The following is a 61,868-nucleotide window of genomic DNA, read 5'->3' as shown; positions in this document are numbered from 1 at the left end:
TCCCCATGTCACATACATGTACATAATGTATGTAACAGACCTGTAATTAATTAAGTACAGGTCTATAGATGTACAAACCATTTTGGGGAAGTTACCGGGTATTAAAAAAATGCAAATTAATACTTTTTTTAATCGGCAACCAGTCTGGTGATTACTTATCCCTTAAGATATTTCCTTTATTTACACTTTCAGGATTTTCTACCAATTTCATTCTTCAAACAATTATTGAATGGAGTTACTTTTCCACACTATGGTAAAATTAATGTTAAAACGTGCTGCGCTCGGGCTTTAGCTCACATGTTGAAAGTAATTAAGGGAACCAAGATTCTAGTGGAAATCAAAATAATGTAGTCCATAGACAAATACCAGACATGGAAAACAGACTAAGACAACGAAGAACAAAAAATTATAAATATAACACAAACAATAGTAAATAAGCAACTCGGACTCCATTAAAAACTGGGAGCATGGACCAAGTGTACTGATAGGGTAAGGGTCCTCTGCTTTTCTAGAAACACCTGTCAAGTTGATCACAAAAAGTCAAATTTAGGGTAGACAAAAGAGGAAAGAAAAACTCTGACATGCTGAAAAATATCTGTTTTCATGGTGCAGATGGATACACTGTAACAATCCACAAGTTCATGATGTCTACCAAAAAAATTCTGTAGAGATGACTTCAATTGTGCAGCAATATAATCCTGTTCCAGAAGCCTAATTGTCAGAAGTTGCGCGATACAAAAAGTCTGTGTAGTAATGACAAGCTCTGGTATAATATATGAGTTGTGATATGAAAACTCCATATGCTGCGGTGCTGAAGGGATATTGCCACAGATGAAAGGAAAGTTGACACTACAGAATGAAAGGTCATCAAGTTTGTCGTAGAGTTTGGTAAATAGTTTTTCTATACCATCGATTGCTAAGTGTAGGTCAAGATATGAGGCCGACTTCACAGTGTTGTATCCTTCATCTGCTTGTCTGAAGTTCTTTTGGGTAGATGCAATGAATAAAATCCCTGAAACTAGGATTGTTTAAAGATGATAGGTCACATAAAAACAGAGGAGCACAATTTGTTCCTGTAGGAAAGCAGACAGTTTGTTGAAAAACACTTCCATCATACTGGACAAATATGTTGTTGATAAAAAATTCCAGCATTTTGAAAACATCTTTGTTGCTAAATTCTGAATATGATTTGATTTTTTGTTTTATCTATACGCATGGTAATGGGTTGGTACTATTTTTGCCTCATTTTTATACTACATACAGTATTTCAGAAACTGGTTATATTTGCAGAAAGATTGATGCCATAGTTTACTGACTTCTTTGCCTTTATACAACACGAGGAAGTGACAGCAGCCTTAAATGTGTGCAAATAAATAGTATTTCATTATAGGAATCCAGTTATGTAATAGCTAAAGGTAGATCATACCTTAAAATTTGAGTAGATAAATTTCCTTAGTTTTTTTCCTGGAAAATTTCAGGATTTTAATGCAAAAAAACATTGATTTCAAGATAATTGAGCCTTAATAAAGGCAATTTTTATATAGATTCTGTGGGGAATTTCACTACTTTGCAAAAGTGGTAGATAAAATTTCTCTGAAATTTACTTAAGGTACACTTAGTTTAAACTCTTATACTTCAAGAGAAAATTGGGGGTCTCGGAATTCTTTTTTTTTTTTTGTAATATTAAAAGCTTTGCTGAGTGCAATTAAATTAAAAATTTTCATAATCAGACCAAATTAGTAAGTTGATTTTTTCAGGCCCATTTGACCCCTTTTAACTAGATAACGATAAGAGATACACTTGTATCTGAAATCTGTTTGGAAAAAATGGGCAGGGATTTTTATGAGGAATCCAATATTTCAAATATTTGAAATCAGACCTAAAATATAAAAAATTAGATTTTTTTCAGATGTGACCCCATTGACCCTTTATCACTTCAAAACCCTAAGAGACATCTAATATCAGATTGAAAAACGTGAGCAGGGATTTTTATGAGGAATTTTTTGGGCATTGCCATATTTGACCCAATATAACTTGAAAATGGTCCAAAATGCATCAAATCTGCTGCATTATTTGTTTACCAGAATAAAATATATAACACAATTTGGCCCCTTTTTAAAAGAAGGCGGGACCACACAGTGCAAATTAAATAGGAACCTTTCTTTAGTGGTTACTAAAAACATATCAAACTTTCAGAAGAAATGGTCAACCACAGTAGTTATCACATGGAAAGGAAGTGTACCCTATGACAACGACTGCACCATAACATTATATGACCGCAATTTTTTTTTTGTGGTCGTATAAAATAGTAAAATTCCCTTACATTTCTATAGAACATTTTCACGCCAATTATCTCCCAATAAAAGAGGTATTATACAATTAGTGTCTGTAATTTTATCATACTATGTTTAAGATAAAGCTTCTATTAAAATAATTTAAACATGTTTATACTCCACTATCAGTTCATTGAAACATGCAGGTCTATTTGATTTTGTACAATGCCAGAAAAGAATGCAGACAGTGTAATAGATATGATCTACCTTAACAGTGATGGCAAGGAGACTATACAGAGCTTGACTTCATGAATTAGGCATGGACCATTTTGACTTTCTTAGGGTGCTTGGAATTTTCATGCAGGCCAGAATTTTGTTTGCCCAGTTTATGAATCATGTAAGAAAATTAATTTTAATCCAGTGTGTAAATTGTAGGCTAAAATAATTTTCACTTGCCTCCAAATGCTGGCCAGATTATTTTGGCCCTAAATAAAGATGAAATTTTTCTCCAAAAACATCCCAGCAAATCTCTCCAAACAGAAAATCACTGCCTTAAACTAAGATCTATTCATACTTCCAGTTCAGAAATATTTTTTTTTTAGAACTAAGTCCTGCCCTATCTAACAGTTGGACTATGTTTTGTTGTTATTTTTTTATTCTAAGAGTGATTTTTTTTTTAGTTTTAGAAGAAAATTCTTGTTTACTAAACTATTAAATGCAGACATCATAAAGAAATGCTAAACACCATTATAATGTTTTTATTACTAAAAATAGCAATAATAAAATATACCGGTATGCATACACTCATTTTTATCTTCCAACTAATTCATAACAAAATTCACCAATGAGACAAGAGGATAACATTCTACAGTTTCTGCATACATAGTTATCTCCCCTTTTCAAAATTAATCAGAGTTGTCTTGCCATAAGAAATATATATCACATTATCAACACATACAGCAATTCATTGCTTTTTGAAAAGCTGAAAACAGGCAAAGGTGTTCTAGGGCAATCTGAAGAAACAACAAAAACTTTTATAATAATAATTTTTGCAAACCAGAGACTTTTAAATAAAATAAGACAAGATTTCAGCATTAAAAAATTATTACTAAAGGTCAAAAAATCATCAGATACCCTTTGAAAGGAAAAGATAACTCTGCTTGGTAACTCCAATAAAAGTCATGATCAATAAACAAAAGGTGTAGTGCATATAGATACAAAATGTTTAACACTGATGAAATGCTAATTTTACATTAAAAAATATACGACTTTCAATGACGGCTAGAAATTGTGCAAACTTACGTGATTGGAAATGACCTGTTTCTATTAACTTTTATATGCATTTTCAAAGCTTTAGCACATTTAACCATTGTAAACTTACATAACATGTCTATCATAAAAAAAAAAAACAACTTTGCAACTTGGGTTATCAGAAAATGTACATAAAATCCACCTATAGTTACATAATCTTTGAACAATGTTTATTGACTTTCTAGCTTCAAAAAATTTCACTGCATGTACGTAAACAATGACCACAAAAAAAGTACAAATGTATTGATATATTGAATTCAATGTATTCAAAGTATGCAGAGACAGAGTTTATACCCTAATCCAATAACAAAGAACACTAGAAATAAACCACCTCTTCTATTCAACAATTAATGTGTATGTATTATAGTTTCCAAAAAAACAAACAATAAATGCATTAAAATGTTCTGTTTGGCAATGTAATATTCTATAGTTTGAACACAATATCTCTTGAATATCACATTAAACCTGTGACTTTCACACTCTTCTCTTCCTTTATTCACACTCAACTTATTTTACACTGGTGAAATTCTACGTGTCTCCTGTCATAATGGCTATGAATTCATCTTCATTGACTGAAAAAAAAAGATAAATACCATGATAACTGCACTAAAAAAATGTTGAAAGACTGACAGACGAAATGAAAGCTCAAAGAGGACCTGCAACATTTTTTGGTTAGGCTTTTACAAAAGTTTCAAAGAAATGTGTCCCTTATTCATATGCAGTTGGAGCTATAACCCTAAAAGTCAATAAAAAAACTTCCTATTGTGGAATGGAACATTGGACTATTTCATATAGATCAATACATTTATACCCAAGTCACCATAGATCAATACACTTATACCCAAGTCACCATAGATCAATACCATTGTACCCAAGTCATCATAGATCAATACCTTTATACCCAAGTCACCAATCATAATTAAAATGTCCACAGAAAACAACAAAGACATGTATCACACAACTCAATAGGACAACAATAGGTTATGTAAGTCTTGTCACATGATTCCATGGTTTCATGAGAATAGGTCCTTGTCTACCATTCAAATGGATGGAGATTCGTCATTAACATAGTGCTAAATTCAGTATTAAAAGCAAAACATATTTTCATGTCAAAATACCAATAAAAAATGACAAATATCTGGTTCTACAATCTACATGATAAAAATGTTATGAAAAGCACAAAATAGAAGATTTTGCAGATCCCGTAAGTAAACAATAAAACACACGCCCGTCTTTGGAATTCCTGAAAGGAAAATGAAACTAGATCAAGACTGACAAACCCTATCTTTTAGTACTAACAAAAGGAAATTATGATGTAATATGGAATGAAAAACATGACAAATGGTCTGGTTAAAACTGTCATGCTAAAGTGAAAAAAAAATTCAATACCATATCACTTCAAATTCACAAGATTTTGCTGTAAAATATTTATTGGACAGCTGTGTATTTGTACATACAGTCAAACTTGTATTACCGATCACTTAAAACACTGTATATCATGTCTTATGTGATTATGATTTTGCTTTCCCTTGTAAAATAGGTTACACTGTACAGGAAGAGGGATATACATGATGCTCAATGTGATGAAAGTCATGACCCTTCATTGGTTAATTTAAAATGAGCATGGAAGTAAAATTGTAAAGTGAAATTTACTCAGTGAAGCAAGGACTATTTTCAGTTGGCCTATATATCTTACTTTCGCCATCATTATCCCTACATGATGCTCAATGTGATGAAAGTCAAGACCCTTCATTGGTTAATTTAAAATGAGCATGGAAGTAAAATTGTAAAGTGAAATTTACTCAGTGAAGCAAGGACTATTTTCAGTTGGCCTATATATCTTACTTTCGCCATCATTATCCCTACATGATGCTCAATGTGATGAAAGTCATGACCCTTCATTGGTTAATTTAAAATGAGCATGGAAGTAAAATTGTAAAGTGAAATTCACTCAGTGAAGCAAAGACTATTTTCAGTTGGCCTATATATCTTACTTTCGCCATCATTATCCCTACATGATGCTCAATGTGATGAAAGTCATGACCCTTCATTGGTTAATTTAAAATGAGCATGGAAGTAAAATTGTAAAGTGAAATTCACTCAGTGAAGCAAAGACTATTTTCAGTTGGCCTATATATCTTACTTTCGCCATCATTATCCCTGTCAAACTCATCAATCATGGCACGTAACTCTTCATCTGTCATGTTCTCTCCCAGTTCTCTGTAAAAAAAAATATTGTAGATAATAGATAGTTATATTTCCCCTAAAGTTAATAATAAAATTTGATAAAATGAAAATTGTACTTATACTGTGTATTTCCCAGGACATTTTCATCACTTTTTAAAGAATATACACTTACTAGTACATGTTGATATATCTCTGGTTTTTGTCCCGGGTTTCATTCTTTTGATTACAGCTATAACCTTGATTCCCTTGATTACTCTTTGATATACCAAAAACTGGGAAATTTTATGCAACCTTTACATTCACGTCACATGTTCAAACCATTACTAAAATATACTTTGTAGGAAATATCCATGACAGTTTAGTTTTCATCTTACAGGTCTAACTGCTAAAATTTCACCGTTTACAGTAATCCTACCTGGCCACCCTTCTGAGGTTCCGTAAGCTGATTTTCCCTGAACTGTCATCATCAAAAAGTTTAAATGCTTTCAATATTTCTTCCTGTGGATCTCTCTCTAGCATCATGTCTGTCACTATAATACAAAAAAAATCAAATAATTTTAATACATACTGATATTATCACAACTAACTACACTTTAACAGATTTTCGTTCAAGCTACTTGGTGACATTCCATATTTTTTACATAATTTATGAAAATGATCTGTAAAATCTTTAACTTAATGATTTTTTAACAGATGTACTTTGGAGAGATTCACAAACTGTAGAGCATAATTTTCAGTCAAAATTCAGTTAAAACCTGGAAACCTGTTGTAATGACAAAATCAGTACATAAGGAACTACTTACATGTATGATTTGGACACTACATGTATACATGTATAAATAAACTTAAGTAAACTTGAATTTTTAGTAACAATTCTAAAAGCAGGGGAAATATTTGGTTATTTGCCAAAACACATTTACGATTAAGAGTTGTGGCCTTCTAGACTATCCATATATATCTAAATGGTATACTTCTCTGTATTAAAATCTATGAAATTAAGAATTTCCATATTAAAATCTATGAAATATGAATTTAAGTGGCTGTTAAAAATAAACACTACACTCTGTCTCTGAACGTCATCAAAAAATGGACATAACACTTTAATCTTCATTTGTATTTTTTCCTCTTTTTTTTTAACACTTCAGATTACTTACTGACTTCATTGAAATCCTCAAATGAAATTTTTCCAGTGCCTTCTCTGTCATAGTCTCTTAAAATTTTCAACACATCTGCCTTCTTTACATCGAATCCTAAAGCTCTCATTGCAACCTGTAAAACAACCAGATGTTGTACACTACAGTAAAAGCTGAGAAATCTGTTACAGAAAAGTGTAAAGATCTGATGGACAAAGTGATTGCAAACAAGAACCAAACTCTCCACTGTTATAAGTGGGTGTGTGCATAATAATTGTTATCACTTGTAGTGAACTCAAGGGAATCATGGGTAAAAAGACTTTTGCATATATAGACATATAATAGTTCAAGTTAGAAAAAAAAGAAAGTTTTACTATAGATTCGGTCAATCTTTGTCTTTTATGAATAGTTTTACTTCATTTATTTTGAGGCCTTATACAACTTGCTTTATAGTATGGGTTTTGCACATCATTGAAGACCGTGTGGTGATCCATAGAAGTTTGATTGTTCATTGTCTGGCTTTTGGTGGATGACTGTCTCATTAGCAATCATCTACTTTTATATAAGTAGGAGGAACGATATCACAGAAAAAAAATATGGAGGTAGACCTAGAATAAGGGAAAAAAAGTCTTGAAATCGGTGATACAATTGCATCATATTCAATTTCACCAAAGCCTTTCAAGCTTTCATTTGAAACAGAATGAAATCAGTCCAAGTTACTTCGATGCTTTAATGTAAAATGCTGAATACAAATGTTCCAATGATTTGTAAGAGTTGTGTCCCTTACCCTAGGTATACTTCCTTAAGTAAAAAGCTCTTTAATGTTTACCGTAAGACAAAATTTAAATACCCAGTTTAATATTGGAAGTGGTATTTCAATAAAAATTACAAATTCAATCTGTATGAGAATGTATGAGGCTTACAATTTACCCTATCAGAGAAACTGGTCTATACTCCCAGTTTTTAGTGGACACCTGGTGGCTCATTTATTCTATAGTTTCTGTGTGAATTCTTTAAGAAGGATACTTACCCATCAGGGGCACCTGCTCCATCCTCCCAGTGTTTAGTGGAGTCAAGTTGCTAATTTGTTCTTTAGATTTTGTGTTCATTCACTTGATTTGTGTTCTATAATGTGTTTTCCCTGGTTTTTGTCAAGTCTGTGTCCTTAGATCATGAATATCATTTCCCTCATTCTTATTAGGGGCCAGGCTTCTTTTCACAAAGAGTCGTAAGTGTGAAATTGATTGTAAATTATGATGTCACAATGCTATTTTAGGTTGTAACGTCATTACTTACGATTAACTTTACACTTACGACTTTTTGTGAAATCAACGCCTGTTTCATAAAATATCCCAAAGTGAGATTTTCCTCAAATTCTTCTTTAATCAAATTTGTACCAATAAAATTGTTTGGAATTGAAGTTTTGAGGAAACTCAAGAATCAGGCGACAGTTTCACAAAAAGTCGTAAGTGTAAAATTGATCGTAAGTAATGACATCATAACAGAAAATAGCATTGTTACGTCATAACTTACGATCAATTTTACACTTACAACTTTTTGTGAAACTGACGCCAGAGGAAACTCTCAATATAAAATTTCTTTTACATGAAAATGGGCCCTAGACTTGTCCATAGCCATATTCTCCTCAAATAAAAAGGAAATTCAAGTAAGTCATTCTAATAATAGCCTTCTTCTTTGTACCTACTTTCAATTCATGTTAGTCATTCTAATAATAGCCTTCTTCTTTGTACCTACTTTCAGTTCATGGTAGTCATTCTAATAATAGCCTTCTTTGTACCTACTTTCAATTCATGGTAGTCAATAGCTCTGTCTTTGTCTGTGTCAAATAAATCAAATGCTTCTCTGATTTCCTGCTTCTGTTCTTCTGCAAGTTCTCTTTTCTTCTTTTTCTTTGTCTTGTCCAAAGCAAACTCAGCTCTAATAAAAATATAAATATTGTAATTAAAACTTTCAAAAACACTGAATGAGAGACCTTATAAAAATTACAAAAATTAAGATGTCATTTCAAAAAGACGGGACAGACTTAAAATTGCAATATTTAATACTTGCATTATGTAATTTTTCATATCACTAGTGTAAATATTGTTCTCGAAATATGGGAAATCTCTTAATCCCACATTACAACTATTTATTTGAGTGGCAGGTTTTGTGTGACATACTTTTTTGCACTTTAGTACAGGGATGATACTACTGAGGTATTTGGGGCTGCTTGGCAGCCTCATTCCCCTGGCTTGGAAAATTCCCAAATTTGTGAGAAAAAAATCTGTAAAATCATGATTTTTTTCATGTCCCTTTCCGAGACTGATTCCTATCCTGAACCCCTTCTGCATTATACAGAAAACAAAAGTTTACATCATTAAACCCATTGTATTTTGAAAATGAAAATAAAATATCAAATGAATGAGACTGAGAGATATAGAGACAATTACTTGCAAATAAATATGACTGCTGTATGTTTTTTTCTTAATCGTAAGTATAGTTTTGCGTCAAATATGCCTTGCCCAATTGAAGGATTGAACAATTTTAACCGAGGCAGTCCAGCCTCCCTTCATGGGAATTCAAGCCACTCAAACTTTCAATCTCATGGTATTTTCCCTACAAATGTATGTGTTAAGTTCTTTACGGCAGATTAAAGGAAAATATTTTCTCGAGGATAACTAATGTTGGTATTACATTGCAACTTTGCATGACTTGGGGGAGTGTTCATAGTAAGCATTGATTCCTAGTCTTGAAATTTCTCAATTTGTTCAAACATTCCTAGTTGTGACAATGAATACCCATTTGAAAACGGTCAAAATCATTCCTGAGCTAATATATTATAGGTTTTGTCTATGAGGGACAGAGCTATTAGTATTCTTTATTGATAATGCACTGTTAACATTATATCAACTTACAACAAGAATTTAATAAATGCAATGTTGTTTTTTTTTAGTGCTAATACCTATAACTGCTAGGTTTTGTAAAATAAAGTTGTTGTAGTTGTGTATATATGTGTATTTTATTCTTACTATAAAATCTATTTTGGAGCAGGTACTTTGGAACGTGCAACTTTAAACAAAAATTTAAATTAATAATGCATTTTTATGCTACTATAAAGAGCTAAATTGTAGAAGTAAAAAAAAAAGGTTAAATGAAAATAAAGTTTCTGATACACTCCTTGGGAAGTTAAGGTTTTCTGCACGCACCAAACCACAATCAACGAATGTTCCCAGCGTGCGTTTAAACGCATGATAAACAAACACTATTAGCATGTGTTTAAACGCATGATAGACAAGTGTTCATATTGTGAGTTTAAACGCATAATAGAAGAACGCTCATATTGTGTGTTTAAATGCATGATAGATGAACAATGAAAAATAATAATATTAACAAATAATGAAGAGAGAAAAAAATAGAAAATAAAATTAATGAAATTATATAAAATGATATTAGCAAAAAAACATATAATAACAGTTGAATCAAGGAAATAATCTAAAGCATTTAAACGAACGCTTCTATCGTGCGTTTAAACAAATGCTTCTATCGTGCATTTAAACGAAGACAAAACGATGTGTAAATGTACGATACACAATGCAAGAACACTAAATTGGGAAATGTGAATGTTTCAAGGAGTGTATATATTACGGTCTACTACAAAAGTTCTAAATGATGGCAGTCTGGTTTCTGGCATGTTAATTTTCTATAACTTTGGCAATATCATGATGTCACAATGGAATAAGTGGACAGTAGGACCAAGCATCTTAAATGAGGGTATGGACATGTCTCTTCTAAATCATTTCAGGTTTCACTACTCTCATAGACATAGTCTTAGTTGCATTACTACAAACCTTTCACAATCAAAACCATTTTTCACCTGTGGCTCTACTTTAATAAATTCATAAAATCTAGATATATTGTCTTAAAAGAAAAAACGATTACAAAAATTGGTGACATGGATAATTGAAAACATTACAACTGATAATGGTTTTTCGACTATTATGATCGACTTGTCCCGACTTGCTCGGGATAGTGTGTAAGAAAAAGTCCATTTTAAAAGAATGTTAATTAATGCAATAATTAATCAATATCAGTCATCATCTTGTACATTTCTCAAGTTCGAGGTCTACCTTAATGCCAGACTCATCTCTACAGATGTTAGTTTTAACTTTGATAAAAGATGAGTCTGTCAAATTAGCCGCTTCGTCGTTGCTACCAAGCTTTCACTTTATTCCCGAATTTTCGTATTTGTATCTGTTTGTCAATTGAAAACTTTATAAAAACGTATTCATGAAATAATTCCATAATAGACAAAGAAGGAAAATTTATGCATGGCCCTGTCGAAATTTCTATATTTACGAAACTCATTCTATAGGTGACAATCCGTCCCAAATATTTTTTGTCCTTTGATTGCCAGTACTGACAAGTCCTGTTTGAGTAGCTGAAAACTTGAAAGCCTATTTAAATATTTTCCCAAAATACTGAATTCGATATCTCAAATGAAGATAAGCTGGTTCAGCAGAATTCCGACCGGGAGGTCATTTATTATAAAAGTTTTTTTCCTATCTGATAGAATTCCACCATTGGGTTATTTTAATTATTGATCAAAGATTTTATATGATAAACTGAAGGGGAATGTGAGCGCTTACTCTGAAGGAGTGCACAGCATTAGCACTCTGCGACATGACCATGAAATACATAATATCATGTTCTAATATCTTAAGGAATGCAATCGTCTGACCATTTGGTTGGGTAAACGTTGGGCTTATGTTGAGCCAGCATTTGGGATTCGTTAGGTCAATGTTGGCATTAGGTTAGGCCAACGTTGGCCCAACTATTGTTTCCTCCGTTGGGCCAACGTTGGCTCTCTTTGCACTTACAACGTTGGGCCAACATTGGGTAACCTACGTTGGCCCAACGTAAATGACTCCGTTGAACCATCGTTGGTCCAACGTAGGAATGCTGTCTGGGAATGCATGTGTTGCACTTAAAGTGTAGATGAAAATAAAGGAAAAAAAATTAAGTTAGAAATTTAGCCGAATTGTGTTAAAATAGCTTATTTCGTTAGACATTTTTATGTAGAAAATATAGAGCACATTTGTCGAAGTCTTTGATATTTATACTAAACTAGCCTCCTTTACCACCACAACTCCTGACAAAAGATTTTGTTGTTCATAGCTTGCGCTCTATATTTTTATAGCTTGCGCTCTATATTTTTGGATTAAAAAAATACCTCTAATCATCTAATTTTTGTAAAAATTCTTTGAAAACTGTGTAGAATCAGAGTTTTTGCCCTCCTTATGACACAATAACTGTATTTTCTGTATATTAGTATATACAGATAGTATTTTAGGTTTCAAATAGGCAAATAGAAAATTTCGAACAGTAAGTTGAAACTTTGGCAAAAAGTAGGCCTGAACCTAGTATTTGAAAAGGGGTATATGTCAGTTTTTGGAATATTGGTCTACAATGGGGTTTTAATTTTACCATAAAAATTGTCTTCGATTGGGTCGGGGTTTAGGACTGCAATCCGAACACCCCCGCCAAAAAATATTCAGAGTTCCCACCCACCCCAAGCAGTACGTTTATGATATGCACTGACTGTTTAACTTCTATAGAATCGAACATAATTTGACCAATCGGGAATAATCTGTATAATTTCCATATACATATACATTTTAATCAAATAAAACAATGATCCATAGATTAAATCAACAAGCAATGCAAACAAACAAAAACAACTTGTCCTTATATTGCAGCTCAGGCTACAGATTTTTCAACCAAAAAGGAGTATCGATTGTATATGCATTAAAATAATTATGAATTCCTGTTAAAACGTATCTGTGATATGGAATTCTAACAATCAAAACAGATAAAAATATTTTTTTCCGAAGGTCATATTTAAGGCAAGTGGATATATGGATATGGATATATCCTATGGATATATTCATATAGATTTTCGAAAAAAAAGGTTCTGCATAAATCTTTTATTTTACTAATTGAATTGCTTATGTAATATATGAACGACTTTATGGCAAATTCAAATTTTGTGTTTTTAAACTATGTATTCTTTACAGAAGAAGAAGAAGAAGGGAAGAAGAAGCAGAAGTAGAACTTTTATTATCCATATGAATGGGCCCGTGAGGGTTTGATACATATAATATCACATTACATTGAACTTATATTAAATATATAACAAAGAATTACAATGACTGATTTACCACTTAGTATAATATGATATGAAAATGTGAGATGTCAGGTACAAAAGAGGTGAGACAGGAAAAAAAATATATGTTGTAGGGGAAGGCGTAGGGGATTGACACCCTCCATTTTATTAGAACTGTCAAATTTGCGATGCAAATTTTTGGTCGTTCCCTCCGCGGGACTCGAACTTGTACCGCTAAGTCCAGCGCCCTAGAACACTCGGCCAGCTAGGCTATATATATAGGCTGAATATATATATTCAGTTATTAAAATAACCCAAGTGAACATTGCCAATTTTGAGTTGCGAAGGGCTTCAAGAATCAAATTGTTATATCATTGTGTCCGGAACAGGCGTCGATTTCACAAAAAGTCGTAAGTGTGAAAATGGGCGTCACAATGCTATTTTAGGTTGTGACGTCATTACTTATAATCAACTTTACACTTACGACTTTTTTGTGAAATCGACCTTTAGAAAAAGGGGTAGATCCAGAAATCTTTCTAGTTTGATAACCTTCCTTACCTCAGGTCTACTACCTTAAAGGGGTTCCGATCAAATGTTTTAAAAAAGGGGTTCCAAAATTAGGAATCTTCCAAGACATTTGCTAATGGTATACATTATTGTACAAGACATGCCAAACATATCTACATGCACTCTATAGTTTTGAAAGTACAGCATTAAATAATATTTGTAATTGATAACGGACTTGAAAAAAAATCAAGCTCAGTTGATTAAGAAACAAACCATGGTATGCCCCATACATATCAAGTAACACACTTAAATTGAAATCATTTAATTGACAAAAAAAATCTCTGTCATTCCAGGTAGATGAAAAATGATAAACCAGGAAATAGACATCAAGAAGCAACCACATTCATCCATCCATATAAAGCCACATAGACCAAATTTGAAAACACTTCATTCGTTATAAGTCAAGACGGATGGACAGACAGACCATTTTAAATGGATGATACTGGCGATTCCACTAAATGACCCCTATATCAGCCCCATTATGAAGGGGTAATTATATTATTCACATATTACTGCTAGAAAGAGAGTCTTCAATCTTTTTAATAAATACATGACATACAGGAACATCAGTGGCGGATTCCGGGAAAGGTGTACGGGATTGGCAACCTCTATTTTATTGGAAAATTTGTCATTTTCATGTGTAAATTTAACAAAAATGGTACATCATGTCATAGCACCCCTTTTTTCTGAGGATCACCGGTTGGCACCCCTCCTTTTCAAAGTGTCAGAACACACCCCTGTAATGTACCAGAATATTTCTATATTGATGCTTTGTAGAGTTTGATAGCGTGTCTATGTATATGAAGGTAAGGTGTCGTAAGTATTGCCATAATTGACACCAGAATACAAATCATGATGTTTTTTTTCTCTTAAGAAATTGGTATCGCTATCAAATATTCACTACACTTTGATTTGATTTAATTTGCAATAAGTTGTCAGGTGGTTGAAGTAGATAACTTTGTACTTTGTATAGCCTTCTTTGGTATTGTAGCGTCATTAATGTCTGTCGCAGCGCGCTATTGAATAATTCAATTAATTAATAGTATACTTTAATATCGAAATTTCGCAAAATGGTATGCATTCTGTATATTCGTTGAAAAATCTCGGTTTGTTACATTAACGAGCATTTTTGAAAATAAAGATCTCACATGACAATCATACAAAATCAAACGGCGGAGAAAAGACACAAACCTATGGAAAAATGTAAGCAAAGTTCATTTAAGATTACCTCCGTTTAAAACCCTATTACCAAAACAAAGTCGTCAAACAGGAGATGTCTCTGGTTTTATTTTATAGTCAGGTCCAACTATTAAACATCCATATATATAACGCCTGGTAGATACATTTTTGTACTTTCTGCATTTAGGCATTCGACTTTTCAAGACCTTTTGTAGAGTCCGGGTTGTATGTGTATTCTGTTACATGTTTTGTTTTACTGATGGTGTTTTTTTTTTTCTTCGTTAAGTTCTTGTTCTTGAATTATTAACTTTCTTATACTTTATATCAAATTACTAAAGCAAATTATTTTATTATCGCTTATGATGAAGTCTAAAGTTTATAACGGTAATTTTTCATTGATTTATTTTAACTTGTTGTCTGCATGTGCCTTTTGGGAAACATAGATGTAAAAACATACTGATTACTGGGAAATTTGTAAGACTGTAGGCAGTTAAATTTCATCAATAAGATCGTTACATTAGTCCCTAAATTGACACCTTTCTGAACAAAAGAAGTGATAAAAATTGAATGTTGGAATTTTTAAAAGGTAGAAATAAAAATGTGCACCTGATGTGGTGAGCACTGTCTAGAAATTTCGTATTGAAAACAAATCGATACCAATGAAAATTACGTTACACAAGTAACTATGACGTTACTTACCACAGTTATTGTTGCATAGATGTATTGCATTAGTAACAACCGTCTTTATAGATAACAGACTGGAGATGATTTATGCGTCTCAAATATGAATCGCACATGGATATGGTCAGTTGATTCTGGTTGGATTTGTTTGTAACCGAATCGACTGAGTGTGTCTGGGAGCTACATTACTGTAGGTACACAAGTATTACACATTAATACGGATGTTTGTAGAAAAGAAGAGGACGCTTACCCTACCGGTGCACTTAGTCCATGTTCCCAATTTTTGGCGGAGTTCGAGATACTCGATCAATTACTTTTGTTACTTGTATGTTATTTTATGTTCTGTGTCCGTTTTTAATGTCTGTTTTTCTGCCCCTAGATATTGTATTGATTTCCGCTAGAATCTTGGTTCCTTTTGATTACTCTTATATATAAGTATTACACTTTATACCTTAGAGTTAACATCTTGAGAAGTGTTAAGACATGCCAAATAAAGTAATGCACAAACGATTTCAAATAAATTTAAGTTACAACAAACGAAAACTTAGAATGAAATGCAAAGTATGCAATGTACACAAAGTTTCTCTTTACGATGCATTATGCAAATGATCAAGATCTGAAATACACGCTTTTAAACCTACACAATGTTTCCTGTTAGGATGCACTATGTAAATGATGCAAATGATCAAGATCTGAAATACACGATCAAAGATTATAGAATTTAGTTGAACAATTAAAGATTAAAAGTGCTCAGTCAAGTAATGTAAAGTCCAAAGGTCCTCTACTTATTTAGATTTCTGCGAATTGCAGTTAACAGAGCCTGAAGTTTTCTTATTTTCGTATTGGTAAGTTTTTCTGTGTAAGTAGGATTTCCTATTTTCACTCGGGTTCGATGGTCGTGGTTTCTACGATATTCATCGATTCTCTCTTGATTTATCCCCCTCATATACTCCTTGTCATCTTTCATGCTTATCACCCTGTCGTTACTGAATCGCCTTGGTCCGTCAGATTGGCTTATTCTTCGACTTGGTTTGAATATGTCGTTCCGTATAGATTTTTTAATCGATTTTTTACTCTGCCATTCTCGCATCATCTTGGTAGACACGGTATTATTTTGTTTTGATATCCTCTTCTTGGTATATACAGCACTACCTATACAGTAAAATCTATAATGAAGCATAATTTACTCACGATTGTATTTACAAGTATTGACGATTGTCGTAACTACTATGGTCTGTTTATAGGAATGATTTTTTTAGGTAAATCGGTTTGTACAATAACTTATATTAAAACTCTTAAATCACGGAATGTTTGCAAATCTGTCGGAAAGTTCAAGCTACACGCAAGTATTGTTCGTAAGCAATTCATGGGGATTGCGTTTAAGTAAAATTCAATGAATATAAGTTCACGTGAACTATGTAAAACAAATTATTCGAATGAGTGATATGTACAAATCATATAAAGTAATTTTTTTAAAACAAATGGAATTACTTTATTTTGAAACTTTTTGTATGTGATGTCTGGTTAACTTTATCGCCAGATTTTATGCGTGAAAGAGTAATCAAGGGAACCTAGATTCTAGCGGAAATCAAAGAACGTAATACAGGGACAAAGACCAGACATGAAAAAAGACACACACAACAAAGAAAATAAATGAAGAGTAATAACAAAATTGTCGAACTTAAGAATTAGGCTATAGTCGAAAGGAATAATAAAAATGTAAAATCGGTACAACGGAAGGCAATATCTAAGTAAAAAAATGAAAATTAGAAACTACAGCTATGGTCTATACAGGCATTTTCCTTTGGCCATAATTAATGATTCTGAAGTCTCTGAATTGTCCTTCTGTACGTACGGCATTGTGCAGAATAGGGACATCCAAAACCGTTCTCATCACTTCCGTCCGCGCAATCACATGTACCATCACATACATCATTTCCGTCGACACATTGATAGTTGTAACATTCAAACATGGTGTTTTTATTACAAGCTGAAAATTGCCGTTAAAAACTGAATGATGGAAAGAAAAACAATAGGATTGGTCAAAATTCTTTCATTTCTTGTCTTACAAACCCTACTCAGCTGACGTATGTACAGGTCAGGGTGTCCGTCCGTTCTACTGTTTCCTTACTTAATCTCCAAATCATCTTTGAACACAAAATGGAATTTGAGATTTGCTTGTATATCGTTTTTTTTTTTTTGTGTTTGTTTTTTTTTGTTGTTTTTTGTTCTTGGAGAGGAGGGTTTAGATTTCCCTTAGATTAATATTTTTTAGAGAAAATACTATGTACCAGGTTTTTAAATGTTATTGATATCAATCTTCCTGGTAACCATTTATTTATTGAGCATTGCTATTCATGCTTTACAAATAAACATACTTGTTCACTGTATTATTTCATAAACCATGTCTAATGAATTTATAGGTCACTTATTTAATTGCTTCATTAATCTGCCAATAAGTTGATACAATACGTACAACATCCATGGTCCTCTTCACCTTTCTCACAGTCAGGATAACCGTCACATTTACGCATAGGCGAAATGCATTTATCTTGGTTTGGACATTTGAATGCTCCTCGGTTACATTCTGTAAAAGATACAAATTAAATAAAATAAAACAAATTATTTTTAGATTCATATGTCTAGAGAACACACATTCGAATGAGAACAACGCGAAATAACGTTAAAGTTCCATTTTGTTGTGGAGTGAAATATCGGCGAAATGGGGAGTGACATCAAGTGCAGCGGAACAGAAAGCGAAAGCATCATCTCCTCCAGCGTATATTGTTATTGAGTAAAGACAGTAAGATTTTATCTTCAATCATATAGCTCGTCGACACACTGTCACAAAGAGGCTTCACAAAAATCAATGGATCAACTTCATGAGCGTTTCACTGATGGGGATAAACGCGTTTAATGATATAAACAATGTGGAAACGGCGGGAAGTAATCCATAAAAAACTAATTGTAGAAAAAAACAATCACCTTTTTGCTAAACCCTCAAAAGCCAAATGGTCGGTCTTGAACTTGATAATCATGTATTAATTAACTATGCAAATCAACTAATCTAATGCCAATAACCCATTTTGAAGTTTTTGAAAAGAAATGAAATATATCTCCTTTCTTATGTCTATTGTTAACGTTTTCCAATGGTAGAATGTCGTGATAAAAAAAAATGGAATTCAGGAAATTTGCAAACAACGTTGTTATTCATCAGACCAATCTACGTAGCTCCACAGAATGTCGAAGGAGCCAAATCACTGTAGTTATTAAGAGTCAAATTCGTTGGATTGTTAATCCGTTAAGACGTGAAATCTACGAAAAATCTAAATAAGAAAACAAATATTAAACGAATGAAAATGAGTTAAAAATTAATTCTAATATGACTTTCTCAAATCGTCAAACAGTATATGTCGGTTCAACCCCACCTTTAGCACCTGCGCACTGTCTCTTTTCTTTCTTCACTTCGAGACAAAACACTCATTTAAAAACGTTTACGCGATGATTTAACGGCTGAGAGATTATCTAATTGAAATCAATTATATAATTACACACATTTAACACATATATTGAGATAATAAATATACAAATTTAATCCAACTTCCGTACGGGGAGGTTAAACGGAGCAGCTGTTATTTTGGCTACACCTCGGGAAATTTTTGTCACAAACATTACCGTATTTGTGCTCATTTAACATGGGTTTGGCATTTATATTCTCATTGAACACCTCGCTGTGGCGCGGTGTTAAATAATCGAATATAAATGCCGTACCCATGTTGTAAAGAGTACAAATCTACCCTTCCACGAAGTGTTTCTTAATTGAACGACAGAGCTGGAAATCAAAAATATCAAAAATATGAATATGTACCGGTATTTCTCGAGATGTGAGAAATCTCGTAATCAACGATCTAAATTTCATAAATTTGTTTCTTTTAATTATTTTTTAAAAAGGAAATCAATCCATTTGTCGATTCTCCCAATATGTATGTTTTAGCCCCATGGTCGAACATTGCTTCGCGCAATCAGGACTTTAAGTTTCGAAATTAATTTATAAGACAGCTTTTACACAGGATTACACGACGTACCGGTATTTCGAAGGTCAGTCAATTATTTCAATATTATCATTAAAGGCGACTAAATAGTGCTCAGAAACCTAGCCGGGGGTTAGGCGCTCTGCCCACAGAGCAACTGGGATGTGTGCCCCAGGTGGTGGAATGGGGTACCCCTGGCATGTTACATGCTGGGGTTGTCAGGCTATAATACGGAAAACCTGACCGCAAACCATAGTGGTGCACCGTGTTGGGAAAGATGCCACGTTCCTCGCACGTTAAAGAACCCTGCTGTGGTATTCGATAGGAGTAGGAACCTTTGCGCTCCGCCACAGGAGGCTAAATTGCCCGACCTTACCCATCCCCCCTTTTTCTAGTGGCAGTCAAGGTTTGTCAACCCTGTTGTCCTTGTGACCCATCCTTTTTTTTTATCATTTCATGGTCATTTTATCATCCAGTTCATGTTCATTGTCTGAATATAGCTGAAATATTGCTGCTCGGACGTTAAACCCCAACAAACAAACAAACAAACAATATTATCATTAATGAATGACAAAAAATAATCAAATATAACAGAGAAAAAACTGATACGTCCAGTTTAAAACATTCATAAAACAATGCCGCTTTGTATTTCGACTAACTCTTTCGAGACCTAACAAATTATTTCCCGACATAGGTCAGGCGTGAAAATGGGTTAAATATTACAGAACCCATGAACGTCTTGGATTTCCAAACGATGCGACAGAGTAGATATTGTTTCATTTTCCCCTGTTAACTTTGTTTTTACTGATTCGCCATTTTGAACATGTTTACTGCTGATTGTGATGTATCTACCTATGTGGACTGTCAAAGTCAGTGGTCGATGTAGTTAACTTCAAAACAGATGACAGATGTTCAACGAGAGAAGATCAGTGTAGTAATCCTCTGGCACGATGTCAATCACATTCGAATAAGAGATCGGCTTCAGTACCTGTATTATTTTTGTAATCATTCCTGGGCGTTGTAGTCTTGATTTGAGTCAAACGTAACGCCCTCTTTCCTGATATCAACAATAGTAAGTAGTGTTAAATGTAAACTTCGTATTTCCAGGTCACAATCATGAAGTTTTACTTGTCCTTCCATTAAAAATTCCGATTACATAAATGAATCCAGGCTGTACACTGATATACAGATAGTGCTGGTTGTTCGAGGCTATTAGTTAATATAACCCTTAACTGCACCGATTTTACGAGTATATGAATGTGTTTTATACACCAATTGACACCATAGAAGTTAGCTACTCACCTTTACATGCCTCTTCATCACTGTAATCACCAGGGTTATGGAAGGGGGCATCGTCATCAACACAATCCAATTCGCCGTCACATACATAGTTCTTGGGGATGCACTTCATTGATATAGGACAATGAAAATAGCCCTCTCGGCAATCATCAGCTATAAATGTTATTCAATATTTGCAATTAAAAACAAGGATACGTGTACAGTGCATATACTATATTATACGGAATACAATTATGTTCTAAACATAGAAACAACAACCACACGCCCACAATGACAATAATAAGAATAAAGCTTTATTCAAAGTATTTTAATTGTTTACCCCGTCAATTTACATAGTCAACGGTCATTGTGAGTTATTTCATTTTAACTATTTGGTTCCACACAACTATTCACAGGTTTTAATTACTTATAGGGGCAAGGAACAATATACTACACTTATCGTCTTAGTAGTATACATTTGTACATTCATAGTACACCTTCATTGAATTATCTATTTGAACATCCGCTCTGGAATTTTATTTTCTTGCACAGAATACCGAAATTTGAAATGTTGATTCGATTTGTATTTTTTTTGTATCCTTTCAATTCTTGAGTACCTTTGCAGTTTTTCTCATCAGCTGCATCATAGCAATCCAAGTTATAATCGCATCGTCTATACTCGGAAACACACTTCTCTTCCATTGGGCAGAAAAATCTGTCAGTTTCAGCACAACGTTTTTCTGAATGAAAATAAATTATAATATACAAATTATAACCTCACCATTTATTTTGGGAATACCAATTTTCGACCTCCTACCCCGCGAAATCTCTCTCTCAATCCATATACAGATGTAACCATATTTGCAGTTTTTTAGTGATACGACCATACCTACACACTGTGATTCATCTTCGTTCGCCATTGGGCAGTCATTAATCCCATCACATCGCCATTCTTCCGGTATACACTTCCGGTCAGTCGAACAGAAATACAATTTGTCTCCGCAACTGTCCACATCTAAATTCAAAAGACAAGTGTAATTACAAGATTCAACATTTTATTTTAGTGAATTATCATTTATGTAATGAAAAATGGAAAGTCTACTAGTAAAGAAATGCATCTATGTTGATTAACTTGTTATGTGTAAGTATTTGTAAAATTTGGGCAAAATCAGAAACATGCAAGTCAAAACCCCACCGATCTGACAATACAATATCACTCAAGTATGGTTTCTCTATTTAAAAATACCATTATTTAATCTCTGCATCATTGAAATTGCTCAGAAATTTTTCAATAGACTTTAAGAAAAATGAGGTTTTCGACAGTTATCTGCCCTTGAAATGTTCATTTTGTCAGTGCATTTCAATGAATTTGAAACTCAATGGTCCAGCGTAATATGGAAAATCTTGTCTGTTTTCCTTGATTCTGATCCTGATGGTGGAAATAGTCAAATTACACTATCAGAATGATGGGTTTTTCATACCATGTTTCACCAACTGCCTGATTCTTAAAGAGACTGGCACTTAACATTTTGTTCGAAGAAATAAGATGTTAGAACCTCTCCTTTTAAAGTTTTGGAACATGTTTTATGTTTTCCCATTCAAGACTACGTTAAAACTGAACTTTGACACTGGTCTTTTCTGGGTTACAGGTTTTTGTATATAACCGGTTTTGAGGACTAATGTTATATTAAACACATAAGACTAAAGGTCAAAATACTAAGGAAAACTTAGAAGAAAATATGTATTCATATATGAACAAAAAAAACACATAATTTCTTATTTGGTCTTGTTCAGAAGGTGCCGAAACGTTCACGCCTGTTCGTGCCATACAAAACGTACTATACAAATCCAATGTAATCTATTCAGACGTTCATTTCATATTTGTAAATTAGTCGATGCCCCTGCTGGTTGACTAAAGACCATCAAGGTTATTCACCAGCAAAGTAGGATGTGTCAATAAGCGTCAAGAGGTAACAAAAACCATCAAGATGTCTAGAAAAAGCGACAAGAGGGAAATAGTTACACGAAGATTTTAGATATATCTATATACTGTATACGTATTAATTTTTGCGGTTGCTAATTAATCAATTAATTAATGATTAAATGTTCTCTATATTTGTTGCATATGAACATAAAACATGCGGATATATTCTCTTTTTTTCCTCCTATTTAGTAGTTACCCTATTCGGTAGTTTTTTTTACAAAAACTGTGAAATCAATCATTTATACCGCATTTCGTAACCATTGCATACCTGTACAGTTCTTTTCGTCTGTTTCATCAACACAGTCATCAATATTGTCACATCGCCACGTGTTTCGAATACATTTTGTATCACAATGGAAAAGCCCATCTTTACAGTCATCAGCTAACAAATATCACACATATTAAACAACATTGTTCGGGCGAACAACATATCTTGGATTTGTTCTATGTTTTACAGATTTGAATGAAACGCCCTTGATAAAAACGTAAGGAAACTGAAGTCAGTTACCGAGAAATAAACAGGCATAGAACTATAACACTCAAGTCAAAGTAACTAAAAGGAACTCATGAAGACAATGAAGAAAGAAAACAAACAAACAAAAACAATTAAAAAATTAAAAAATAAAAATAAAAACAAAACTAAACCAAAAAAAAAAATAAATAAATAAAAAATTAAAAAATTAAAAAATTAAAAAAAAAGAAAAAAACTCGTAAGTGAAAGAAGTCGGGAAAGTAAATATCGAGTACATATACTTAAGATAAATTTTACAGAAAACAATTCTTATTCTTATGGACTAATGGGAAAATACCACCTAAATGTTGACTAGTTGATACTGCATGGTTTACCAAATTATACCTTTTCACCGTCAATCATGGCCCACACTTAACGAAAATGCATCAATATAGAATCAAGGGATTCTCTCAAAATGGCTTATTTGTCATGTCCTTATACAATATATTACCACCACAATCTGTTTCGTCCTTGTTTCCGGGACAGTCATTTGGTTTGGCATCGCACCAATCACATTCGTCGATACATTTGCCTGCCATTGGAGAAGCTGTTGCTGGCAAAGGACACGCGACTTCATCATCTCCACATTGCAATGTCGCTTATTAAAATGGACAATTAACATTTGTTATTATACAACAAATAACGAATAAATAATTACTCATGAAACATCAGGCGCTGACACGATACAGCTTGCAATTGAAAAGTCATGTACGTTTGTGTATTTGATGTAGAATTCTGCATTCATCGATGATTTTTATGCACAGCATAAAACATCAATGGTGTTCGCTCAAATACCAGCAGTTCAATAGTTGTGTTTTACACGGTGACTAAGTTATATAATTATAATAATAATGATAATAAGAATAGGAATAATTTAACGGTCCATTATTGTAGAATGAATAAAAGGTCTTTCCCGTCTTAAGTACCCTCTTAATTTAGTATCAAAGAACCCAAAATATCCCGTGATCTCAAATATAGTTGATAGGGGCGTTTGTACGGAAATAACTTGTTGATAAGGACAAAAATGTCACATGTAGTTTCCAAATATCAAATCTTTATCCCCCTGCACTTATCACATATGGTTGCCTGGGAATTTAGTCAAACAGGAACTTGTTGCTACGGATAATAGTCACTTCCGGATTTGATTTTCCTGAACCCAAAAATATACGCTTACTGAGGATTTCAGTTTAGCATAATCTTGTTGCTAAAAACCAAAATAGTCACATTCGACCTTTTGAACTCAAATATGTTTGTACTGTTTATTAAAAAAACTTGAAAGAAATGAACAACATAAACAAATCGTCTTACAATATTGAAAAAAAAGATGAACGGACATTTATATTTTTTTTTGTAGAGTTTGTTATTCTGGATTACAACATGTAATTTAAGGTAATCCTCCACTGTAACAGTTTGTGATTTATTAGCACAAAAATGCACAACACTAAAATGCGAGTTTTCGAGTTGCTTCTCCAAAACGCGTCAACGAAACTTTTCATATTATATATTCAGAATGCAGATATAATCAAGAAGCACATTTTTAGTGCCACACATTTTGCCCTACCTGTTTCCCTGTTCAATTTAATATCCTAACAATCCAGGTCGGATTTAAAGGCCATGCATGATCTCTCTCCATGATATTTCTAAATATGTAATATTTCATCTAAGATCAGTGATGAGGGTCCTAAAAGCTTTAAGAAACATTGTCAGGTAGTACTGCGGGCTGTTTCTGAACAATATGCAACTTACTGTTTGAATGAACATATTTCACGACGTATAGCTTATACAAGAAGATGAGAAAGAGTTGTTTTAAGGACATAACAAATGTAGTAAAACATTTTCATTGATTATTTTGAGCTATGATGAATTACCCCTTGCTGTATTGTAGACAGAATCATACTTAATTACTTACCAAAAATAACAGTAACCACTAAAGTTAACATCAAAAGACTGGTGTGCAGTCTCATCTTTCCTAAAAGAGATATATAAACCAAGATTTGTGTGTGTGTCTGTGTGGAGAGAGAGAGAGAGAGAGAGAGAGAGAGAGAGAGAGATGATGATGATGATGATTTTCATCACAGTAATATCGGGTACTTAGAATACAACTACCATCATAATTTATGGTTTCTGTTCCAAAACTGACTTTGATTATATGGATTAATTTGATATCAATTGAAGTCAAAATAATATAATTAGAGCATAACAATTACACAGCAAACTCTCAACAAAGAACATCAAATAACCAAAATGATAATAATATTGAATAAGCAAACCGTACCTGTTTAAAAACTGGTCATATTGACACCGTTAGTGTTAGCATCCCAAGCTTTTCTAGAAACAACCACCCAGTTGTTAATGTCACGTTAGTGGTACACAAGATAAGGAAGGAAAGCTATGACAATATCAAAATTAAGATTTGAGTTACTAATTAAGTTTCAAATTTTGCATTATCTTTACACTGATGAATAATTTACAGACTGGAATGAGTAGTCTTTTGTTTTTTTTTATCTTCAGTTTTTTTGTGTCTATGTATTTTTTTCCGTTGTCTACATTGTGTATGTGGATAGTCCCTGCTACCTGTTCTCACGTTTGTTTTAGCTTTAGATTAGGATATCTCAGAGTTGTCTTTCGCTTTTAATGCAGTATTGTGCAGTATGTTTTGTTGTACTGTTGTAATATTCTCCTTAAAAATAGATCAAGGGTATGTAGCATTAGTATTAAATCCCACAACATATTGAAATTTTAGATACAGAATTTAAAAATCCATAGAAATGAATATTTATCAAGACTTACTTTTATGGTGTTGGTTTCAATCCTAAATGATGGTCGGTAAGTACTCTGTCCTTCTTCAAATATATTTCACCTACAATAAACCCGCTGACTGAAAGCTGTTTTTTTTTTTTTGGTTAGTTGAAAAAAGTCACTTTCAAATAATCTTAAAAGGCTCCTGTAAAGCGGTATATTTAATGGTGCAATGCAAGGAGTTTTAATGCACTCTGATTTCAATAATGGTAAAGTACCTTGTAACAAAGTTGTACAAAAACAAAATTCTTTTTGGTTTACTTATTTCTGTTACTTGTTACTTTTATAGTGTTATTATTGAAATGAACGCAATACTTTCGATTGAGATCCAAATTTTATGACAAAATTTGCGTTAAATTGCTCACCTAAAATACATTTGAAGCAGGATTTAAAAAAGTAAAATGTTTTTGTTTGATGTTCGATTCCTATGTTAATACCAGGTTTTTATCGCCGGGACATTTTGTGAAGCATCCAAGAAAACTCGTGAGCATCACTATTGTATATCAGGAAGTCGGTTACCTAGTTTTAAGATGCTGCAGCAATTGAAAATAACGTCTTTCGTCTCATTTCCTAAAATAATACATTCTTGCAATATTTCTTAACATAGCAGTCACTGTGTAATTGAGTTGCGATAAGGTAATCATGTGAATCCCATTTCGAAACTTAGGCTTGTAATACGGTGCTCAGCTGCTCTGCATGTTCTAAAGACACAAATTTTATACCAATGACACATATCAGAAAATGTATTTATTGCCTTTTGTAAATTTACCATTAATCATCTACCCATTCACCGATAAGAAATAGGAAAACCGTCAACTCTCACTTGTCCTTACTATTCTTCCTTTGTTTTTTTTAGTTTACCACATTGTTGAATGTGAAGCGTGGAAAAAAAAAAACACTGGTTTTATTCTTAACTTAGCTAAGGCAAAAAGACGACTTTGACAACAATATAAAAGCACACAAATTATACCAATTGGAATTCCTTACCCTTTTCCCTCTCCGTTACACAGAAAAAAAACCCATGAAGACACCAAGCAAGAATCCCTGCAAAACATACTGACGCGTTGGCAGTGGAATGATTCAAATACGTCAAAATCCAAAATACGCCCTACACGTGAACATAAAGCAAAGACGATCTACAAACTCAATGTAAGGAACCGATTACATTAGAATACACAGAAAAAAAATGAAGACAAGGGAAAAAAATCAAACACAAAAGAAAACCGGTAATAATCACAAACAACAATAATGCCGCTCCTCGACACGTGTCAAACATTATTCACACAAGAGTAACGATACCACTAAAACAAATCATCACCAGAACTCCACTGTTATTTGAATGCAAATGACCACATGATGTACAATCTCAGTGTTTAAGGCATTTAATAAATAAAGAAAGAACAAAAAGTATACACTATATTATAGCAGGTATTACGCTACATAAATATACAAATAGGAATGGGACTTTAGAGTTAACATCCAGGGCAGGACGCATAAATTGTCAAATGATGATATGCATAAACGGTTATACACAAATTAGGTCTCATTAGAACTAAACAAGATCGGAGTATCTGATAATTGTTTTAAATGTAAAAAAGATCATTAACTAAATGATAAACGAATATAAATTAATAGTTCTCAGGCAGGTACTATAAGAGCCCTGGATCTTTTACTTATTCAGATTTTTGCGAATTGCAGATAACAGTGCCTGTAGTTGTCTTACTTCAGGAGATCTTGTTTTCGTCAGTTTGTTTTGGTAGGTAGGATTTCCTACTTTGGCCCGAGTTCGGGGTCCGTGATCTCTACGATATTCATCGATTTTTTCTTGAGTTCTCCTTCTCAAAGATTCCTTGTTTTCATTTTTAGTTGCCGTCCTGTCTTTACTGAATCGTCTTTGCGCCTCAGAATTTGTTCTCAAACTTGGTTTGAATCTGTCGTTCCGTGTAGGTTTTTTATTCGATTTTTTACGTATTATCTTTACAGGTTTGGCATTATTCAAATTAGATATCCTCTTCCTAGTAGGTAGAGAACTACCTATACAGTAAAATACACAATGAATCGCTGTAATTATCAGTGTAGAAAATAACCATAACATATACGGCAAATTTACGCTAAAGAATTGTTGTTTTTTTTTTACTTTAAAAACATATGTTGCAACTGTTAACGCAAAGGCAAAGATTGTAAAATTGTTGATCTGTCGAAAAGTCCTTGCAATAGGCAAATATTTTTCGTGTAAATTACATGTTGATTGAGCTCAGTCAGTTTTTTTTTATGTAATTATATTTTATTCTGTTTTGTACAATAATGTGGGTCTTCTTTGTTTCCTGTTACCGCGGTTTGGTTTTTGGACCTTGGTGTATTCTGTTTTGATGCTTTGGTAGTGACATGTATATGAGCCGATATTTGCATTAGATTGTGTTATATTGCCACATACACAAATTATCTGAATATATTTATTAAAACGTAACGACTGACCCATTTTGGTTAGAGGTTGTCACTTTTCTATTGTTAAAAATAATAAACTGCCTCAGCTTTGCAAAAATAGAAATTATTTGTTCTAATTGATCTTATTTTCAGATTAAAATAATTTGTCTTTCTAATATAATATAGATAATGTATTTAGATGCATGTGCATACATACCGCATTGTGCAGAATTAGGACACGCGGGACCATTCTCATCACTTCCGTCTGCACAGTCGCATGTACCATCACAAACATCATTTCCGTCCACACATTGAGAGTCGTAACATTCAAACTGGGTGCTGTCATTACAAGCTGTAATTTTTTTGTTGACATTGGTACAGGTGCACATTATTTTATACAATAACAGTTTATAAAAAAATATTCCATGGCAAAAAAATGCTTGACGAAAAGAAAAAAACATTAGGATTGATCAAAATACCTTTCATTTCCTATTTTTTCCATTCTCTCGTTTGAAAAGAGGAAGATATATCGTGATCATGCTGTCCGTCCGTCCGTACTTATGGTCGTCCATCTCCTGTTCTAATTCACAACTCCCCTTAAATCACTTAATGAAATTTGATAAAACTTTCACAAATTATTCACTACATGATGTCATTGTGCAGCACCAATTTTGTTTTCCATCTGAATGAATTTTAATGGTTCCGGGGTGGAAGCATTGGCTTTCATCAAATAAGCTTCGCTCGCAGTTTTTGTTTTAGTTGTGTATTGTTGATTTATGTAGTAGCTGTAAAGAGGCAGTTTTGGACGTGTCATTTGAACACAACGATAGATCATTTTCTAAGTTTTTTTCTAAATAAATAAATCTTTATTTTAGGAGAAAGTCTGAACATTAGATCGTTTTGAGATTCTTAGCTGATTTAATAATAAGGATTCTTCATTGGAAAACAACTTCAAAATTTAAATGCATAACACAAAGCAACATTTTATAAAGTCTTCCTAAGATTTAGATCCTCCTGGGATTTGTATTTTTAGAAACAAAAATCTATGTTTTTGGTTTTAAACAAATGTTTATGTCAATCCTTCTGATAACCATGTATTTATTAAGCTTTACATACCATACACCTTATTTACAAATACATAAATTTGTTCACTGAAAAAAAATTCTCTGTAACTGTGTCTACAGTTAGTGAATTTAAACTTAACCAGTTCAGTAATTCCATGCAATTGCCAATAGTATATAACGAGTTAAAACAACTTACTACATCCATAGTCCTCTTCACCTTTCTCACAGTCAGGGTCTCCGTCGCAAATATGTGCATGCCAAATGCATTTATCTTGGTTTGGACATTTGAATGCTGCTAACTTGCACTCTGTAAATAAAATGAACTGAATTATCTATAAAATAATTTATTCATAGTTTCTAATATGTAGACAAAACAGAATCGAATAAAACAAAGAATGATGAATATACCTTGTAAAATAAAATTTTATTGAAATAAAGTTAGAGCAGTACTTTGTTGGATAATGAAATAATAAGTAAAAAAGTACAATTCAGATACATAAAATATTCAAGTATATGACCTAACCAAGACGGTCAACATAGACCATATAGTTAACTGATTGATTGATTGATTGATTGATTATTGGGATGCAACACCGAAGCAGCAATAAGCAAACTGATAAACTACATCTACATATATTATAACTGAAAATAAGGAAACAAAATACACAAAAACAACATAAGCATAAGCAGTATAAACACTCTAAAATTACAAAACGAGTTTAATAGTTAAGTAGCACTCCAGCTAAGAATCATGCAAAATGTGATACATGGTTGGAAGGCCTACATATTTTTATTTTTGATATCTTGTTTAAAATGCTTTAGTAAACAGAAATTAACATTTGGTTTTTCATATAACCCGTGCTCATAGGAGATACAAATTATATAGAATGCACCGTAGAATTCAAAAGTAAGGGAGATAACTCTGTAAATGACACTCAAATACAGTAGAATTGGATTTTAAATGTTGATTATCTCCTTAGAGCAGGCAGATTTGAATGAATAATTACACATTTCATAATATATACCCATAAAACAACTTAGTTACCAAAATAAAAATAATAAGCCTTTTTTGGAGTGTATCATATTTTTCAGATTTTGCATGATTCTTACAAAGACAGCTACTTAATATAACTCTTAACTGAGTCTATTTTACGAGTACCTGCATGTGTTATACATAGCAATTGACAACCCCTAGAATTACGCTACTTACTTGTGCAACCCTCCTCATCACTATAATCACCAGGTTGGTCGGCGGGGGCAAAAACATCGAAACAATCCTGATAGCCGTCACATACATAGTACTTAGGAATACACTTCATTGATTTAGGACAATGGTAATATTCCTTCCGGCAATTTTCAGCTATAAATGATATTCAAAATTTGCAACCTATATTAAAAATACAGCATACAAAACATGCACATTGTATACTATCATACCAAAGGCGAATTCTTAAGATAAACAGATACAAAAATGAATTATACATATTTTGATTATTTTTCTAATAAATTTACGTAGATAATGGTTATTGCTATTTTTTATTTGATTTTTTTTCCTTGCGTTCCTGTAAATGGTTTGTTGCCATTATTTACCGCTAGGAATGGAAAACGTAACCGATCATCTCAGCATTATATATACAAATTATAATGAAGTATATTGAATTCAATTTCCCACTGAACCGTCACATTTTCCTGTGTTCATAAAAAAATCTATGAATATTTAATAATGTATAGTAAGTTTGTGATGTATAAAACTTTTTCAACTTCATTTGCTTTTTATAGTGCATACGCAAATATTTTCAGTATTTTAATGAAATTTAGATTGAGATTTTATTATATCTATATATTTAATTATATTTGATTTAATTATATCTGTTAGAGTGTTGAAACAAACTTTTGATTATCTGATCTAAATGTACACAAAAACCCACGTTGTCAGGCAACATAACAAAGCTAGGTAAATCCCACCTGTTTAAAGGTTCTTGATAGGGAAGCATGTGTTAGGGATGGTCAATTGACACCTTAAGATATTCATATTGGCATGATGTTAATGACTCAAATATCAAACTGAATCTTCAAATGGCTCTTCCTATACGTAATCATACAGAAAAGAAAAACAATATTTAATAATGAAATAACAGTAAGCCTTATTCGGATAGTTTTTGTTTTGTTGAGATAAAATTGATCTGAAAAAGTTATTTCCAAGAGTTGGTAAATACTATAAAAAATTGATTTATGTTAAGAAATGTTTTTTTTCGTAACTTTTCTTTTGAAGTTTAGTGACATCAATCGGTCAACACTCAACTCCAACTCATACAAACATTACCTTCGCATTTTTTCTCATCAGCTCCATCATCGCAATCCAAAACATAGTTGCATCGCCTATGCTCGGAGATACACTTTTCCTCCTTTGGACAGAAAAACCTGTCAGTTTCTTCACAAACTTGTTCTATATGAAGATAATGACAATGTTAAAAGAAGCCATAAATATGTCCTTCTTGTTTATCTTTACAGATGTCCTGGGCATATCCGTTTTTATCATTTCCGCGCCAAGTTTTCATGCCAAGACTCTTTTTAGATTAAAAGATCAAAACTATCGTACAGCCAGTAAATCTGGCGATATGCTCTATATATGTATGGGTATTAAATTTTCGCGGCCTTTTATTTTCGTTTCCACAGAAATTGTTTGCGGGAGATTACAGTGAAATATCTAGACTTATACTCGGCGTTTCTTTCTTTTTGCGATTCATCGAATTTTGCAAATATAGCCAAAATAAGCATCGCGCTACAATTTCCCGGTATACTATAATTCTTATCTCTCTCCTTCTATCTCTTCATATCAACATGATCAAGACCGGGGTATTGCCATTTTATATTTTGTTTTTTTACTATTCCTTTTGACTATTGCATAGAGTTAATCAAGTCGGTGATTTCATTATTACCCTTTAAAAGACCGTACCTGTACACTGTGATTCATCTTCATTTGCTTTTGGACAGTCATAAATGTTGTCACATCGCCACTTTTCAGGTATACATATTTCGTCTTCTTTACAAAACCATCTTTCTGTCTCCTTGCATACTTCAGCTAAAATGTTGAATAAGATACCCTTACAAAAACACTAGCTGCTAGCTCTGTCACTGTAAAAGTTAGAACAAACTTCGAAACCCATTGAACACTGAGGCTCATTATTTGTAATAAACGTGGGACTAAAATAATGTAGCTCCTGTGACACACTCTATTGGGAGTTATCGGAATTTGACATATGTTTTCTGTATTTTTTAACTTTGAGTGTTCTTTGTATACAATTTACATTTGTGTCTTGAACTGTCTAATTATTTTGTTCCAATGCTACTGATAAAAAGTTACGCTATAAAACATATACAGCATATCGAATAGGTTGTTCCAGGTCATCAATTACATGTAGAACTCTGTAATAATTTTGTTAGGTTACCTGTACACCCTTGTTCGTCGGCATTGTCACTACAGTCATAAAGCCCATCACATCTCCACTCTTCTGGTATACACTTTCGGTCAGCTGAACAGTAATACAATTTGTCTCCACAACTGTCAACATCTGGGAGTAATAACATAATTTTCAATAAATAATTTTAGTTAATTTTTTATCAGTATTCATATTATAAGAAAGTAAAAATCTAAAAGTCAAAAAAGTATATCTATGCTGTCGAACATGTTTACAATTAAAATTTATCGTTTAGATATAGATTTAGATATCTTTTAGGTGATTAGACCTCTAAACATGTGCTTTCACAGTTTTGAAACACATGTCTTTGTATAGCATATTGAAATTTGTAATATATATGATTGGTATTATTTTGTAATTCTGAACACGTTCCCCGATTTTTGTCTCCGTTAAAACTGAAATTTAGCATTTTTCATCTATGGGGCAGAGGTTTATTTGATATGTATAATTATTTTGAGTACCACGTCATCTTGTAGCAAACGCATAAGACTTCAGGTATCGATTTCACAAAAAGTCGTAAGTGTAAAATTGATGGTAAGTAATGACGTCATAAACTAAAATAGCATTGTGACGTCATGATTTACGATCAATTTCACACTTACGACTTTTTGTGAAACCGACGCCAGGACAAAAAACGATAACTTTGAAAAATAGACCAATTTGTATAATTATATTTATGATTAGCATAGGATTTTGTCTAGTCCATGATATGCTGAAACGTCAACGTCTGTTTGCGTCCTTTTAAACATTCTCATTGAAATCGAATCTGAGGTAACCTAGCCAAACATCATTTTTATTTTTGTAACTGGGACCACACCACCGATAAAGGAAAATACATCAAGTTATTCATCAGCCAGGTTGACTTGCCAGACCCGAATTATATTGCTAATTATTTAACAAAATTTGTAATATCACGACATTCAATACTCGTAAAACGCGGATGCTTTATTTTTGGTATTGCACATGATAGAACTTCTCGATGATGGAATTAGATTTTTCTATATTTCAAGTGGCAATCTGTACACATTGTTATTTTTGTTATTAAGTTGCATTATGGGTCAATATGATGAAATGCATACTTATCCAGTCCAATTATTATTTCTTAGGAGATAATCCGAAAGATTTTTTTCCAAATAATGAAATTGTACACTATATTGAAATCCTTTCATACTTGTACAATCCTTTTCGTCTGTTTTATCAGCACAATCATTCTCTTTGTCACATCGCCAGGCGTTTCTAATACATTTTGTATCACAATGGAAAAGCCCATCTTGACAGTCATCAGCTTATAAGAATAAAGGTGAAAATATCACAACACAGCATTGTACTTGAATACACTTGAACATAATATATATTGTCCATATATATTACTCTAAACACTTTATAGTACTAAATCCTTAATAAAGAAGTAGAGAAAATTAAGGAGGTAGACCTAGGGTAAGGAACAAAACTCTTGAAATCAGTAATATGTTTGTATCATATTCAATTTCACTAAAGCCTATAAAGCTTTCATTTGAAGCAGAATGAAATCAATCCAAGTTACTTTGATGATTACATGAGATTGATGTAAAATGCTGAATACAAACGTTCCAATGAATTGTAAGAATTGTGTTCCTTACCCTAGGTTTATCTCCTTAAGTAAGTCAATATGGTGCATACATTGTAAAAAGGCATAAAAATAATATCAAAATATTGCACTCAACTCAAAGCAAATATAATGTACTCACAGAAATAAGTAGTACAATTCGCCAGTAAAACGTGATTCAAGATATACTCAGGAACTCGAGAAAGTAAAATTCATCTACATATGATGAAGACACATTGTGCAAAACAGTGTCGTAAAAATATGGAATTGAATAACCTGAATGTTTCAAGCGGTAACAAGTTAACCAAGCCTTTGCACCTTCAAATTATGGTTTCATACTGTACAAAAATGCCAAAAATAGGGTTTGATCCCTTAAATACACTACCACTACAATCTGTTTCGTCCTTGTTTCCGGGACAGTCATGTGGCTTGGCATTGCACCAATCATCTTCGTCGATACATCTGCCTGCATTAGGAGGAGCATTTTGTGGCAAAGGACACGCGACTTCATCATCTCCACATTGCAATATAGCTGATAAAAAAGAACAATCTACATTCTGTATTATACAACGAGTAATGCTTCAGGGAAAAACCACATAACTTATATATGAAACATAAGGCGTTAACATGATTCAGATTGAATAATCATCTACATTTGCGTATTTCATGTGATATTCATCATATTCAGGTTTGTTGTACAAAAGTCAGACTTGAACATAAAGTAGCTAGCAGTGTTCAATGAAATACAAAGCACTCCAATACCTTTGTTTACACGGTGAGTAAGTAACACTTTCGTTTGTACGAACACAATTTTGACAACCAGTTTTTTTCCTCGTACACAACAATTGTGCGAGGTTTTGAGAAAGTTGTATCTCCGTTCTCGATGTAATTTATAGAAACAAACGAAGACGGAGAGACGAAAGAACACCGCTACATGGCTTGGTATTAAAGTTACTGCTAATTCACACTTGATATTACTTACTTGTATATTTAAACAAAATATAAAACATATTGACAACTTCTAGATTCTATTTAAAACCACGAATTATCGAGCAGGAAAACTTTGATAGGACTCATCATCAGGATCATTTCAGTGAATGAAAGTCTAAATCTACCACAGTTTTCAAGACATTGGCTGAAAACTGTAAAAAAGTGTAATTTTCCCCTGTCAAGGGCAATAACTCTTATAAGAAGGCGTTATGCCCGAAGACTTTTGTAGTCCTGAAAATAAGGATCATTTCAGCTATTGAAAGAATTTGGTTATACCTATCGGTATTGCAGATATATGCAAAAAAACTACTGTCTGACCCCTATGTTCTATTTTTGGTAACGGCGGCCATATTTATCGACGGATGAAAAATCTCCATATCAGTTCTATGCATGATACCCCAGGAAACATTCATACCAAATTTGGTTGAAATTGGTCAAGTAGTTTAAGAGGACAAGAGTTATGAAAAATTGTTAACGACGACGGCCGGGTGAGCTAAAAAAATAACTTAGATAAATAATTCAACCAATATTGTGTTCTCTTATACTTGAATTGTCTCATTTGTAGATCATCCTGGAAAATATATATTAGTGAAACCAAATATTAAAAAAGTAACTTTACATCAATGTAGTTTGTCAACCGAAAAACTGTCTGCACTGAACAAATAAAATTAAGTCAAAATAGGGATTTGATGTAGACAATTTTCTCTGTATTTCAAGAATGATAAAAATTCGGTTCTGCAAATTGGAATTATGAAGAGAGGTTTTACTTACCAGATGCAATAGTTACCGATGAAGAAAACAACAAAACTCTCATGTGCAGCCACATCTTTCCTAAAAGAGATATATGAGCAAGTACTAAATACTCTGATTTTCTTGAACGCCATATATATCTGCGTAACAGACTACGGAATTAGTAGCATGAGAAAAAAGGTCTCTTACCAAATTCTGTTTTAAATGTCAGTCCTTGGTTGAAAAATACTCAGTTTCCTTTGACACAATTAGTAATAATTGTTTTTGTAAATTGTTATTTGTTCTGATATGAGTTCTGATTAATTAATTATGACAATAGCATGCAAAAATAATCACCACTGGTATATTCACGCCGCATTAGAGATTTTCATTAAATTGACGAACACGAACGGACGTACCTATAGGGATCATCTGTTTTGTTATGTGGAATGCCTACAATTACAGTAGAAATATTGCTCAAACTTAGGTTTCACTCATTTCGATTTCATTGAAATTATATAAAAATAAAAGTAATGCCTTATCAAACTGGGTCTCTGATTTATAAGAGTGAAAATCGAGTTATAACTTCATACGTACCGTTCCTTCAGTTACGAAGAAATACGTATCGCTAGAACTATATATGGAAGGGGAGGAAACTTGAAAAGTGTTAATTGTCGCCCATTATTTCTTACCTTTATTTATTTTTCTTATAGTTTTGTATCTTATATTTTATTATATAAACAGATTAAAAAAATAAATTAAATGTATTTTGAATTTTAAAATGTGAATTGTAATTTCCTTGCAAAATATTTGCTAACGCTACGCATCATTCATACATTATAAAGGCAATGTGTGGAACCACATGAAACAGTAATAAGTACCAATTTATATGTCAGCAATTGATTAATAATAGTCATGGACTATATGTCATGTAGTACATATCCTGTAATATGTGATATTTTTAATGGATGTAAGCATGTTACAGTCATTCCCGCTCAAGATACATTGCACAGTTTTAACATGGTTAAAACTGGTGCCCTTGGCAGGGGTATTTCGTGAAAGTTTGTAGATATATGTATACCTATGTAAAGAAGACTCAGCGAAAGACTGCTTTGATACTAAGTCATTGCATGAAGGAAGACAATCGCCCGAGATAAAGTCTGAGTATGGTGATCTAATGCTTGTATATATCATTTAGTTCGTGTTAGTACTTCTCCAGAATTTGATCTATTTCCGAAAATTATATTTTCTCCCTCTCTCTTCTTTGTTTTTGTCACCAAGGAGAAAATAACTAAAGTTCTTACATTTTGGGCGAGCAGCATATATATGATATGCACCTGTATAGGGTTGTTTTAGGGGAGCGGAAATGGCCTAGGATTTTCATTGCAAATGAATATCAAAAATTTACCGGAATCATTTGAAAAACAGTAACATTGAGAAAGGAACTAAAAAGTACAATATATAGCGGTACGATGAGCATGAATTACCAACAAGGAAAAAAAAATTAAAATCAACAAAACGAAAGTTCCTAATTCGCTACATAGTTCTTTGTCGTTTTTGCTTTTGTTTTTTTTATGTAACATCCATGAAAACCCCATTACCTAAACAATTTTCACAAAAAAATTAAACGAGGGGTGGATCCAGGATTCCAGGTAAGGGTTAAATGCCGAATGAAGTAAGGAGAAATAAATTTGGATATAGAATTCGTGAAAATCAAGTTTCATACAAATGAAATTATTCTTCCCAATTTTAGGGGAATGAGACGTTCGCCCTACACACCCGTCCTTTGATCCGCGCCTGAATGCATTACCTCACACGTGGTGTCTTCAGACTCAATAATCTGCATATATATATTCAGACAAAATGTACATAACTTTATGTAACACCTAAGTACTAGAATTCGAAAGCGGGCTAAAATTAAGCGCATTTTTATTTAGTTATGGGGACACTAAGGAATCAGAAAGATCGATGTTTGAAAACAAGAATTTTGAATTATTTTCGGACAAATATGTAATGCAGACAGTCCGTGATTAAGACTAACATTTATATACATGTAGTATTTATCGGAAAGTAGCAACTGTTAATGAGAAAAAATTCTACAGAGAAAATAGTGTAACAAAAAGCATCGTCAAATAAAATAACAAAACATAGTTTTTGCTTTGAAAACGTTATTGAACATTCATTTGATTCAAGGGAGATTTAGCCAGTTACGCGTTTACTTTGTCGAACTTCAAATTATATTTTTGTGTTGTTTATACACGCAGGAACTATATTAATATCATAATTCAATTCCAATCTTATTGTTGAAATGTGAAGATACTTTCTTCATAAAAAATCGCAGTAATTTTTAACCTTTTGACTTTTGAAGACAACTATTTTCCAGAAAAGGACTTACTCATTTACTTTTGTTAATTTGTATGTATGAATTTAGTTACTTTATGTTCTTTGTTGTGTATGTCTGTTTTCCATGTCTGGTCTTTGTCCCTGGATTACATTCTTTTGATTACCGTTATAACCTTGGTTCCCTTGATTACTCTTACTATCGCAATGTTACAATATGTTTTTTTATAGTACATGTTTTCTCCTTGTCAAAAGACTATTTACCTGTTAATCATGTGTGACTAATTGATATTCTCGATTTGTGACTGTTGGCCGCTTACCTTGTATGCTGGAAGGAATGGGGCTGAATATGCCCATGCACCGAAGATTGACAGGTATATCTATTTTGATTAGTTTTCTCTTTTATTTAAACTTATGACAAAATTAAACGACAAACGCAATGACTTCTCATTCCGTATTGTTCACTTTCCTTTAATGTGTGGCCAACCATTCAGTAGCTGCGTATGGGGTTGTCATATCAAATAACTCGTACTTTATTCCAGGGTTTACTGACACTACGCAGTCGTTTTGTACCTAACTAAGCTTATGAGACAGGGTATTGTTGCTACAGTGTATTATCAAGGATCATTGTAGTTTTCCTTTCCTTTTTATCACCCCGGAAGTGACACTCGACCGGTGTTTCTAAAAAAAAGCAGAGAACGCTTACCCTAACGGTACACCCGGTCCATGTTTCAAGTTTATAGTAAAGTCCGGGTTGCTCTTTTTTTCTTTTTTTTTTGTTGCTTCTTTGTACATTTTAGTTTAGTTACTTCATGTTCTTTCATGTGTCAATATTTTCCCTGTCTAGTCTTTATCTTTGGAGTACATAATGTATTTTCCATTTATGTCGAATCTTAGTTATCAATATTACTTTTTAACGACGTGTTCTAGTATCTCCGAATTATCCTTTTTTTTCTATTGTACCATATTCATCGATTTTTAACACATGAGTTAAAAACCGTACAACACATTAAAATATAAAATATGAATTGCAGACTTTTGAACTTTTGATTGTTTAAAGTTCATATAAATAAATATTTATTAAGACTTACTTTTATGGTGTGGGTTTCTACCTAAGTCTTGGTCGGTAGATTGGTGTTCGTCATATATATATAGTACTGACATTGATCGGTTGACTGATGGAAGGTGATCTGGAGTTAATTGAAAAGGTCAATTTTAACCATTTTCAAAGGGCTAATACAAAATGGCGTCTTAAAATTGTGCATTGAAAACCGTCAACAGTTTTAGTCGGATCTTTCCATAAAAGTAAAGTACCTTGATACAACATTGTACAAAACAACTATCTTTTTTGTCACTTATTAAGTGTAATTATTGAGGTTTAAAATTGGGATTTTATGGCAAAGATCGGTGGCTTACCTCCATTACCTTTGAAGCAACATTTAATTAACATATTTAGATAAGTATGATATTAATGTGATGTTTTGGCTACCTCTGTAAAATATAGGTTATAATCGGCGACATTTTTTGTGAAAAGTACAAAGAGACCAGTGCCCTTAACCTGTTTCATATAAGGATGTCGGTAGCCCATTTAAACTGGAAAACCGAGAGCAATGCTCACAAAATAAATATTATTTTTCATCATGTAATTTTAATTTGGTTTAATATCAATTTTATAATATAAGTATAAATAATATGTATATATTTATATATTGCGGGAACATATTATAGTTTGTTGGGGTTTAACGTCCGAGCAGCAATATTTCAGCTATATTCAGACGATGAACATGAAAGTGATGCCAAAATGAACATGAAATGATGATGAAATGAAAAAGGGATGGGACACAAGGACAATGGGGTCGACAAATTTTGATTGCCACTGGAAATAGGGATAGGTGGGTAGGATCGGACAATTTAGCCTCCTGTGGCGGAGCCCTATGGTTCCTACTTCGGGAGAATACCACAGTAGGGTTCTTTAACGTGCGCAGAACGTGGCATCTTTCCCAACGCGGTGCACCACTATGGTTTTCCGTATTATAGCCTGACAGCCCCAGCATGAAACACGCCAGGGGTACCCCATTCCACCACCTGGGGCACACATCCAAGTTGCTCTGTGGGCAGAGCGCCCTAGCCCCCGGCTAGGGTTCTGAGCACTAATTAGTCGTCTTTTACGACAAGCTTAGCGCTGCTGCAGGCCTATTCTTTTCACACCCGGACCTGCACGGGGCGGAACATATTATAGACCAGTTATGTTACTAAGTATGTCAGCCTGTTTAAAAATGGATATTATTATTATTATTATTATCATCATTTTGTTATGATCAATCCCTCCATTCCATAGCATACACCTATTGAATGCTAAATTGGTTTAGATATGACGTGCATAATGTGAATTCTAATGAAGATTTTTTAAAAGTTTCATAAGGGTTTATTCAGTGGTGTAGTAGGATTAACGAATAAAATGGGTAGCATTATTTTGGGATTATTATAAAAGTCAATTTCAACCATTTTCAAAGGACTTATATAAAATGGTGTCTTAAATTATTCATTAAAACAGTAATCAGTTTTAGCAGGATCTTTCGATATAAGAAAAGTACTTTGCTACAAAACAACAATAGTTTTGTTATTTATTTTAAAATTGTAATTATTGAGGTAAACGCATGGCATGCTTTCGACTAAAATTGGAATTTTATGGTAAAGATCTTCGTTTTATGGCTTACCTCCATTACGCTTAAAGTAACATTTTATCAACATATTTAGATATGTATGATAGTGATGTGATGTTTTGACTACCTCTGTAAACATATATGTTATCATCGGCGGCATTTCTTGTGAAAAGTACAAAGAGACTTGTGTCCTTATTCTGTTTTATATAAGGATATCTATAGCCTATTTAAACTAGAAAACTGTGAATAATGTTCAAAATGAATAACCCCCTCTATTCCATAACATCCACTGTTTGAATTCAAATTAATTTAGATCCAAATTTAGACTAGAAGGTGCATAATGAGATTTTGTATAACTATTTTGTAACAGTTTCATTAAATTTTATTTTTGATGTAGGAGGATCATCATTTCCCCTTTCGTAAAGTATATATATATTTTTTCCTTTTTGTTTTCTTATCTTAGCAGTCACCTTGAACTTCAATTAAACCAGTGGACCCATATTGTCTGTTTTAAGGCTTATGTTTGCTCTGCATATTCTAAGGAAATACTTCTTATATCAATCACAATTATATTCATTGCCTTTTGTAAAATTATTCTTAAAAGTCTATTCATTCACCGACAACAATTATCGTGATTTCACTTAATTACTTGTGTATTATTTTAGAAGACATTTCGTTGCAGACTTGAATCCGTTATTAATAGAAAGAAGAGAAAGTCCGAGAATATTGTACGTTACTTTACGCTGGCTTTACTCCGGTAGTCCTAAGGCTTTATTGGGCTAGTCAACAATTGCAAAACGTTTAAGTAAACAATTAAGAGTGACAAAATGTCGAATGCTGGACATGACTTCTTCCACGCTTCCGCAATATTAAACTATCTTGGTTAACATTCATCCACGAAAATCATTGCTTGTTGGAATCTTTATTTTGTGATTACAAAAGACAAAATTAAGTTCCAAACGAATAAAAAAGAATCCACAGAACAAGAAATCTTTAATTCCCAAACGTTTTCTTTATAAGGTTTTCCATAATTGTTGAAAGTGAAGCAGTGACAATAATATCTAAACTTAGTTCTTAATTTGATGCTGAGTTTTAAAGTCAACTTTGTAGGCAATGACAAAAAAAGGTACAATAACTGAGCAACTGTGAAATATCACAGATCGTGCGCAAAGGAATGTGTCTGGTCTCAGAAACTTAACACAGTCAAAGTCGTTATTCTGCAGGTTTGGAAATTGGATATTCTCATTTGGTCAGAAACCGTTAAATATGTTTTTGTTATGATATATCAACTAAAATACATGCTTTTTAAATGAAAATAGGTCATATTAATAATGCCTTATTTATCTTTTTTTATTTCTTTTTCGGGGCATTGATTTTGATAGATAAAGAAGACTGTTTTAAAGTAATAAATGCATGAAAGTATTGTTGGCAAAACATGATTTGAGGCGTCGGCTTTATTCCACAGATACTGCATATCCATTCTTAACATGAAAATACATAATAAAATTGAATTCAGTCATTGCCCATTTATGTATCTATGATGTACAAGGCCCTTTTTAACGAAATGGCGTTGTCATAAAGCGTTAATACAGTATTAAGATTGAAAATTATGGTAACTATACTCGTATTTTGGTTTGCCTATTCTAACCTTAACAAATAACCATCAGCAGGAATGTTAGTAACACCCTGGCGCAAAGACTTCAAGTAATTCAATTTATTCATGAATTGCGTCGTACCTGGGACTTAGATAATTTGAATACAAAAATATCAAGCATATGAAAATTGCAGTAAGATGTACATGTTTTTAAATAGTTTTCTTTTATCAGCAGCATTACAAATATAGGAATATCTGAGTAATAAGGATATAACAGACTACAAATATACTGCCAAGGAGTAACATACAAAATTACAAGTACAAGCACTGAAACTGATAAACTTACTTTCATTCCTATACAAATCACACAAATCAATCATATACAGAGATACATGAATACTAACAATAATATACTGTTCACGTATACAAAATCATAAAATTCAGCTATACCAAACGTATATATTTATATATATATAAAGGTCTGAAAAATTCCCTCGTAGGATTAATCTAGGGCTGTAACTTAGTACACGATGTATGGTAGTACGGGACAGTTCATTTAGTTGTTATTATGTAGGATAGAAGATCAAATTAGATTAATCCTACGAGGAGGAATGACCCAGCCAGCGAAAGCTAAATTTTTATATAGCCTAGCTGGCCGAGTGGTCTAGGACGCTGGACTTTGTGCAGGCGGTGTTGCCATAGATGTCACAGCGGTACGAGTTCGAGTTCCGCGGATGGAACGACCAACAATTTGCATCGCAAATTTGACAGTTCTAACATCGTTGGGAATTTTTCAGACCTTTCTATACGTTTACATAACTTCCCTGTATCAATTTGATCCCATGGAGCAGTGTAGGGAATAGAGCCGTCACATTCTGAGACGTTCGTATATATATATCCAAAAATTGATTGAATACAAGAGAAGCTTAATATAACCTGGCTAATGTAGACACCAATGTTTTCAAAATGGAACGTATATGTTTGGTGATATAAGGATAAGGAGGACGGTTATGACTTGGTAATCAGTAATTGCTCATCTTTGAATATTAAAGCTTCTTTCGAAGTGTGTACATGTACGACAAAAAATATCAACATATTTGAACTGTATTAAAGTTTTTAAAGTTATTAAATTCAGACACTGACTATGGTAAGGTGATTCTCATGATGTAGAAAAACCCATGGAAGAAACAATGTTCTGGTTCTGTGATCTGTAACGGTTTCTCTGAACACGTAATAAAACTGACTTTAGAGGGTGTTTGACATTCATTAATCACCTCCTGTCTGATTTTTATAAGAACTGCTACTTAAAAAAGATGTAAGGAATAAAACTTGTATGTTATTTTCTTTATTTTCCTCCTCTAAACGAGTGTCATATGAAAAGGCTTCGATACCTACAGACTCAACTTTCTGCAATTGCAATGTATAATATCTTAAAACTGTTGTTAAATATGTGTTCATATATTTTTTGTATTTACATTTAGTAATTCATAAAGCACCAAAGCTTCATTCCTTGTATTGCACATGGCAGAGCTTCTTGGTGCTTTTTGGCTTTCATATATAAATACTTTTGAATTTGACAACTTCTTGTTTACATTTTTAAAAAAATTTAGATCTTCCTTTATAATTGATTACAATACTGCTGATGAGAGGTAACTCCTTGAAACACGTGTACATCACATTTGCAATATCATATTGTTGGTACTTTCGTAATTTTTTGTTTTATTTTTCTTGCTGTTTTTGTTGTTTGTTTGCTTGTTTTTGCCATAGTTTCTTATTTAGAACATTTTTTTTGATATATTGGTGTCGTTCAAGTGACACTAGGAAGAAATCATATCCAGTGATCGACATCCTGTCACAAGTGATTACTCAAACGGAATATAAATTGTCTACTAGTGCTTAGCCCCATATAGCCTTCGGGACAACATTCGGATAATGTAATGTCAGTGTGAACCACAAATGAATCGTAAGATTCTTGGCCGACCATATCATAGAATTCGCCCGGTTTGTACTTGGATAGTTTCATATTTAACAAAGACTTATCAGACTTTTGTTCAAACACAGACGTATTATAGTGTTAATGTAATTGTGATGTCATTTCCAAAGTAATTTAATGAAGTACAGCATACATTATATTTTTAAGCTTAGACGTAGCAATACATTAAATGTAAATATAATGCCATTTGCACAGTCTCTTAATTAACTAACACTTATTATAAGGTATAAGCTCCCGTAACCGTCTGTGATTATTTAGACGTTAGAGGGTATCTTTCCAACAGATCTACTGACTGTCTAAATCATAGACTGTTACGGGATAATACAACATGTAACCTTTTATGTGCGATCTTGTTTATCTATATCATGGGGAAATAAATTGATTTTTGTATATCATGGTCATGTATTTGTATGTATATGTACACTTCCACAGAATACATTTTACTGTCTCCACTCTAAAGTAATCAAACTCCAGCCATGTTCCAATCTGAGATAGTTGGGGTTTCTGATCAAGTAATAAGGCCGGATTTAGGCAATATGTATATCATGGTCATATTTGTATGTATATGTACACTTCCACAGAATACATTTTACTGTCTCCACTCTAAAGTAATCAAACTCCAGCCATGTTCCAATCTGAGATAGTTGGGGTTTCTGATCTAGTAATAAGGCCGGATTTAGGCAATATGTATATCATGGTCATATTTGTATGTATATGTACACTTCCGACAGAATACATTTTACTTTCTCTACTCTAATCAAACTCAAGCCATGTTCCAATCTGAGATAGTTGGGGTTTCTGATCAAGTAATAAGGCCGGATTTAGGCAATATGTATATCATGGTCATATTTGTATGTATATGTACACTTCCGACAGAATACATTTTACTTTCTCTACTCTAAACTAATCAAACTCCAGCCATGTTCCAATCTGAGATTGAGATAGTTGGGGTTTCTGATCAAGTAATAAGGCCGGATTTAGGCAATATGTATATCATGGTCATATTTGTATGTATAGATACACTTTCACAGAATAAATTTTACTGTCTCCACTAAAGTAGAATTGTGGCTCCATCCTGAGATCCGACTCCATATTGTCGCAACAAAAAATAAAACTGCATGGGATGAAATTACATGTACTTCATATATATTTTCATATCTTTTCTTAGGTAATTGACAACTTGTTCCATGCATTTTGTATAATATCTAATTATGATAATGGCATATTATAAGTTTAAGAAGACGGACGCCCGGTAATGACAATAGTTCACATAGGTCTTTCTTAAACTTTTCAAAAATCTTCTTCTCAGAAACCAATAAGTGGATTAGCTTCAAATTTGGCCGACACCACCCTAAAAGAGTTGGTATTAAAACGTTTGTGGAATATACTGGTTGGAAAAAAAATATGTCGCCATATCAAATCTACAATATATTTCCAGTCATACAGTGCATCTCACACACGACGAGAGAAACATAAAGGCAATCCTCCTCTCCGGCTTTAGGGACAATACAAAAATCTTCACTCTAGTAGGATGACTCAACTAATGCCTTGAAAACCATGGCAACGTTCAACTGATGTAATGATCATGATACTATGTACTGAAGGACCTATATAACTGATTCGTTTGATCAAATGATATGGCAAAATACTATAAACTTTCCATGTGATGTTAAAATGTTATTAAGAGCCGCTTCTTCTAATTTTATGGTATCAGGGGACATAACCCGACTTGATTCAAGGTCCTTGTACTTTGACACAAGTCACCGTCTTAAAAACACATCTCCATAGATCTGAAGCCAATGGAAAAGTAATGGGAGACCACTGTCTCTTAGGGAACAAACATTTGATTTTAATAGGATCTGAAATAAAGAGGCAGGACCACGATAAATGGTTAAGAACCCAGGTGAAAAATAGGGTAATTCCCAGGACAGGCTAGATTACGATAAAATAAAAAGTCGGGTCAGAAATTTTACTGAAAAATACAACTTGTGGACTGATGGACAGACACTAGTGAACCATTAAACTTCAGTGTAGTATGTGCATATGGAAAAAGACAACATATCAATCAATACTGAGTTTTATATGGACTGACTCCTAGGCAGCAACCATTGGAGTCTGCGGAGGGCTATGGATTTTTTTGTGAGACAAACTATTTCCCCCTTCAGCAACTTCAGCAAAAATAAATTTATCCAGGGCCAATCAAAAACAAATATTTTTTTTTCACAATGATATTGAAAACAATCTGTTTTTTTTTTATCTCACAAATGTATAGCACCTTTCATAAAGACAGCATGATTTATTTTTTGTCATTTTTTAAACAAACTTTTTTTCTTTCCAGGGATTAGTCAAATTATTTTCCCCTCATTTTCCAGAAAAAAAACTTTAAAAAAAATACATAGCACCCACCTCCAGAAAATTTTGCCATCTAATGAAACATATAAAGTTGTAAATAATCATATATGATTTAATTTATTTGTAAATATAAATGTGAATGAAACTTGCATATCTATCAATAACAATACAATTAAATACAATTTAAACTTTTCACAACCTAATTTTAATGTACCAGTAAATATAAAGTGATGAGAAGTTTGCACAACATTTCTGTTTGATGCATGTATATCAAATTAAAAAAAAAGTAATGGAATTACAGTCCTTTTAGAACATCTTAACATACATTGCAATTGTCCAATGCATGATCCAGTTTAAATTAGACCAACTTCTTGTTCTCCTCAGTAACTGAATATATTTTACTTTATTGAGCAACACTCCATTTTACTTTCTGTTCAGATGACCTTTGTGATCAGCCAATCAGATTTCAGCTTTCATGATGGAGGAAGCATTGTATTCTGAGGATTCTGAAAAGGTCATCTAAACAGAATGTAGAATGTTATGTTGTTAGATTCTACATGCAGTGACTCGATTGAACAATTAACAAGTCAAATTTTAATAATATTGTCCAGTATTAAGTTCACATTGAATGTCAGCATTTTGCTATGAGTTCTATAGCGAACATATTTCCTACATAAGGTCATTTTCAGAATTGATTTCTAGAATTATCTGAACAGAAATACTGTAATTACAAAACTTATCTGTTCAATTAATAGTACAATTATAATTTACTAATAATTTTAAATCAAATCAATTAGTCTTTTAATAAATAAATCTAAAAGCTCCATCACAAAATGTGAACCTCTTTATCAAAGTAGATATAACACAACTATTGATAAAAAGTTTGTTAAAATTATCATGTCAAAAAAAAAAAAAAAAAGAATTCACAAAAATTGAAAAAAAATTATATCATTTTGATTCATCATTATTCTCAGGATTTTGATGGAGATATTATGATCCCTGGGACTATTTTTAAAAACTACAGTACTTTAAAGTCTTTTTTTCAGTCTTACAGGCAATGGTTTCAGCTGGAATCAGTTTTCTTAGAAAAATGACGTTACTTGTAAAATTTTCCAGCTTTCACTTTGCTTACAAACTTAAAATGAAAAACTAAGAATACTAACACCACATAAAATTAGCCTTATAATTAACTATTATGAAATAAATACTATTGTAATGCTGAACAAACTCTGTTGGCTCATAATGAAACTGGTGATGGTTTAACCAAATTATTTATCCAAAATATTGTATAAATGTATTTATACAATCTAATAAAAAGCCAATCTTGCAGCTCCCAGTTTTCTATCATGTCGCAACATAACAGAAAACCTGTAGCTGCGAGATTGGCTTTTAATTAGATTGGAGTTAATATAAATCTAAACAAATTCCCTTCAGTAGTCGGGCACAGGAGTCAGAAGGGTTTTTACAAATTCATTGTAACGGATCTGTCCTCCTGGCTGAATGTTGGCATCACGTAACATGGTTTCCACTGAAACAAAAAATGATAATCATACATTACATGTGTTTTCATGTACCAGTGCAAATCAGACAGGGACACTGTTGGTACTGTGAAAGTACTCTAAGTAGCACTCCAGCTAAGAATCATGCAAAATGTGATTCATGGGTAAAATGCCTACACATTTTTATTTTTGATATTTTGTTTGAAATGTTATAGTAAACAGAAAATAACATGTGGTTTTTCACATAACCCGTGCTCTTAGGAAATAAAAATCATATAGAATGCACAGTAGATTTCAAAATTAAGGGAGATAACTCTGTAAATGATGCTCAAATACAATAGAATCTACTAGATTTTCAAAGTTGATTATCTCCTAAGAGCAGGCAAATTTGAATGAATAATTACACATTTTATAGTATAGACCCATAAAACAACTTAATTACAAAAATAAAAATATGTAGCCTTTTTTGGGGTGTATTACATTTTTCAGATTTTGCATGATTCTTACAGACAGCTACTTAATTTGTGAATAACAATTTTCGTGGAGTAGGGAAGATACACATGTTCAGGGATTCTTGAATTCATCTTTTTTTTTTTTTTAGAATTTCAGTATACACATCAATGGGAATCTCCTTTTCTTTGGGAACCAAAGTTCATTGTCTGGTTTACCCATGAAAACTACGAAAATTGGTACTCCACAAACAATAATACTTTCACAGTATTAAAATTGTATAAAAACTAATATGTACATTGAGGGTAATATAAAAATCAATGAACCCAAATTCAATAGCCAAAAAATTACCCTATCAGTGCACCCGGTGCATGCTCCTAGTTTATAGTGGAGTACGAGTTGCTCATTTACTTTTGTTACTTTGTATGTATGATTTTGGTTATTTATGTTCTTTGTTGTATATATCTACACATATTTCCCATGTCTGGTCATTGTCCTAGGATTTTCAATAGAATCTTGGTTCAGTGATTACTCTTGAAAAACTAAGAACAATTGATAACCTGAGTACTAATTAATATTACATTATCATTATTATTACATTCAAACTAGCAGTGGTCTGAGGTCAAAGACCCTCAATTTATGACTTATGACCTTTGAAATTTCATTTATCCAAATCCAGGTTATTCATTAACACATCACTGAGGACTGTTAAACCTTGAAAAATTCCAGTACCTTCCGCTCTTCAAAGTAAATTTTGACCCCAGTTGAAGTTTAAAGTTATTGTTAACCTATACGAGCTATATGTAAGAATCGTGCAGTGTGATTTATGGGCTGAAATATCACATAGTTTTATTTTTTAAATGCTTAGAATTATTCAGAGTATTCATTTCAACCATTTTTTTATTATATAATCTGTTTCTTGATAAAATTGAAAGCACTATCATTTTCTATGAAGGGAGATAACTAAGAACTAGATTTCTCAATTGGATCTCCTCATCATTTCTAGTTGCACAGAAGAAAAACCTTGGAGGCACTAGGTGGAAGAATCTCTACGGAATTTTTACTGATCTGATTCTAAAATTATAGTTTTACTGGTTGAAATTTTTTGTAATATTACTTTTTTTCCTAGCTCCTTGCTTCAGGCTTAAATACTTGACTGAGTTATTGTTCTTTATTTCTAGTAATATCTAACCAAATTTTTAGTGCCACCTGGTGGATAGAACTACTTTGAGCTGAGTATGACTACAATCTGGCAAATTTTTCCAGAAGAAATTCTCCTTTCTACATCCGAGGTTATTTTTTAGTGTAGTGGAAATGGCAGAGTAGTGCCGACTGCTGGATTTCTAACAGTATGCTTTTTTCCAGACAAATAGACATACCTTCTCGACTGGATAATTTTTCACCAAGATTCATCAGAATGTGTCGTGCTTCACTGGCATTAACATAGCCCCGCCTCTCTTTGTCATGTGACTTAAAAGCATTCAGCAATTCCTTTTCTGGTTTCTCTATTTCTTTGTGTGCATGCATACACTCCAAAAAAGCAGCAAACTCTATATCTGGGAAAAAAATGAAAAACATATCAAATTTAGTTATGTGTATACTAAAATATTAACAAATATTTATGAAGAAAGTTACAATCGAAAATAGAATTAATGAAAATACAAAGAATAATAGCACAATATATAAAAATAACAGTTGAATAAAGGAAATATTGAAAGTACAAAAATAAATGAACACTCATATATGTATCATGCATTTAAACAAATGATCCTATTGTGCATTTAAACAAACACAAAATGATGTGTATACGAATGATAAACAATGCAGGAACGTTAGAATGGGAAACGTGAACATTTCAAGAAGTGTATGCATATGCTAGAGCACATGGATCACCCCTTCCAATCTATCCCCTTTTGTTTTAGAGCTGAAAGCTTAAAAGAATGGTATATAAACAAGAATATTACTAACACATGAAAATAAAAACTTTTAACAAAGTACAATTTCAACAAAAATTCATGTAAGTGTCTAAGGAATTTATGGGTTACTCAAATGTTAATATCAGTCTTTCTAAAAATCAGACAGAAGGTGATTCATGCATGTCAAAAACCCACCAAATTCAGTTCTATTTCTAGTTCATAAACAGTAACTGATCACGTAACCAGTCTTAAATTTTCATTTGGTTGTTGTGCTTTTGAGATAAAAATTATATAGATTGCACATGAAATTTGCACTTTGCAAGAGTTACCATTCTTGATTTGGCTTGATTTGGTTGATTTTAGTGGGAGATAAATGTACATGTATGATTTTCTCAAATTACAAATCTGAATACAGAAAAGGTTGTTATGTGAAAGTGTAGTATATGTAGACTGAAAAAGCATCGTTTGTTTGGTTTTTGGTGGGTTTTTCTTCACCATGAATCACTTTACCATTGGTAGTGTCTGAATTTTATATTGACTGGTACTTAAAATATTGACGATCTTCGCTTTGAGATCTTCAATTTCTAACGTAGGACCTTTGACACTTCACTTACATACACAGTGTACATGTCAGTCATGGACCTTCAACCTTTGTCATTTACACTTACATGTAATTGAGGAGTTTTGGTTTTCATATTGCAAACCAATGACTTCCAGAACCAGGACCTTCAACTTTTAAAAATAAATTTGAATCCATCACTACATGTATAAAATATGTAGTAACGTGGATGGACATGGCAATGAAGCTGCATACTATATGTACATGCAATTATATCAAGAGATATCATTTGTAAGATTGTGACAATGTCCTTTCACAAAGGCCATCTGAAATAAGATTTGCAAGGGGAAAAATAAGCTCTATTCTTGTAATAAGAGATACAAAAAAAAATGTAAAAAACTTTTTCGTTCTATGGTTAATATGTATATACCTGGTCCATATTTAGCAAAATACTTCGATAATTCCTCTTTTGTTGGACTATAACCAAGAGATCTCATTATGATTGATAAGACTTCCTCAGTTCGGATACTTTTTCTAGCATGGTAAAAGAAGCATTCCTTGAATTCTGTAATTTGAAATTATACATTGTATAGTTATGGCAAAGAGAACATGTACATATCATACAATGTCATAAAACACAGAACTCTAAATCTTATCATGCCAGGTTAGTAGAATTTTTTTTTTCAAAGTTTCAGAAGTCACTTCAAATACATGAACATATGGGTTATTGTTTGTTTGACATGCTCACCATATCCATTATCATTATTGTAAATGACTAATTTTAATGGCAGACAGAAAATCGTGAAAAATAGTACCTGCGAAATTTACTTTAAACATAATATAAAGTTATTCTTTTTTTATTTAAATTTTGTAAATTGAAACCAGCGAATATTTTTTCTTGACAGAATCTTTGAAAATTAGGTATGTGTACCATGAAAATATGTTTACAGTATATGTAGTTTCAAATCTTGCACTAATAGGTTGATAAAAGAAATGGGCTTGAGCTCTTCCTTAGAAAGAGGCATACTATGACTAGTGGAATATCACTCTTAGAGTGACAGTAAACTACACCTTTTTGTCTTTTAAGATATTTTTGTACATTTTGTATTCATTTTTTAGTATTGAAAGGGATAGGGTTTACCACTCTTAATACAGAAGAAGTAGCAAAAAAATTTCCTCCTGAAAATAAAAGTTCTTTGGTATCACTGTAAAAGTGGTATACAACTATGTCGATGTCCAGAAAAAAAAATATACTTACTGGTATGTACATTTGTATGTGCATGATTCAGAGAAGTTGACATGGAAAATTTTTGATAAAACAAATTATTATTGACAGAAACCCCATTTACAGTCATGAAATCTGGACTGATATGGGTCAAAGCCTGTTGCCCAGATTCTTATAATTATGATTTGTTTTAATTACATTTTTGTACATTCCCATTGTTGATGTTGCCATAACAATGCCGTTGGCTAGAACTGGAGTAAGATTCAAAATGGCACTAAAAGTTCAACAGTCATTAGGAGCTTTCAATATTTGTTAGATTAGTTCAATATATACCCCATATTTATGGCGCTATAACCAATGGATTTAGAGAAATTGAAATCAGTCCATACAGGGAAAAAGAGTGCAATTACAAGACATTATTATACATTTAAGTGAAGAGGAAGTGAGACACACAAATGATTTCATTCCAATGGAGATTTTTCTATGTTTGACAAACTCTTACAAAAGCAGAAAGTTTTAGAAAATATGAATGAACAAATTCTTCGGGTGACCAATCAATAAGATCTCAGAAGTGAAATAATCAATAATGATTAATAATCTATCAACTTCAACACAAGCCATTTATGTAAGTTTGTACTTCAAATTCAGAACACATCATCTCAGCTGTGCCATCATATATGCAAAATAAAGATTTGCAATCTTTTGTCCCTGCTAGACCTGCCTCAACTCATACCCTAAATGTAGATTTGCAACCTTTCGTCCCCGCTACTTTGACTAGCACGACTAATTATCCAGTTCACGATGTCCAACAAGACCAGCAGGCCCAAACACATTCAGATCTCAACAGAGTATGTTTTCCATACAAATGTAGCTGGCAATAGTAGTGGTCATCACCTTTCCAAACTCACATTGCCATTCTTTTCCATTTTTTATATCAAATTGGTAAAATTTTTGGGATTCATTTGAAACATCCATCCACTCTATGATAGAGTATTTCTGATCAATTACATCTACATGTAAAATACTTAGCCGTTCTTACGATAAAAGGTACAGTGATGCATAGTCATCCCACTCTTTTGTTATAATTTAAAAGAACTCTCATCAGAGGTTCAGATTTGCATTCGAGGATGCAAGGTCCAGAACCTTTATAGATATCAAATTAAAAAGTCATCCTGATGTGAACCAAAGGTCCTTTTTAGAGATTCAATGTAGTGCATCGATGGTCCATGACCTACATGTATGTTAAAAAAAGTCTTTGATCAGAAATGGAGAGTTGTGGACTTCGAACTTACCCTAAACTGAACCCCTGATCATTGATTTGAGTCACAAGTGAAACTAGTAGATTGTATCAAAATGTACTTAAAATGTACTTTTAATTTTATTATTTATTTCGAAAATGCAAAGCCTTTTTGATCTTACATTTTTATAAAAATTTAACTTCAAATTAAATGTACCATGTTATTGTTTTTTTTTTTTTTTGTCTTTTTTTTCGTCTAAGAATACAGAGAATTATTGTAATCATGGTGAAAACCAGTTTTTTTTTTTTTGTGGGTGTGGTCCTCTTTTTTTGGAGAAAAATATGAAATATAAAAAAAAACTCACTGTCAATATCACTTTGGCTGAAGAAACGAGCCTGAAAGTAAAGAAAAAAATAATATAAATACAATCAAATCAAAATACAATACAATTACCCAAACATTCAATTATTAATCAAATGAAATTACCATCCTGATTTTGATTTTGTTTACAAATATTAGTTATCTCCACTTGAAATTTTAATCTCTAAAACATCTGGTGTACTCATATCAAGAAAGATTGATTTTTATGCTGTACTTGTGAGTTGATTCCATAAGAATTTATATCAATTTGTAACATAAAACTCGCGGTTGTACTGTACGATAACTCATTCAAATGTGAATAATTAATCTCGAAATATAAAACGGGAGATAACTCTATTTAGTCTGCTACAAAGTTACCAAGAATGGAAAATAGCGTAAATTGGATTAAGTGTTGCATAAACGTTGCCTTTTAAAGAAATTAGTACATCCTAGCTTGTATCTTTTCACCAGGTAATATTTGTTTAAAGCGTGAACTTAAAGTTTGTTTAAGATTGGAAACACTATCCGTTTGACCCTCAAATTCACGAACAACTCCGTAATGTTGATGATGTTGGCATGCGAGGTTTGAATAAGATTAGCACACAATGACGCTTAGCATCGTCTTCTTTACCGTGTATGTGTAAAGTTGTTGAAAATAGCAATTCAACAAGTTTTGAAATAGGATTTTTGAGACAAGATTGGACTTTGCCCTTGGCCTTGACCATGTTGCAGGCTTAGAGACGCAAAATATACGCATGATGTAGATTTCATGTCATGTAAAATTATTCAAATGTAGAAAAAAATATCGGGAAATATGTATGGTTGGTTACCTGTTATATTATTTTTGCACTTATTTTCAAGTGACCAATTCAGAAATTCAACTTGCATCCTTTTAAACAATGTTGCGATGTCACCGCATACTCGTAAAAATACTAAAGACCAATCAGATAGATCATGAACAACAGCAATCCCAGAATGCCATACAGTTTCTGAATCAGTCCATACAAAGGGCTGGGAAGTAGATATTGCAATGGGCACGATGGGAGCCATGCTAAAGGAATTTGCTAAAGGAGTATGCAATGCCTAAATCAGCAAGCACTGTGAGCTTTACCATACATGTACTGTCTGTGCGAGACTTGTAAAAATAATAAAGTACATTACAAAGAGGGGGGTTGATGAAAAATTTTTGCCTCGCAAGTGCAACATTTTTATTTATTTTTAAGCAGCCAGCGAAATCAATATTTCTATTTGAAAATATGTCTTTTTAATTAATGGGGGAGTTTTTTTTTAATAAATGAATAAGTTGAAATTTTTTCTCCCCAGAATATTCCAATCCCATACCTCCTTTTCCCTCACTTTCAAAATGCTCGATGACTTTATAGCACTTCGCAATAATTTACATTTTTTTATCCCTTAAGGGCTTCTCTAGCAACATCCATTTCAGTTTTTGTTGGTCAAATCTATCTGTACAGATACCGGAAATATTACAGTTCTCCATAGATGATACGAATATTTTACACATATGAGATGTAAACAAAATTCAGACGACAGCTGCAAATTCAAAACAAGAAAATGATTGCCTTTCCTATCTTAGAAAAGCTATGCTTCGATTTTGATAATGTAATCGGAGCTATATATTTTTCCAAGGCGGGTTAGATTCTTGGCAACAGCGACAGTGGTACAGCGGAGATACAGGTACGTACATCCACTGGTTTCCCAAAGTGTTTAAAAACATTACATTCACTTCTCTAAATAAATAAAAAAAAATAGAGAAAGACTTGAAAACTATCAGAAAAGATGAATTTATTTTTACTGTAACATAATCTTAACCTATATTTTTTTGTTTCTTTGATTGAAGGAAATGATGAATTTTCTCAGTAGGGACAGTTACTTTTTGTTATTTCCGGGACATGACTTTTTTTCGTTAGTATATTGGGGAACCATAAGGGAAATTTAGAAAGTACATGTAATAACCGTAGAGCTTACACCACTTCGCGGGGCTCGCTGTAAACGATACAATGTATATGTACTAGAGTCTAGAATCGATCGCTACAAAGAGTTTTTAAATGATACATATACATGTACATTTTGTTTACAGCCGTGGGTCTGCTAACATTGTTTAATTAATGGGGCAATGTTTATGAATGATTTCCATAATTTTTTTCATTCCTCTGCTTAGGGAGTAAACACCTGGAATGAATTGGATTGTATTTTTCTCCCTTTAAAATCACCTGTTTTATAAATACAAATGTACCAGAAATCAGTATCCAGTAATGCCTAGTCTTAGAACAACCAGTCCTAGGTACAGTTCACAATTAGTTGAACTATTGATAAATGATGATTGAATAATTGCTGACAGATCAATAATCAATGACCATGATCAATCTGATCAGGGGATTGTTATGTAAAAATTATGGATGATTGGTTCAGGTAAATTTTAGTATTGTCATTGGAACGAATTCATTATAGTGACATATTAGATCTACTTTGAACTTAAATTATTATATCCAAATTTCACTCATTATAAAAGCAAATGAAAGAAAAAGTGATTAAAATGATGTCTATCAAAAGAACTGATCAGTGGTCACCTTACATACATATATATACAAAAATGGAAATGATCATTGATTTAAGACTGATCACAGATTGATTCATGTAATGTACATGCAGTAATGTGCTTTAAAACATACATTTATGGTTTCTGTTTGCCTCACCTCAAAGTCTCTTGTTATCTTTTGAAATAATTGTGAAGAATGAAGGACATTTTCTTCGTGTTTCATGTGTATGTAAGGGAGAAATAAGTGAATGGTGTAAATAGAATACTGATAAGAACTACGTCTATTCATTAGAGTGTTATTACAACTGAAAATGTGCTAGCAATTAAGAGAATCAATATAAATTTGATTTTTTTCAATGACCATTTGACAGGTTCTAGAAAGTTTAAAAAATCTTCGCAAGTCTGTATTAACCAAAGTAGGAAATTAGAAGTTGATTTCTCAATACATTGTAAGTCGTATGTGTGTTAATTTTGAGATTTACATGTTTGGATGACATCACATGGCTATTTTCTTTTATGAACTTATGAATTATTACTTACTGGTATATTTTTATGAACAGGGATTGAATTTCAGAAATTCTTTCACTAGTTATAATGGGCAAGTACTGAAAATTTATGCTCCCTAAATTTAAGGTTTTTGGGGTATTTCTGGACTTTACCTATATTACCTATAGAATTCCACTTGCCAATTTAAGCAAGTGGAAATAATTTATATTAGCAAAATTGAATTTCAGCTTGTATTTATCCCATAAATTTGATCACTGATGAAATTACAAAATGTAAAAAACAACTTCTTGTTTTTGCTCACTTCTCCCATTGGTCTTTATTTTGTTGTTTTTAAACAGAATTAACTACAACTTCTCATTATCATCAATGATTAGTCCCTGCTCAGGACATCTGAAAATCACCAAGACTTAATATGCATGTTAAAAAGGGAGTCCATGGATCTTTAATATTGTTAAATCTATTGACCGAATCTACAGTAGCTCATAATAATACATTGTACATACATGCATATGTACAAATGTACATGCCTAATTTTATACACTTTGTCATTTTTTCCCCCAATTATAATTAATTTGATTGTTTGGTTGGTTGTGGTTTACATCCTGAATCCGGACAAAACATTCATCTAATGAAAATGCTTTGTACTAGTCTTATCACTGAACCCGATTTTTGTTGTTTTCACAGAAGAAGAAGCCAGTGGGTACATGATAAGATATGCCACCCAACTCATACCTATTATTCTGACTCAGGGTTAACCGGTCACCGCTTTCTCTTATGTGTCATATATTTGGCATAGAAGCTGTGACTACCAACTTCACAGTCTGTGATGCGACCTGATGAGGGATTTAACCAACAACATCCAGTATACCAGACAAGCACATTATCCTGAGTAAATGAACTCATGCTCAATTTAAGTTGTTATACACTATGCTACTATGTTTATTATTTTCAGATGTAACCTGAATGGGTATAAATTTAAAAGAAGCCCCTGTTGATGTATTGACAACACCTAATCTCCATTCTTCCATGGCAAGGGGAAGTAACCATGTAAAAAAAGTAAATGGAGAAGAGCATTTTCATGTAGAAGAGCATAAAGTTAATTCAAAGGTACCGGTACTAAAATACATGTTAAGTAGCAATCCAGCTAAGGATCATGCAAAATGTGATTCATGGGTAAAAAGCCTACATATTTTTATTTTGATATTTTGTTTGAAATGTCATAGAAACAGAAATCAACATTCGGTTTTCATATAACCTGTGCTGTTAGGAGATAAAAATTATATAGAATGCATTGTAGATTTCAAAATTAAGGGAGATAACTCTGTAAATGGTGCTCAAATACAATAGAATCTACCGTATTTTCAATGTCGATTATCTCCTAAGAGCAGGCAGATTTGAATGAATAATTACATATTTCATAGTATAGACCCATAAAAACATGTAACCTTTTTGGGGTGTATCACATTTTTCAGATTTTGCATAATTCTTACTAAGACAGCTACTTAATTCATATTTTATCAATTTTGCTTTTACTGTTATGATTGATAATAGGGTAATAAATTGGAAAGAGTGAAAAATCAAAGTATGATCATGAGTACCCAAGAACACCAAGGTGCCAGGTGAATTCAGGGGTTCTGGTTTTGTTATTTTTTTATTTTTGGTTAATTTTATGCAGATTTTGGAAAAAGCGAACAAGTAATACATGTAGCATGGAACTGTTCTTTTTAAAATCTATTGACACATACCTCCACAAGCTAACTTCCATGTACAATGTATTCATGCACATGTAGTACTGTTTTAAATATACTATTCACATTCATATGTACATGTATACAAATACATGTACATGTATGTACATGTATGTTAAGTATGTCGGCATAAATGTGTTTCTTAAAGTTGTATGTAAGTTCATTTTATTTTATATCATTATCAATGATCATACAAAAAATGTACATGTACATGTAACAGTGTTTCTAGGATTTCACTGTCCCATCTCCCATGTCTTGGTAAGCAAACTTTGGAATGCAAAAAGTTAATCTTCATTTATATTTTTCCCATGGAAACCTAAAATTTTGAAACAATCCTAGAATACCTGATGATATAAGGTACATGTACATGTATATTGCTGTGTACACTTGTGGAAGACTGAAAATCCATCCATGTAAACAAAAATTATATATAAATGCACATGTACATAACACTTAAAGCAGACTTAGATGCATGTCAAATTTCGATATAAAGATGAGTTTTGATCAGTAAGTTGTATTTAATTTTTGTGTAAAGTTACTACCAATACACCAATGTAGCTAGGCTCTTTATTGAGTAAAATTACTGCCAATACACCAGTGTAGCTAGGTTTTTTATTATGGAAAGTTGCTACCAATAAACCAGTGATTGAATTTAAGGGGAAATACTTGCTTAATACAAGTTGAAATTCATTTTTGCTAGTAATGATTTTTTTCACATGCTGAAATTTTTTGGTGGAATTCTATACATCATATAGGCAAAGTTCAGAAATAACCAATAAATCTTAAATTTTCAGTACTTGTTAAATTTAGAAGGTGGAAACAATTCTGAAATTCAATCCCTGATATACCAGTGTAGCTAGGCTCTTTATTGTGTAAAGTTACTGCCTATACACCAGTGTAGTTAGGCTCTTTTTAAAGTTACTGCCAATACACCAGTTTAGCTAGGCTCTTTATTGTATAAAGTTACTGCCTATACACCAGTTTAGCTAGACTCTTTATTGTGTAAAGTTACTGCCTATACACCAGTTTAGCTAGGCTCTTTTTAAAGTTACTGCCAATACACCAGTTTAGCTAGGCTCTTTATTGTGTAAAGTTTCTGCCTATACACCAGTTTAGCTAGGCTCTTTATTGTGTAAAGTTACTGCCTATACACCAGTTTAGCTAGGCTCTTTATTGTGTAAAGTTACTGCCAATACACCAGTTTAGCTAGGCTCTTTTTAAAGTTACTGCCAATACACCAGTTTAGCTAGGCTCTTTATTGTGTAAAGTTACTGCCTATACACCAGTTTAGCTAGGCTCTTTTTAAAGTTACTGCCAATACACCAGTTTAGCTAGGCTCTTTATTGTGTAAAGTTACTGCCTATACACCAGTTTAGCTCGGCTCTTTATTGTGTAAAGTTACTGCCTATACACCAGTTTAGCTAGGCTCTTTTTAAAGTTACTGCCAACACACCAGTGTAGCTAGGCTCTTTTTAAAGTTACTGCCAATACACCAGTTTAGCTAGGCTCTTTATTTTATATTGTAGGTACCAAATCACAATAAGATAATTACATCTTTAATAGCTGGAGCTGTTGCTGGTGCTGTAGCCAAGACTGTCATTGCTCCATTGGACAGAACAAAAATAAACTTTCAGAGTAAGTACTATTATTGTATTAATTAGATATCTATTGTTTTAAGACAGAATTTAGTTGCTTCTTTGGCCAGAACAGTACTTACATGTTTTATTAATTTACAACATAGAGAAAAAAAATGCAGGAACATGTTATATAATTTTGGAAGTAGTGTTCAGAAAGTCTTCCTACTTTTGTCTTATATATATTATCAGCTAACAGTCAAAAGCACGTAATCCATTAAATGCTGTAAATTTACTTTCATCTACAAAATGTATTTATCTATTTTCTGGTTTTAGCATTAGAAATAGTAGCCTGCCCACCAGTCTGAGACTGGTTACTTTTTGGCAGGGTTGGTTAATTTTACCAAAAATCTATATAGCCATATAGTAAATATATTGAAAAATTGTATTCAGGACTGGCTAGAATTTGAGTGAGTTTCCTACCCTGCCGGTTTCTGAAAATTTCACCAGTGCCTAAGTTTCCATCAATTATAAACTGTCCAAATAATTTCTATATTGATATACAAATGTATTGCACACATGTTCATGCTAATAAATATGTATGTTTTTCAGTTTCCAATCGGCATTTCTCCTTTATAGCTGCTATACGCTTTATCATACACACTGTGAAACATGAAGGCTTTATTTTTCTATGGAGGGGCAATTCTGCCACCATGCTTAGAATTGTTCCTTACGCTGCCATACAATATACAGCTCATGAACAGTATAAGCGTTTACTTAACAAGAACAAAAAGAAAAAGTGAGTTTTATAAGTCAAGGCCAAAACAAAATATGTGTGTTAACTGTACCCAGAGTGACCCTATTTTGTTTGTCCCTGAGTCTAAACTTTTTTATTAGAAAAACTTAAATTTCAGGAAATTTCATC

At 32.6% G+C, this 61,868-nt stretch overlaps 5 protein-coding genes and 1 long non-coding RNA gene across 8 annotated transcripts in view; 2 read left to right on the top strand and 4 right to left on the bottom strand.

Moving 5' to 3' along the window:
• Nucleotides 1–3,015: 3,015 nt before the first annotated feature.
• On the bottom strand, nucleotides 3,016–11,228 carry LOC148597341 (centrin-3). Its single transcript, XM_088563866.1, has 6 exons — nucleotides 11,032–11,228; nucleotides 8,707–8,842; nucleotides 6,926–7,040; nucleotides 6,187–6,301; nucleotides 5,728–5,804; nucleotides 3,016–4,156 (listed from the first exon to the last, which is right to left on the bottom strand). The coding sequence occupies exons 1-6, from the start codon at nucleotides 11,046–11,048 to the stop codon at nucleotides 4,113–4,115; spliced, it is 504 nt and encodes a 167-aa protein (XP_088419992.1). The 5' UTR covers nucleotides 11,049–11,228; the 3' UTR covers nucleotides 3,016–4,112.
• A 4,303-nt stretch (nucleotides 11,229–15,531) lies between these two features.
• LOC148597340 (uncharacterized) lies at nucleotides 15,532–18,684 on the top strand. Its single transcript, XR_015919211.1, has 2 exons — nucleotides 15,532–15,684; nucleotides 18,127–18,684. It is a non-coding gene; the product is annotated as an uncharacterized LOC148597340 (long non-coding RNA).
• LOC148597339 (uncharacterized) lies at nucleotides 16,002–26,235 on the bottom strand. Of its 2 annotated transcripts, XM_088564251.1 has the most exons (10): nucleotides 26,089–26,230; nucleotides 25,208–25,267; nucleotides 23,750–23,896; nucleotides 23,056–23,169; nucleotides 21,693–21,818; nucleotides 21,421–21,543; nucleotides 20,828–20,977; nucleotides 17,971–18,081; nucleotides 17,350–17,484; nucleotides 16,002–16,646 (listed from the first exon to the last, which is right to left on the bottom strand). In XM_088564251.1, exons 2-10 carry the CDS (start codon nucleotides 25,260–25,262, stop codon nucleotides 16,276–16,278), a joined length of 1,332 nt encoding a protein of 443 aa, XP_088420377.1. In that variant the 5' UTR covers nucleotides 25,263–25,267; nucleotides 26,089–26,230; the 3' UTR covers nucleotides 16,002–16,275. The 2 variants fall into 2 exon arrangements, with proteins under 2 accessions (XP_088420377.1, XP_088420378.1); XM_088564252.1 differs by lacking the exon at nucleotides 21,421–21,543 and having other exon boundaries at nucleotides 21,585–21,818; nucleotides 26,089–26,235.
• Nucleotides 26,236–27,025: 790 nt separating this feature from the next.
• On the bottom strand, nucleotides 27,026–39,907 carry LOC148597338 (uncharacterized). Its single transcript, XM_088563442.1, has 11 exons — nucleotides 39,800–39,907; nucleotides 36,411–36,470; nucleotides 35,035–35,181; nucleotides 34,236–34,349; nucleotides 33,035–33,157; nucleotides 32,542–32,667; nucleotides 31,909–32,031; nucleotides 30,796–30,945; nucleotides 29,782–29,892; nucleotides 28,739–28,873; nucleotides 27,026–28,131 (listed from the first exon to the last, which is right to left on the bottom strand). The coding sequence occupies exons 1-11, from the start codon at nucleotides 39,870–39,872 to the stop codon at nucleotides 27,767–27,769; spliced, it is 1,527 nt and encodes a 508-aa protein (XP_088419568.1). The 5' UTR covers nucleotides 39,873–39,907; the 3' UTR covers nucleotides 27,026–27,766.
• A 7,501-nt stretch (nucleotides 39,908–47,408) lies between these two features.
• LOC148597337 (calmodulin-like protein 4) lies at nucleotides 47,409–54,801 on the bottom strand. The gene is made up of 5 exons (XM_088564460.1): nucleotides 54,684–54,801; nucleotides 54,562–54,592; nucleotides 52,165–52,299; nucleotides 50,639–50,815; nucleotides 47,409–48,838 (listed from the first exon to the last, which is right to left on the bottom strand). The coding sequence occupies exons 1-5, from the start codon at nucleotides 54,684–54,686 to the stop codon at nucleotides 48,741–48,743; spliced, it is 444 nt and encodes a 147-aa protein (XP_088420586.1). The 5' UTR covers nucleotides 54,687–54,801; the 3' UTR covers nucleotides 47,409–48,740.
• Nucleotides 54,802–54,895: 94 nt separating this feature from the next.
• The window catches only part of LOC148597336 (mitochondrial coenzyme A transporter SLC25A42-like), a 17,134-nt gene continuing 10,161 nt past the window's right edge, over nucleotides 54,896–61,868 (top strand). The window contains exons 1-4 of one of the 2 annotated variants that reach the window (XM_088564458.1): nucleotides 54,896–55,028; nucleotides 58,574–58,728; nucleotides 60,896–61,004; nucleotides 61,556–61,742. In XM_088564458.1, the coding sequence (XP_088420584.1) occupies nucleotides 58,585–58,728; nucleotides 60,896–61,004; nucleotides 61,556–61,742 (440 nt within the window). In that variant the 5' untranslated portion in view covers nucleotides 54,896–55,028; nucleotides 58,574–58,584. Of the gene's footprint in view, nucleotides 55,029–55,125; nucleotides 56,253–58,573; nucleotides 58,729–60,895; nucleotides 61,005–61,555; nucleotides 61,743–61,868 lie in introns of those variants that run through there. The other variant, XM_088564459.1, reaches the window with a different exon arrangement.

This window comes from Perna viridis, chromosome 15 (genome assembly GCF_037379345.1).
Source record: "Perna viridis isolate PV_CMFRI_1.1 ecotype Kerala chromosome 15, ASM3737934v1, whole genome shotgun sequence".
Taxonomy (NCBI): domain Eukaryota; kingdom Metazoa; phylum Mollusca; class Bivalvia; order Mytilida; family Mytilidae; genus Perna; species Perna viridis.
The sequence above is the reverse complement of the archived record's forward strand: the minus strand, read 5'-3'. Positions and strand labels throughout refer to the sequence as shown.

What these genes read in the sequence shown, in the direction of transcription:
- LOC148597337 (XM_088564460.1), bottom strand. An exon ending in TTTTGCTAAATATGGACCAG is followed by an intron (nt 50,816 to 52,164) that starts GTATATACATAT and finishes TTTTTTTCCCAG; the next exon opens with ATATAGAGTTTGCTGCTTTT. An exon ending in AAAATTATCCAGTCGAGAAG is followed by an intron (nt 48,839 to 50,638) that starts GTATGTCTATTT and finishes TTTTTGTTTCAG; the next exon opens with TGGAAACCATGTTACGTGAT.
- LOC148597339 (XM_088564251.1), bottom strand. Translation starts at nt 25,262, where the DNA reads ATGAGACTGCACACCAGTCTTTTGATGTTAACTTTAGTGGTTACTGTT. An exon ending in AGTGGTTACTGTTATTTTTG is followed by an intron (nt 23,897 to 25,207) that starts GTAAGTAATTAA and finishes CATTTTAATAAG; the next exon opens with CGACATTGCAATGTGGAGAT. An exon ending in TGATGAGAAAAACTGCAAAG is followed by an intron (nt 20,978 to 21,420) that starts GTACTCAAGAAT and finishes TAACATTTATAG; the next exon opens with CTGATGATTGCCGAGAGGGC.
- LOC148597338 (XM_088563442.1), bottom strand. Translation starts at nt 39,872, where the DNA reads ATGTCAGTACTATATATATATGACGAACACCAATCTACCGACCAAGAC. An exon ending in ATCGGTAACTATTGCATCTG is followed by an intron (nt 35,182 to 36,410) that starts GTAAGTAAAACC and finishes CTTTTTTATCAG; the next exon opens with CTATATTGCAATGTGGAGAT. An exon ending in AGACGAAAAGGATTGTACAA is followed by an intron (nt 33,158 to 34,235) that starts GTATGAAAGGAT and finishes TATTACTCCCAG; the next exon opens with ATGTTGACAGTTGTGGAGAC.
- LOC148597341 (XM_088563866.1), bottom strand. An exon ending in TTGACTACCATGAATTGAAA is followed by an intron (nt 7,041 to 8,706) that starts GTAGGTACAAAG and finishes GTTGTTTTACAG; the next exon opens with GTTGCAATGAGAGCTTTAGG. An exon ending in CAGGGATAATGATGGCGAAA is followed by an intron (nt 4,157 to 5,727) that starts GTAAGATATATA and finishes TTTTTTTTTCAG; the next exon opens with TCAATGAAGATGAATTCATA.